Below are 55,925 nucleotides of genomic sequence, written 5' to 3'. Positions count from 1 at the left end.
CGTCCCGTCACTGTGGTACAGTCTGAAATTCTTGTTCTCTGGTGGCAGACATTCAAAGATCTTTTTTGGATTATCTGGTTAATATTTAACATTTATCCACAAAGTACAAAATAATCAGGCTTTCAAATTTATCAGGCATGAGATGGATACAGTTCAGAATGATTTGTAGTTTAGGAAGAACCAAGCTTTGTGATATGATTTCATCTTTATTAGGAACAAGGATGTGGGACCACAGGGCTTGATGCATTTCACATTCTTCAGAATTTTGCTTATAACCAGCTGCCTATGCTGTGTGTGAATTCTAAGCATAACGTTTTGTGTGTTGGGTCATCTCTGGGGGGTTCAGTATTCTCTTTGGGACCGATTGGTTCTTGATATGGTTCTGTCTAGAAACAGAGAGATGGAATAAAAAGAGTCCCGAGACCTGTAATGGAATTTGCTGTCTTAGTTTTCACATCAGTAGCCGCTTTTCCATTAGAGTAATGGTTTTCAACTAGTGGGTCTTGGCCCTGTTGGGAGGTCACATATCAGATATCCTGCATATCAGTTATTTATTATGATTCATAATAGTGGTAAAATTACAGTTATGAAGTAGCAATGAAGTAATTTTATGGCTGGGGGGGTCACCACAACATGAGGAACTGTATTAAAGGGTCGTAGCATTAGGAAGGTTGAGAACTAGTAGAGGCTCAGAAGTCTTGCGATGCAGACTCATGTGTGAGGGCTTTGCTTTCCTTTGAGTTCCTCTGTATGTTTTTAAATTTCAAGACAGGGTTTCATAATTCTCAGGCTGGCCTGGTGTCTACTATATAAAAGAAGACACTCTCGGGCTTCTGGTCCTCCTGCCTCCACCTTGCAAGTGCTGGAATCACAGGGTGCACCTGGGCTCTGTGCACACCAGCAGAGTGCTTTACCACCAGCTGCATCCGGGTCCCCTATGCGCCAATATTTGAAGGAATCTTAAATTGGTCAGATTTAGCAAATCAAACTTTAGGATGCCTGGTTGAATGAAAATTTTTGGTGAGCCTTGAGCTGTAGGCTTGTCTTGAATATTGTGTGGGCCGTGAAGGATGAAAACTGGTTCACCTGGGAATGCTGGGAAAGGCAGATCGTTGGGAACTGCTTATGCTTCAGATATTTATGTCTAAGTTTCATTGCCCAGCCGAACTGGGGGCGGGGGAGAGGTACAAACCAAAGGCATGGTGGGCAGCAGGATCTGAAGCACAGCAGGAAACAGGGCTGTTCTGGGTGAGGCGGTGCATCCTCCCACAGGAGACTGGGAGTAGGAAAGGATTCTAAGGATCCCCTTAATCCACCTCCCAGCATTAGGATCACAGGTCTGTTGCCACATCTGGCTGTTTTATTTTGATTTTTTTTTTCTTATGTGAGTGCTGAGGATCTGAACTTGAATCCCCAAGCAGGGGAAGCGAGCACTTTACCCACCAACCCATCTACCCAGTCCCTTCTGTTTTTGCCTTTCTGAGGCAGGCCTTGAAGTCATAGCCATCTCTCTGCCTCAGCTTCCTAAGTGCTGAGGTTATAGGTGTGAACTACCAAGTCTAGCTGTTGGTACCTTGATCTAAAGCCCAGTAAGATCCATTTTGGACATTTGGCCTCCCAAGTTAGGTGTGTGCATTTTAAGCCATTAATGTGGTGGTAATTATTTGTTAGCCAACCATAGGAAACAAATTCACAGGTCACTTGCATCCATGCTGAAAGCCTAGTGCGGACATTGGATCAGAGAGAAGGCGTTGCATTCCGGGGTGGAAACGGACTCAGCGACTGAAATGGACATCTAAGGTCGGAGGGCCAGGAGATCCCAGCACTCCACAGTCCCTTCTCCTCCCCCGAGACCTACTCCTCACTCCTGTTTCTTTCTGACAACATTTCTATCCTGTCCTAGGGATGACAGAGTACATACTTCCGTGTCAGGAGCCTGAGGGGGAGCTTAGGCAGTGCTGCAGCCAGATGCCTTCCGTCTACAGCTGGTTGTGGGCTCTGGGCACGGAGCTTCAGGTGCCTTGTAAAAGTCTTAACAAGGCTTGTGTGCTGGGCTGGGCACCTGGTTACTGTCCCAGGAAGCAAACCCAAGTTCCTAGCTCTAGTTTTATCAATTCTGAAGCTGGCAATCATGCTTGCTTAGCTGAATCTATTTTCAGTTTTTGTTTTTTTTTGCATATACCATAATTTTATAATTTTAGTTCATGGAAGTGTGCTGGGTGGCTAGCTCTTGGTGACTCACTTCACATTCTCATATGCCTGTTGATATATTCAGTAAGTGCCTGGGCGGACTGTCCCTTAATCACAGGTTTCGGAGTGCCTTGTTTGCCTGGCCCTATCGTCATCAATCAAGGCTTCTTTTATCATCTAGTTGAAGCCGTTCGGAGCAACTGGTCATGAGGTGGTGGATGACTACCCACAGCTGCCTTGGTATTTGCAAACAGCCTGCCTGGTGTCAGCTGCAAAGTGGCGGGCATTTTATGCCTTTCATCTTGATAAGGTTGATGAGGGCTGGTTTTGCTTCCTGTCTTGTGAGTCACTAACAGATTTTTTTTTTCTCTGCCGGGCTCACCCTGGCTGTCTCCTGTGTCAGGCGGCAGCTTCACCGATAATCAATGGATCTTGAGAGTCTGCAGTGGCTGCCCCTCTGCAGAGACCTTCCGCTAAAATTCCTGTGGTTGCGGATGAGGAGGGCAGCAGAGGTTTCACATTTTCTTCCTCACCCAGATTCATAGCTTTCTTCCCAAAGCCACCAAGAAACATGGCCTTTCTCTTCCCCGAGTTCCTTGGAGTTATGAATGTTAAAATTAATGAAGGGCTACAGTTTCTTTTTCCCCCTTTCCCTTCCTTTTCTTCCTGCCTGCCTGCCTTCCTCCCCTCCCTCCTCTTTTTTTTTTTTTTTTTTGGTTTTTCGAGACAGGGTTTCTCTGTGTAGTTTTGCGCCTTTCCTGGAACTCACTTGGTAGTCCAGGCTGGCCTTGAACTCACAGAGATCCGCCTGGCTCTGCCTCCCGAGTGCTGGGATTAAAGGCATGCGCCACCACCGCCCGGCTCTTTCTTTCTTTTTTTCAGTAGAGTCTCACTATGTAGTTCCGGGCTGGCCTGGAGCTTGCTACACAGACCAAGCTGGCCTGGAACTCACAGGTCTGCCTACCTCTGCCTCCTGAGTGCCACTGTGTCTGGCTCTTTACTTTTCTAGACAAGGCTGGTCTTGAACTTGTGGTGATCGGTCTGCCTTTGCCTCCCAAATGTGCACCACTAGACCTGCTTTTACCTGAAACATTTATAACTTTGTCTTCGTAGTTTGTGCTTAATACTTCCCAAACACAGGAAATGCGTATTTGCAAACCACCCTCCTGTGGTTTTTGTTTGTTTGTTTGATTTTTTTTTTTTTTTGAGACGGGATTTCTCTGTGTAGCCCTGGCTATCCTGGAACTCACTCTGTAGACAAGGCTGGCCTCGAACTCACAGAGATCTGCCTGCCTCTGCCTTCCCAGTGCTGGGATTAAAGGCATGTGCCACCACCGCCCGGCTCTTTTTTCATTCTTGAAATGTAAAAATCCATTCTTAGTTTGAGGTTCCTTAAAACAACATCATCACAATCAACAACATCAAACCACACAGCCTTGACAGGACCTCGGCCTTCCAGCTGTAGTTCATGGATCAAGGTATTTGCTTAGCCATGCCAGAGGAAAAAAACCCCCAAAACAAAAACCAAACAAATAAAAAACAATCGCAGTTCCTAGTTAGTTTCCTTGGATTTCATATGGACTGCGCAGATAATCCACTCTTTCTGTGGTTATAGTCAGTTCATTCTTTTTTTTTTTTTTTTTTTTTGGTTTTTCGAGACAGGGTTTCTCTGTGTAGCTTTGGGCCTTTCCTGGGACTCACTTGGTAGCCCAGGCTGGCCTCGAACTCATAGAGATCCGCCTGGCTCTGCCTCCCGAGTGCTGGGATTAAAGGCGTGCGCCACCACCGCCCGGCCAGTCAGTTCATTCTTGCATTCTGCCGTGTGTGTGTGTGTGTGTGTGTGTGTGTGTGTGTGTGTGTGTGTGCATGCGCGCAGGTGCATGTGTGTGTTGGTCAAAGGTCAGTCCCAGATGTCACCCTCCCTGCCAAGACAGGTTTTCTCCCGGGGGTGTGAGGTTTTCGTTTACATGAGTGCTGGGGAGGACACTTCGGTCCTTGAGTTTGCACAGTGAACACGTTCTCAGATGAGCCACCCTCCCTCCCCTGCATTCTGCGTTTGAAGAACCTAAGGTACTGTGCATTTCTCTGGGTTAATGCACAGTCTTACACATTGCCAAAGCCCTCTTAAGGCAGAGACCCACTGCAATATAGTTATACTTCCTTTTATCCCCAGTCAACTGCACTGTTTGTACAAGGTAAATATTTCCCTAGCAGTAAATAGGCAGTTAAAATTCAGAACTTTTTATGGCCTTGGATCTTATCCATTTAAATAATACCATCTAGGTGGATGGTTTGAGGGAGGCAAAGGTATGCACCTTAGACAGAATGACCTGGATTCTGAAGAATCTGGGGCCTTGGGAATGAGGGAGTGGGGCTGGTCCCCACCAGGGCCCTACCCGTCACAAATAATCTCTCTTGGAATCGCCGATCCCCCCTGACCTGCCCTGGAATTTTTACAATCCCAGCCCCTCCTCCGTGGCAGACAATGAAGGAGCAGGCGTGGTGGCTTTAACATTGTGCACACACATGGGTGTTTAAGGTGGATTTTTCTCACCACTGTCTCTAGTTTACTGCCCCTCTAGATTCCTGTGTGGGAGTCTGTACAGGAGCTGGGCCTGAGCTCTGGTTGTGTGAGACATACAAGAGATACTGTTGATGATTACCGAGTGTAAGCAAAAGATAAAGGTTTTAAGATTGCAGTTTCTGCTGTGGTACTTCAAAACCAGGCACGTGGAGGTAGAAGGTTACTTCTGATTCTTGGTCCTTTTCTGTCTTCGGAGCCAGTTCAGAGTCTAGATCTGGCAGGATGGCCTTTAGGGTCTCCCGGGAGTGGAATTACTGCTAATTCCAAATTCATTACTGACCGGTCACTGGCGGGCTTCAGCTGCGCCATACTGTTCGTGTGTCTTCCCCCGTGTTTTCCCTCAGGATTCTGACTTTAAAAACCTCTCCCAAATCAAAATTTAGAAGTCAGACCAAACGATTCAAGATCGATGCGAGAGAATGACGTCTCACCATCCGCATCCGCCCAAAAGCCAAGGGGCTGGGGGGCCTGGTCCGAGTTCCAGAGCACACTCGGAGCGGTGGGACAGCGTGGACTACACTGCCCCCTCGTGGTGGCGACGCGCGAGGCAGGCGTGGCCCGCCCCCGCCCACGTAGCTTCTAGGCGCTAGCTGGGCTGCTTGGCTGGCATTCTCTCCCACAGCCTCCTTGCTCAGATGCCCTCTGCCTCAGCCCTTTCTATTTCTACAGCTCTTCTGCACAACGCCTCCTATTCCTACTCTTTACTTGACTTCTTCGGATGGTGTAGCCTGGCTTCGGATGGGGGCTCACTGATATTAGGACAAATTCTAAACTAAACATCTTTTTGGGCAGCTGATATTATGTGTGGCCTGTACACAGGTCCTGAGGTGGGGCTTGGCTTTTGGGAACTAAGGGCCGGGGAGAGGGGACGTATGAACAGAGGGAGACAAGGCCCCGGCCTTGTGCTGAACTTGAACATTTATGGTCAGTGTGCCGTCTGCTGTGAAGGACGGAGTGTGTGTGGGTGCTGCTCAGACTTTGCATGTGACTAAACTCCATGTGGCAGGTGTGGGGTCCTTCAATTGCTTAGCAGTAAGTCAGCTGAGAACACGTAAAGGGGCCTCTGGGTTTGTTGTAGCGAGGGATGATGGTGTGGCCTGTGGATGGAGGGAGTAAATGACGCCAGAGGTCTCCTCAGTTGATTGGACGAGGAAGGGCTAAGGTCTGCCCATCTGGCGCCTGGCTGGAAACAGTATCGCCCAGGGGATGGAGTTAGAATCCAGTAACATTTTGGACCAGACTTGGGGAGGGAGGGGTGATGTCATAGGTCTGTGGGGTAAGCTGGGTTAGAGCTTTGACAGATGATGGGGACCTAGCTAGAAAGCTTTGCACTCCACTGACGGCCAATAACGAAAGCCTAGAGGAAGGAGGCCTTCTGGGATTTCTTGTGTGGCCCCAGGGCAGGGATTCAGTTGCCCTCCCTGAGTTCTGGTTCACTCCATTCATTTTAGGACCTGGCTCCGGCAGGTGGATAGAAAGACCAATGAGCCGGGCGGTGGTGGCGCACGCCTTTAATCCCAGCACTCAGGAGGCAGAGCCAGGCGGATCTCTGTGAGTTCGAGGCCAGCCTGGGCTACCAAGTGAGTTCCAGGAAGGGCGCAAAGCTACACAGAGAAACCCTGTCTCGAAAAACCAAAAAAAAAAAAAAAAAAAAAAAAAAAAAGAAAGAAAGAAAGAAAGAAAGAACAATGAACACAGGCAAGTGAGATGCTTGCAGTTTATTGCGGAGAGGGAGGCAGGGCTGGTGCGGGAGGTCAAGGGGCACAGGGTAACGGCAGGGCTCTTAGCAGGGGATATCTTCGAAGTCTGGTGTGCCTTAGAAGCTTGGGTCTTGATTACACAGATTGCTTGTTAGGATTATCTCCTAGAATAAAGAAACAAATCCCCCACATGATGGTGAGTGAACCTCAGAAGTAGATGGAGCACACAGACTTAACAGAGACAAAAGCTACGGTACGTTCTGCAAGGAACTCGGGGTGGAAGGCCTCAGATGGCTTTCTTAAAGGCCTTAATAAAAAAAAAAAAAGCAGGCAAAATGGCTTAGCTGTGAATGCTCCTGCCAATCAAAACTGAGCACCTGGGTTTGATCCACAGGACCCACACGGTGGAAGGAGAGAACTAATTCCTTAAAGATTGTCCTCTGACCTTCACATATGTGACACATACATACACACTTACACTAAATAAATAAAATTCTTGGGGAAAAAAATCGGTGGAGCTGGGTGTGCTGGTGCAAGCTTGTATTTCCAGCTACCCAGGAGGCTGAGGTAGGAAGAACACTTGATCCCAGGAGTTTGAGGACAGTGAGGGTAGCTCAGAGAGAGAAACTCCCCCAGCAAAAAACAAGCACACACACACACACACACACACACACACACACACACACACACACATACACAGTAGAAGAAGGCAAGGGGCATGGGCATAACAAGTCCATCCATCAGCATTGTAACCCCCACAATGGTATGACACTGTAGTTGGGGAACCACTTAGAAGCAACGTGACAGATGTCGTATACCGAGAGCTTCACGATGTTCACTCTGGTCTTCTCGGGGAGGGTGTCCACCAGCTTCTTCAGCTGCATCCCCGAATTTTGCAGATCTGAGCCAGGGTTGTAAAACTTCAGGGCTGCCTCATAAGTGGACTCTGAGCCCATGAAGAGGTACTCGAGGACTTGAAAAAATCCTGGGCAGGTGTCTGAAGAAGCTGGAGTGCAGGCAAAAGAGAGCACATGGATCCAGCCTCTTCTCTAGAAGCTGGCCAGCACCCCCCCCCCCCCTGGACCAGCCAGTCTGGTCAGCAGGAGATAGCAGCCTTTGGGTGATGGAGTAGGACTGTAAGATCTGGTGAGGCTCCAAGCACGGAAATCTGGCACCATGTGAGCACTTCTAGGTTACAGCCAGCTTTTGGCTTTCCTGAGCTGCCTTTGGATTCCTGGCTTGGGTTGGCCGTTGTTCCTGTCATCATTTTAGACGGAGTGAGTAAGAAGCTGCCAGTCTGGCTTTTTTTCTGCAGCGTGGGGACTGGGAGGAGACCTCTGGGAGCCTTGCTTTCTACCAGAGTGCTCCCCACCCAAGGCTAGTGGTGGTCTGTTACCAAGGGCATGCGATACAGCCCTTATACTGGTCCAGCATGGTCCCCAATCCTGGCCCGGAAGATGAACGCACACATGCATTCTAGTCTGGTGGCACAGTCAGTCTGCAGACGAGCTACTCATCTCACATGTTCCCCGAAACAGCTGTGCTGTTTGGATTATGCGTCTGCTTGGGTGCCTACTCCCGGGAAGATGATTTCCTACCTTGCCTCCATCTTCTAACCTAGCCTCCCATTGCCTGCCCTGGAATTCTCAGCATTGTGTGCAAATTTGGCCACACTGCTCTGACTCAGGACCCTACTCCTGATCCAAATAGCCACTCCAGCTGGGTATGACAACTCAACATTTGTTATACAACTCACAATACTGGGGAGGCTGAGGCAGGATGGCCATGAATTCAGGCCAAAATGAGACCCTGTCTCAAAACCAAAACAATGGTCACTCCAACTTAAACTCTCTCCATAAAGTCACCAGGCAGGGTGTCTCATCTTCCGGTGGCTCAGTTTCTAATCTGGAAAATGGGAGCAATATCTGTCCTTCCTTGGGTTGTTATGAAAATGAAAGGGATAGTGTGTAAAGTGGCTGAGAACAGTGACTAGCACATTGTAAGTAGCATTAACTAGTTTTATTGTCAGAGTTTTAATATGTGACTACATTGATATGCAAATGTCCTGCCAGTCCACCCCTTCACATATTTGAGCCCTGTCTTGCTGAGGACCCACCTCTGTGCACATCACCAATATCTAATTAATAAACATTTAAATCAAAATGATGTCATTTCCTCTGAAAACAAATAAAAGTATTTGATAAGAACAGCCGTTCTCACTTCCCCATGATTTGGGGGGTCTAAATCCCCTTGGTCATAAAACCTGTATCCACAGGCATTAGGAACCTTTCCAAGTACATTAATTGGGGTTTGTTTTTAGAAAAATAATACAGCATTATCAGAGGGGAGTGGGAGAGGCTGATGAGGGAGATTTCCCAACCCCATTCCCGAAGCACAAAATGACTGGAGGGAGCTAGATTGGCTTCCCTCCCTCCCTCCCTCCCTCCTTCCCTCCTCCCTCTTTCATTTCTCATTCCTTTCTTCATAGTGATAGCAACAACTCTTCAGAGATTTCTAATCCTTTTTCCAGAGGACAGAATGTTTAGAAAGCTCCACCCGGGATTGGCAGTTTCCCAAAGGGAAGATTTCTTTCTGGAATATTCCCTTCCTCCCAGAACAAGAGACTTTGCTTTGGGTTTGAGGGCAAGAGTCTCTGCACTTCCCCTTCCAGATGGACTGCCAGAGTTGGGTGGGGATACCCCCTAACCTGGAGGCTGTTTCAAGAGCTCTTGACATCTCCAGCCAGTCCTAGTCTGGGCTCCAAAGGGCTCCTCAACCCTACTCCATTTTGGGGCAGATAGACTGGTCTAGATGGGCATTCCCCATCTCCTGTCCAGGCTTCCTTGGTCCCTGGAGTGCAGGGGTTCAGGATTTGGAAGGTGTGATTCTTGGCTGTCTAACAGCTCAATGCTTTCCCCAAGATCACAAAATAGTGTTGGTCATCAGACTCAGCCTTTTGGAGAGTCAGCATATCCAGGCCCTCCAGGCCGTCACTGAGGGACTGGCCACTTCCTTCTGTCCTTGGGAAAGGGACCCTGGGCACTTACCTGAGCTGCAGCAGACGGACAGCATGACAAGAACGATTGTGATGGCGAGCTTCATGGTGGAGTCTAGAGGCTTTGGCTGTCTCTGGATGTGGGGTGGAATTGTAGTGTGTGTGAATATGTGGGGGCATCAGGTGGCTTTTTATATGTTCTAGGAAGCACACAAGAGGTAGGGGGCAGGGATTGGGTACCACTTAAGATACTTCATTGTTTACTTTGTTATCTTCTCTGTGGAATAAGTAAATAATCCATTTTCTTAAACACAGTTTCTGTTCCCATTGAAACTGAGCTCACACAACAGGCCACTTGTGGGGTGTCCCGCCAGTAGGGGGAACCCAAGTCAGAGGTCATGGGAATCTGGACACCTGTGTCCTCTTTTCGATGTCAAACACTGGGCACTCCAGGTTACAGGAAGTAACTGTAGACTTGCCAACCTTGGTGAACCAGAGGCTGGAGGCCCTTCATGAATCACAGGGAAGGGCAAAGACCCAGGACTCTAAAATGTCACTGGGGTCCTTCTACTGCCTCCGTCCAAGGAAAGTGGCTAGACTCCAAGCCACAAAGGTTGCTTGATTCTTGGGCACCATTGGTCAGGTTAGATCCTGAATCCAGCCGAAGTGGACAAATGGAGACTTTTGCACGGTATATATCGGAGACCCAGGCCCCAGATCAGGTGTGGTCTCTTCCTACCCAGAGCAGCCCTTGAGTCCTGTCCTTCTGATGGCCAGTGGAGGGGGGGCTTTGGTCTTTATCTGACTTGACCTTTTCCTGGCCTTTCCTCTATAGCCTGCTCCCTCCTGCTCCATTCTCTCCCAGGCCCTCCCACACTCTGCACTTCCTGTTTTCCTTCCTCAGCTATTCTCTCTTATTCTTTCTTGATGTTGACAGTTCTCAAGTGTTAGTGGTTCCCAGGCTTTAGCCTTAGCCTCTTTGCTTCCCATGGCCACGCTCAGTGTTTACCCTGTTACTTCTTCAGTGCTCTCGTGTCTTAGCACGTAACCTAGCTTGGTTGAAATCAACGCCTAGTCTCTCTGCTTCCCAGCCTCCCCTCCCCAGCCATTCTCCATTTCCACAAGTCCTATTCAGACTTCTAGATTGTCTCGAATGTTCATCCATCCACCCAGTCAATAGATGTCCAGTACCTACTATGGTGTAGTGGGACTGGGACTTGGGGGAAGACCTGGAGAGGCATTTAAAGGGCCCCCTCATGAACTTCCTGCCTAGTGGCTGTGAGGAGTGTGGTCAACCGAGAGCCTTCAGCTTTCACTACCTGCAGGGTCTGCCCCTGCTACAGAGCGCTGCCTTGCTTAAGGTCCCACCCTCCCCAGGGCCGTTTGCATCTAATGATACAGAAGAAGGGGATTTAAAGTTGTGGATATTTTGGTTTGCCTTTTTCCCAGTGGCCCTGGGCCATTAGGATGCATTTACCCTCTGTTCTTGAACTGTCCTGTCCATTAGTTCTGTTCCAACTGTAGGCTTGGATCACTTCTGGGTCTCTGGCCTGGCCCTAGCACAGAGACTGATGTAGCCATCACTGCAGAAAGAGTGCTTAAGCTGTTCCTCCACAGAACAGCATTGTAAAGAGCCTTTCTACCTCTGTCTTTGAGTCCTAGAGTGAGGTTGTCTTTGCACATTTTCCCACCTCCAAATCCCAAGCCAACTGTTAAACAGGGAAGCCTTCCTGGACCTGTGACACAGCCACTTAGTGATATAGCCCAGGGGCTGTGCACAGAACGCTTTAGATGTCATGGAGACAAGAGTCTTTAAAATGAACGTACTGAGCTGGGGCGATGGCTAGTGGACACAGTGTCTCCTGTGCATGCGTGAGGAACTGAGTTTGGCTTTCCAGCATCTAGGAAAAACCTGGTGTGCCTGGAATCCCAGCCCTGGGGAGGTGGAGACAAGGGGAGCCGGGAAGCTTGCTGATGGGCCCATCTAGCTAAATGGGGGCCAGATTCAGATTCAGTGAGAGGCCCAGTCTGAAAAAACGAGATGGAGGGTGACAGAGGAGGACACCTGATGCCACCTCTGGCTGCCATGACACACAAACAAGTCGTATTCACACACACACACACACACACACACACACACACACACACACACTCATGAAAGACTATGGTTTGCACTGTCTGTGGTCATCTGTGCGTAGGCCCTCCTACAGTACTTAACTTGTAGGGCGTTCAGGAGGGTCTGGATCCTGCATTAGTTTCTGCTACTTGTCTCCATGACTGGGTCTCTAACTCAGGTCATGAAAAGGCAGTGCTGTTCCTGGGTGGTGGCTTTGCTCAGATTCGGGGGGGCACAGGCTGGAGGTCTGCCTTGAGCCTGTGGTCCCCAGATTGCTACCACCAAGAGTACCAAACAGGCTTTTCCATCCTGGCCCTGGGGAGAGCCCTGCTTGGCGGTAGTGGGCCTTTCTCCTGCCCTGGCATCTGTAAAACTCCTTCTTCTCTGAACCTCTGCAGGGGTGTGTCATTCAAGGTTCTGAGAGCTGAGCTTCTAAAATTCCAGCACCGGCTCCTCAAACCCCTAAGATCTCCCAACCCCACTTTGACTTCCAGGCTGGAGCCCTAAGCTTGCTTAGCACCTGGGGGAGGGCTAGGGCTGCCATCTCTGACTGCACTGGGGACAGATGGACTGCGCAAAGACAAATGTTAACATGTGGGCGCAGGTTCTTGCGCCATGTTCAGGGTCCACTAGTGAGTCCCTTCCTTGTTCTCACATGAATTTAGTGGCAGTGGCAGGAGGGAGGGGTGAAGCCAACAGTACCTTCCACCAGGTCCTGCCAGGAGAGGTTGCCTAAGACCAGATGTTTATCCTCTGGCTTTAGGGCTTAGCCTATCCCCAACAGCAGAAGCTGGAGAACAAGTCCCAGCATGGCCCAGAAAGCAGGTTGGAGGCCCTAGGTGGGCCATTCTGAGCCTGGTGATCTGGCTGGGCCACAGAAGGACTGCTCAGACCACAGGCTGGGGTCAGTTCATGAGGTCAACTGGGAGCTGTAGAGACCAGCCTCTGCCTCCTCCCCCAGTGGCTAGCTCTGTGATTCTCGGGAAATGGCTGTAAAACAGCAGATTTCCCCCTGTGAGTTTGATCCATTTTCTTCTGCCCCAAGGCTGACCCCTGCATTGATCTAGAACCCTCCTAGGAAGCGCTTGGCACCTTCTGAGCATTTGGTTGGTTTGCTTAGCAGTGATGATGTCTAGATCCTTTGAGCTTTTAGAGGACCTAAAATAATGGCTATGTATCCATCTCACTGACTCTAAAATGCTGAAGGAGATCTAAATATAATCATGAATATTTATCTAGGTGACAGAATTCAAGTGGTTAGCCATAGCTCGGTTCAGCTGTGACACAGTTGCATGGAGATGTGGAGCAGTTTAAAATGCAGAGTTTCTAGCTGCAACCAGAGTGAACCTGGCGCAATCTCCTTCAAAAAGCTTATAGCCCCCTTTCCATAGCTGCCTCACTCACTGTGAGGACCATGCGTTTCCTTTTTGCTTGTTTATTTTTTTCTGACTTTTCACTTACCTTTACGGTGTGTGCACGTGCTGCAGGGCCCACATGCAGAGGGCAGAAGACAGCTTTGTGGAGTTGGTTCTCTCCTTCCACCTTTCCGCGGTCCCAGGAATTAAACTCAGGTTGTCAGGCATGTATAGCAAGTCCCTTTATCTGCTGAGTCTCTTGATTATCTCACTATTCATCTGTTTTTTTAAGACACGGTCTCATGCAGCCCAAGTTGGCCTGGAACTTGCTGTATAACTGAGGCTGGCCTTGGCTTTTCCCATTTAATGTTATATTTTCTGAAGTGTGTGTGTGTGTGTGTGTGTGTGTGTGTGTGTGTGTGTGTGTGTGTGTGTGTAGGTGCACTAGCCTATGTGGGCATGTTTAGAGATCAGAGATTGACATCTACTGCCTTCTGCTGTCTCTCTCCAACTTGGTTTTTGAGACAGTGTCTCTATGGAGCCCTAGTTGGCCTGGAACTCAATATGCAGACCAGGCTGTCTTTGAACTTACAGGGATCCACCTACTGAGTGCTCAGATTAAAGGTGTGTGGTACCATACCAGGCTACACTTTACATTTTGAGACAGGGTCTGTCACTGAACCTGGAGATCATCATTTAGTCTAGACTGGCTGGATTATGAGTCCCATGGGTCCCCTTGTTTCCTCCTGCCCAACGCTTGGGTTCCTGATGTGTACCGATATGCCTGGCTTTACTCTGCGGAACTGAATTCAGTTCTGTATGATTGATTGCACAGCGAGCATTTTACCCACTGAAATCTTGCTACTTTTAAACACATTTGATTTTCTTTCATGCTGTAGAATATCAGGTTTCGTGGCTCTGCTATGATTTAATTTGCCAGTACTTTGTTGGTGGACACTAGTGTCTAGTTTTTTTCTGCCCTAACAAGCCACACTATGTTTACTTTCTGCCCTGTGGACTCTTTCTGTAGGGGACATGCCTGGGTTTAGACAGGCCTTTGTTGGTGCTGGCTCTCTCAAGCCTGGAAGCCCATCTATTCCAACTACAAAATGGGTGTTGGAAGTGATGGTGAAGGCTGGGAAGCTGGGGAGGAAAGAGAAGATGTCATCACAGGCTGCGGCGTCAAGTGTTCTGGCCATCAGAAGGTCTTGGCCATTTTTATAGCTTGTCACTGAGTCCACAAACATTTGCTCAGCACATATGTGTCCTTTAAGGTTACAGAGTGGCATCTTGTGGTCAAATACCACCCTCCAGCTGCCAATTGCATTCAGGTGTGACGTGTCTTGGCTGTCTCTGTTCCTGGAGCCAAGGGCTTTGGACAGGGTGGAGGTAGGCTTTGATATATTACAAATCTGGACGCTTTCTTGGCTCCCCAGCTAGGCAGGTACTGTCTCCAGGAGGTGTGACTGAACTGGAGTTTGGGATAGAAAGTGAGGCAGAGGGTGAGAGCTGAAGATGTGCCTTTCCAGACCAAGGGTGTCTCAGCAGAACGAGCAGTTTCTTCACTTGGAACTAAGTTTACTTTGAGGGGTGTGGATGATGAAGCTGCAGGGACTCTCTGTTCTGCACGGAGGAAACTGGTTCCCTTCCCTTCTACAGGCTTACCCTGGGGATTTGGAGGGTGACAGAAAAACAACACAACTCACTTGTCGACCTTTCCCAGGATGCTTGCTCACTCTGTTGCTTACCTTTGCAGGTTCTTTCTCCTGTGGTGAGTCATTGGGTTCCGCCCTCTGTGCCTATCCACCGATTACCACCTGCCTTGCTTTGAGCTTGCATCCATCCATTCATAAATTGGGCTAGTCACTGCTGAGGTGCCCCTGGCCCCAGTGCAAACGGTGGGTTGTATAGCCCTGCTCTCAGCTGGTCATCACAGGGAAGATAAGCTGATGTGGTGGCAGATGTGGACCAGCACCAAGTTCTATTGCTGATTGGCTGAGTGCCTAGCAGGGCTCTAGCTGCTGTCTATGCAAAGGGGGTGGGTGCAGATCATAGGTTCTTTTAAACTCCAAGAGTCTGAGGACCAGTTGATGTCTCGCCCAGAGGAATCTGGTGAGGCTCCAAAGCTGCTTCCCTAGCCAACAGACTGATGCTCTAGACACCTAGACACCTTGTCAATCAATTTTAGTCCACCATCATGTACTGGGTGATTCAGGGTCCTTAAAAGAGGTGCTCCCCAAATAAAACAGCATTTCCCTTTTTCTATCTAATCTATCATCTATCACCTATATTTTTATATTTTTCTAACTAATATAGTTATGTTCTTATGTTTCTATATTTTATATATAACATATATGGTCATGCATCATGTATCACAAGTATATAACACATAATAGAAAACTTATAGCTTATTATACTGCTAAGATAAAATATAATTAAAATTTAAAAGTGTGTGTGTGTGTGTATGTGTGTGTGTGTGTGTGTGTGTGTGTGTGTATGTGAATGTGTGCATGTGTGCACATGCCATGGCATTTGTGTGGAGGTCAGAGGACAACTTGTGGGAATCATCATGTGGGTCCTGGGGATTGAACTCAGGTTGCCAGGCCTGGAGGAAAGTGCCTTTACCTTCTGAGCCATTTTACCAGCCCTAAAATATGGTTTCAGTCTCAAGCTTTCCTTGTGCTAGGGGGATGTAAATTTGATCATGGTCATCTTGGGGAGTGTTCCCTGGGGTGGTGCCTAACTTCCTAACTTTCTGTTGCATCTGGTACTTGATGTCACCTGTCACCAGGACACGTGTGACATTGGTCGCCAGCCCGCAGACTGCTCCTGAGTGTGTGCTGTCACCTTCTGAAGTCCTGTCATCACTTTCTCTTTCTGTCATGTCTAGCCACTCCTGGCGCTCAGCAGCCTGGCTGCTCCTATGTCGTGCCTGGGAACGAAGTGTCCATAAAATCATGCCAATGAAAATAAACAAAATTCAGAACACACACGATTTGTATAAAAACACAAGTGTTTATTCAATGGTCTGCATATTTATCTAATTGTTCTTTGGTTTTTTTGGTCATAGTCTGATATATTAAACGTTACATAAATAGCTAGTAAACCAATAAGCACATTTTTCTCAAAATCAAAAATGCTGCAAAAGGCAAATTTTTGGCAACTACTAAATTGTACTGTTTTTAATTTAATTTTTACTTTTGAGATAGGATCTCATGTAGCTTGGGCTGACTTGCACTCATTAGGTAGCCGAGGATGACCTTGAACTTCCCCAAGCCCTCCTAATTTATGTGCTGTTGGGGGCTGTTACACTCATGTTTTTTTTGTCCACATTAGGCAAGAACTCACTAACTGAGTCATATCCCCAGCCCCTGATTTATTCTATATAAATAAGTAACAATCAAAAAAGAATGTATCTTAGTTCAGAAGATACAAAAATTCAGTAAATGGCTTCCCTGATGACCTACAATGTTAACTTACCAGATGAAATATTGCACCTTGTCCACTTAAAAATAAATATTCCTTTTTTTTTTTTTTTTTTTTTTGGTTTTTCGAGACAGGATTTCTCTGTGTAGCTTTGTGCCTTTCCTGGAACTCACTTTGTAGACCAGGCTGACCTCGAACTCACAGAGATCCTCCTGCCTCTGCCTCCCAAGTGCTGGGATTAAAGGCGTGCGCCACCACCGCCTGACAAAACTGCTGTGAGTTCCACTACTTAATACAGTAGTCACTAGCTAGATGGGGCTATTTAAGTGTATAAGTGTTAAAAGTTCATTTTCAGGGACAGGCATGATGGCTCACGACTTTAAGAGGCAGAGGCAGGTAAATTTGAGGCCAGCCTGGTCTACACAAGGACAGCCAGGGCTACAAAGAGAAACCCTGTCTCCAAAAATAAGTAAGTAAGTAAGTAAGTAAGTAAGTAAATAAATAAATAAATAAATAAATAAATATTCCAATTGGTCTAGCAGCATGGAATTAAAACAGCTCTTTAAAATATTTTTAAAATTGAATTAAATTTATTATTTTTAGTTTCTTATAAATGTACTGTAGTTACATCATTTTCCCTCTCAAATACCCTCCTTAAGCCCCTTCCATGTCCCCTTCCACCCCTTCATGGCTTCCTTTTCTGTGGTGGTATTGTGTTCCCCAAAATATTGTGTACCCTAATAAACTTATCTGGGGTCCGGGAACAGAAAGGCCACTAGATACTTAGGATAGGCAGTGTGGTAGCACATGCCTTTAACCTTAGCATTCCAGAGGCAGAAATCCATGTGTTCAAGGATACAGCCAAGCATGGTGACTCACGCCTTTAATCCCAGAAAGCGAGACTTTAATCCCAGGGAGTGGTGGTAGAAAGCAGAAGTATATAAGGCATGAGGACTAGAAACTAGAGGCATTTGGCCTGGTTAAGCTTTTAGGTCTTGAGCAGCACAGTTCAGCTGAGATCCATTTGGATGAGGACACAGAAGCTTTCAGTCTGAGGAGACAAGATCAGCTGAGAAGTTGGCCAGGTGAGGTTAGCTGTGGCTTGTTCTGTCTCTCTGACCATCCAGCATTTCACCCCAATAACTGGCCCCAGGTTTGTTTTTATTAATAAGAACTTTTAAGATTTCTGCTACACTTTTACTATTTTTTACATATACATATATAAACAGATAAATACAGCCTGCCGAGTTCACTTAATGCTGCATGTCTGTATACATTTTTAAGTCCAACTATGTGGTATTAGATAATCAATCAGGACCTCATCTCTGGGGGAGACTACTTCTTTCTCAGTAGTCATTAGTTGCCTATAACTCTTCATCTAGGGGTGGGGCCCTGTGAGGTTTCTCCCACTCACGTTGGCATGCCAACTGGTGGCGTCATTATTTAGGTCTTGTTTAGGCAGCCATACCGATGAGGTTTCATTTCATGGGTGTCATTGCCTGTCCTATACAGAAGACATGCTTGCTCTGTTTGGCATCAAATTCATGATTCTCCTTCCTCAGTCTCCTTTGGGATGTGATGACAGAGATGCATTCTCATTCTCAGCTGAAAACATCTTTGAAGTTTCTCTTTGTTCTGTCTTTGTAATTACTATGCTGTGGTCATCTTTTCAGAATCTCACTAACTGTGTGGAGAGGCAGCATCCAACGAAAACTGGATGTGAGAAACAGTCTGAAGCTTCCAGGACTTCAAACTTCCGAGCCCTTATTGATACAAATGTGTTGGGGTTACAGACAGGCTAATTAGTTCAACTTAATCTTTCTTCTATGCATGCATATTATCAACATAAGACAATGTACCCCATAAACATATACAATTAGCACTTGCCAATTAAGCAGGCAAATAATAAAAATGAACATTTTAGGGATCATCTACATGACTGAAAATTCTTAGAAATAATTTCCATGTGAAAGATGCTTATGTAAAAATAAGTAATAAACTCAACAAAATCAAAGTGCTGCTTTCTATGTGGTAATGTTTCAGCAGAGGCATTCTACCCCTGACATTGTTGAGACCTGCTGATGCTGGTGATCACAAGGAGCAGCTTTCGAGGCTGGCAAGATGGCTCAGCAGGTAAGGGTGCTTGCTGTCAAGTCTGATGACCTAAGTTCAATCCCTGGGATTCAAATGGTGGAAGGAGAGAACAGACTCCCACAAATTGTCCTCTGGTCTCCATATGTACGCTGTGGCACTCATGAGTATGCACATGTACACATGACATATGTTCTCCCCTAAATAAAATATAACAAAGAATTAAGAATTTTAAAATGTACATGTATATATTTTTATTTTCTTAACTTTAAAATTAATTTTAATTTTTTTGAGATAGGATCTAATGTGCAAAGGTAGCCTTGGCTGGACTGGATCTCACTCTGTAGCCCAGGCTGGCCTCAAACTCATAGAGATCCACCTGCCTTTGCCTCCCTGAGTGCTGGGATTAAAGGAGTCAGTCACCATGGGCAGCAATACATGTTTACATTTTGATCACATTTGCAATACATTGTCTTCTTTTTTCTCCACTTCCAATGACCCCTTTCTTCTCTGTATTGTTTTTAACTCTTTTTCCTGCCTGCACTTGAGGGGGACAGAAACCGATGGGCCTCAGTGCTATAGAAACACGTGCTTTTCCCTGCCCAGCCCTCCAGCGGGGAATCCTTTTCAGTTGGTTGTGGCCGGCTCTGAGACCTGCCTCTTACACACAGCTGGCACCTGGAGGTTTTTCCATGCTCCGGAGGCCAGGCGTCTGAAATTGTAAAAGCCAGGAAAAGACTTCCCCCTTTCATTGCCTTGCTCTTTCACAGTCCTTCCCTGGGGCCCCCTAAACTGCCCGAATCAGGGAAGAGCTAAGAGAAGAAAGGAAAATAAAAGGAAAAAAGTCGATGGGTTTATGCTTCTAGAATGTTCCTCTGCCAAAGACTAGCTCAGATGACTCCTCCTTCTCCTCCTCCTTGAGACAGGGTCTCTCTATGTAGTCTTAGCTGGTTTGGAACTCACTATGTAAACCAGGGTGGCTGGCCTTGAACTCAGAGACCCCCTGCCTCTGCCTCCCAAGAGCTGGGATTAACAATCAGAAAGTTCTTAGCAGCTGCTTCTGATTTACCCCAAGTCTGAACTCCAAAGAAAGCCTTTGATCTGGAAGAGCAGGGAAGGCTATAGGGAATGTTTCCTTTACCCTGTGGAGTCTAGAGAAGAGATTTATCAGAGGTTGCATCCAGAATTAGGGTAGAAAAAGGCTTTGAAAATGCCTGAGTCCTACTCAGCCCAGGACCCTCCCTGCAGGACCCAGCTGCAGAGCGCAGCTCTAAATGTTCCCCGTGTCATATGAGCAAAAGCAGCTCAATGCACTTATGCTCCAAACTTAATGGAGCCCTGTAAAAATTCAGGAAAACAACCAGAACTGTCTGTAAGTTACTTGCCTCTGAAGTGACTGGTGGGTCTTCCTCTGGGTGGACCCAGAGTGCCAGGAAATATGATAACACGGGAACACGCATTCCTCAGTTCCAGAAGCTGGAAACAGAGCTGCCTTTAGTTAGACAAGAGACAATTGTCAGCAACCTGTGCCACAGTCGCGCAGGCCAGGCCAATGCCAGACCTGAGAGCTGGCCTGGAAGTGAAGGGACATATGGGGACTGCTTCCTTTGTGCTTGTCTTAGGGTTTCACTTGCTGTGAAAAGAACTGTTACCACAGCAACTCTTATAAAGGAAAACATTTAATTGGGGTGGCTTGCTTAGTTTCAGAGGTTCAACCCATTATCATCATGGTGGGACATGGCCACGTGTAGGCAGATTGGTGCTGGAGAAGTAGTTGAGAGTCCTACATCTTGCAGGCAACAGGAAGTGGTCTAAGACACTGGGCAGTTTCTTGAGCATATATGAGACCTCAAAGCCTGCCTACACAGTGACACAGTTCCTCCAACAAGGCCATACCTCCTAATAGTGCCACTCCCTTTGGGGGCCATCTTCTTCAAACTACCAGAGTGCTCTAGTTCAGCATGGGGTTCAAGTCCAGTTAGTGTTGCTTTGAATCCTGTTTTCCCCACAATAGCCGGAATGATTTTTTTTTTTAGGGGGGAGACAGGGTCTTATGTAGCACCAGCTGGTCTTAAACTGACTATGTAGTTAGTGGAGGATGAACCTGATCCTTCTGCCTCTACCTCCCAAGTGCTGGGATTACAGGTGAGTACCACCACACCTAGTGTATGTGGTACTAAGGATTGATCCCAAGGTCTTCTGCATGATCGGTACAGTGGTTTTAATGAGAACTGTCCCCCACAGGCATTTGACTTGGTCCCCAGGGGGGGATGTTTAGGTGGTGCAGCCCTTCTGGAGGAAGTATGTCATGTGGGCGGGTTTTGAGAGTATAACCCCAGTTCACTCTCTGCTGTCTGCTTGTGTTGGAGGATGTGAACTCTCAGCTCCCCGCTCCTGTCTCCATGCCTGCCACTTGATGCTATACCTCCCCACCACGACAGAGTCTGGCACAAAATCAACTCTTCCATTGGTTGCTTTTGGTCATGGTGTTTCGTCATGGCAACAGAAAAGTAACTAATACAGCAGGCGGGCACTCCAATGAGCTGCATTCCCAGCCCCAGCGTGACCGTTTACAAATGCATATCCCAGGTCATGTGACAACTCTGTGTAAAACTGTACTGATCCATGTGAGACAGTTATTGACAACAATGCTGATTAAGTCTATTAAGAGTTTTAAGTCCTTTTTATTGATGGCCGGACCAAGAGCAGGCTTGTGCCTCTGAAAACTCTCTCAGTGCCCAAGTCCGGGGATATAGAGTTTTTAATGGCAAAACCCACAAAGATACATCCAAGTTAGATGAGGGTCAGAGTAACCTTGAAACACTCATTCCTGGCAGAGTATAGTAGTTATTTTAGACACAACCTGCCAATTATTTTGGTTAATACATCTGGACTACAAATCAAGGCCATGGAAATCTCAAATGTGTTGCCAAGGCAGACATGACTATTGCCGAGAGGCCTGACAGTTGTCTAAGCAGATACAAAATGGCGTCAGAACAGGGCGGCATTACCTTAGTCCTTTTAAAACCTCCTTGGCTTCCTACAACACTCAGGATTCAGCTCAAGCCTCCACAGGACCCCACCTCCACATGCTTTCCCACCTCACCTTGCCCATCCCTCCCCGACTCCAGTGCCCCGCAGGTGGAAGGTGCACCTGCCTGTCTAGGCCTGTCTCCTGCTTTCCTTCAGTCCAGGCGTTCTCAGGATTATTTCTACCTCCTGGTCATCAATGTCACTTACCCATCCCCCCATAGACAATCTTTCCTGATCATCCTGAGTCACTCACCCCGTTACTAAGGATGTGACCTCGTCACTGTGTGAATTAGCCTTCTTTATTAGTTTACTCAAGTACTGCCTGCTTCCTAGTTCACCTGATCTGAAGGCCCAGACAGCAGATGCTTATTAAGTATTTATTGGATGAATGAACAGGCCTCTGAGCTATTCCCCTCAGCCTCATTCCCAGGTGTCTGTGAGCACTACTGGGGGGATGTGTGCAGCACCAGGGACAGTGTCCAGCAGACGTGAAATCTTCACATCTGCCATCTGACTCTTGTACCCTGTGCCACTCCCAAGGCCTGGCCTCAGGAATTTCTCCAGCTCAGCTGTCTTGCCTCTATAGCGCTCTGCACACTCGCTTTCTATCTCTGTCACCACCTGCTGGAATCCTTTCTGCCTTCAAGACCCATCCCAAAGGCAATACAAGGTGTCCTCCCCCTCTCAGGGTGTCTTTCGTCACGGTAGCAACAGCAATAACTAACATCTGCCTTCTGCCAGGCGTTGAGCTAAATGGGCGTCGAACTTACTCTTTACACCAGGGTTGAAAGAGTTCTTTAGGTCCTGTTTCAAAGGTGATTCTGCTTGTTAACCGTCCTCATCCTGAGGCTCCGTGTGCTGCTCACAGCGGCTGGGGCTGGCTGAAGCCGAGTTGGATGCTGGTCCTGTCCCTATCCCAAGCAATTCTTTGTGGTCTCCTTTCTGGATGTAATAATGGAAGGAGCCAAATTTTTGTTTTATGTTTTATTTAATTAACAAATTTGTTTTAAAATTACATACCTCTCTCTCTCTCTCTCTCTCTCTCTCTCTCTCTCTCTCTCTCTCTCTCTCTCTCTCTCTCTCTCTCTCTCTCTCTCTCTCTCTCTCTCTCTCTCTCTCTCTCTCTCTGTGTGTGTGTGTGTGTGTGTGTGTGTGTGTGCCAGGGCACATGCAAGGAGGTCAGAGGCTAACTTGTGGGATTCTGCTCTCTCCGTCCACCTGGGAGAACTCATGCTATTCAGCTTAATGGCAGGCATCCACACCCACTGAGCCACTGATTGGTCAGGTCACCGTTGCTGTGATGAAACACCATGACCAAAGCAACTTGTGGAGGAAAGGATCTATTTGGCTTACACTTCCACAGCACTGTTCATCACAGAAAGAAATCAGGACAGGAACTCAAACAGGGTAGGAGCCTGCAGGCAGGAGCTGATGCAGAGGCCGTGGATGAGTGCTGATTACTGGCTTGCTCCTCATGGCTTCCTCAGCCTGCTTTCTTATAGAACCCTGGACCACCAGCTCAGGGATGGCACCACCCACAATAGGCTGGGCCCTCCCCCATTAATCACTAATTAAGAAAATGCCCCACAGGTTTGCCTGCAGCCCGATCTTATGGAGGTGTTTTCTTAATTGAGGCACCGTCCTCTCGGATGACTCTAGCTGGTGTCATTAGACATAAAACTAGCCAGCACAGCCATCTTGTTGCTCTCCCCTCTTTTTGAGACAGTGTCTCTGTAGCTCAGGCTGGCTGGAATTCACTACATAGCCCAGGCTAGACTTGAAGTTGTGGAACCCCTCCTGCCTCAATATTTTGATGGTTGGGATTACAGGTCTGAGCCACCACACCCAGCTGAGAAGTCACACTTGATTTCTTCATCTTTCTTTGCCAACGGAACTTGGTTTCATAGAATTTCAAAGAAGAAGAACTCGTTCTGGAAGGGAATGCTAGAACTCTGGCAAACAGAAAGCAGTTACTGCAAAATGTCACCTTAACCTTCTGTAGGACCACTTCTATAGTCCAGACTGCTGAAGACCGCCATATACAGTTCACTCCTGACAGGGGTAATCACACCCTCTCTTTTTCTTCCTTTCTTTCTAAGGTCTGGAGCTTCGTGTGAAAAGTCCTATGGCTTAGAGCAGGGCATCTCTGAGACTCTGCCCCTCTACAGTCAACCCAAAGCCAGTACAGCCGGCCCCTTGCGGCCAGCCCCCTGCAGCCAGCTCCTTGCAGTCAGCCCCCTGCAGCCAGCCCCCTGCAGCCCGCCCCCTGCAGCCAGCCCTCTGCAGCCAGCCCCCTGCAGCCAGCCCCCTGCAGCCAGCCCCCTGCAGCCAGCCCTCTGCAGCCAGCCCCTTGCGGCCAGCCCCCTGCAGCCAGGCCTCTGCAGCCAGGCCTCTGCAGCCAGCCCTCTGCAGCCAGCCCTCTGCAGCCCACCCTCTGCAGCCAGCCCCCTGCAGCCAGCCCCCTGCAGCCATCCCCCTGCAGCCAGCCCTCTGTAGCTAGCCCTCTGCAATCAGGCCTCTACAGCCAGCCCCTTGCAGCCAGGCCTCTGCAGCCAACTCCCTGCAGCCAGCCCCTTGCAGCCAGGCCTCTGCAGCCAACTCCCTGCAGTCAGCCCTTTGCAGCCAGGCCTCTGCAGCCAACTCCCTGCAGCCAGCCCCTTGCAGCCAGGCCTCTGCAGCCAACTCCCTGCAGTCAGCCCCTTGCAGAAAAAAAAAAAAAAACAGGGGTGGTAATACTCACCTGTGATACCAGCAGTTGAGAGGTGGAGGCAGGAAAGTCAGGGTTCAAAGTCATCCTCAAGTTCAAGGCCAGCTTGGGATACATGAGGCCATGTGGAGGTAAGGAGGGTGCACTCAGCTTGATGGCTGAAGATGACAACGGCACTTTCTGTGCAAGCCTGGTGACCTGAGTTAGATGCCTAGAACCCACAAAAAAAGGGGAAGGAGAGAACTGACTCCCCAGAGTTATCCTCTGAACAATTTTGGTGCTAGAGACTGAACCCAGGGGCCTCATCCATGCTTAGCCAGTTCTACATTAACGGAACTCCATCTCCGTCTACTGTTCTTATATTCATTGTACATTGGTTAAGACAGAGATTTGTGTCGGGTCTGGTGTTGGTGCTGTCACACCAGATGCTAATCACAATGGAATGATTTCCAGGAAGGAGACTCATGTTGTTAGACGGAAGTCTGGGGGGTCAACATGCACTGTCTGGTGAAGAGTGGCGGAAGAAGCATCGTGGGCAGAAGGGAGGGGGGTTTACAGTTTGTGGGCAGGACACACAAGAGAAACCAGAGTGGCACCTGGGGCCAGTAGGGCAGTTCTAGGTATGAAGACAAGGCCAGGCACTTGTGCTGTTCAGCCTGCTGAGTCTTCTAGAAACTCACGCTGTGCTCGGGCTCTCCTGCACCAGCTGGAGGGAGGCTTGGGCTTTGGGTGGAGTTGGTTGCATTGTTCCTGCTTTGTGGCCGTGGCTGTGGTTTGTTAAATGAATGAAAGCAGTGCCTCTGCTGGGGCTCTGGATCCTGGAGCCTACCCGCCCTGGGACCAGCCTCTACCTCTTCCTGCTTGGCCTGAGTGTTGCTCTGCACTCACAACTTCAAACCTTCCCTGTCATGGAAATGGTCACATCAGTTATAGAAACAGCCCTCCCTAGGGGCTTGTAAAGCGAGGGCCATGACACAGGGCCCTCACAGTCATGGTCTGCGCCTGCTACCTCTTCTTACCACCCAACCCTCATCCTCCTGAGCCTTGCCTGCCCTGTCTTCCTCCCAGGGGCCTTGACTTGCTGGTAACTCCTAGAGCTTTTATAATGACTAGGTGCTAACCCTTGTCCCTAAAGACCAGGATGGGTGGGTGTCCTGACCCCGGGAGTTGGACACACAGCTACAGCAGGGAAGGTGTGGTCTCTGCTCTCACAACAGCTTCATTCTCGTTTGGCCAGAGTGCCAGAGGTAAAGCCCCCAAAGTGGAGATCACACCGGCAGGCTGGCCTGACTGTGGAGTCACACAGACCCTGCCTCATATGCTGGTGTCCCTGCTTACTAGTTTGGAAAGCCACATAGCTGGGGCTGGTGGTGTACACCTGTAATCTCAGCACTTGGGAGGCAGAGGGCAGGGGGCAGAGGCAGGGGCAGAGGGCAGGGAGCAGAGGCAGGGGGCAGAGGGCAGAGGCGGGGGCAAGGGGCAGAGTGCAGGGGCAGAGGCAGGGGCAGGGGGCAGAGGCAGGGGGCAGGGGCAGAGGCAGGGGGCAGAGGGCAGAGGGCAGAGGGCAGGAGGCAGAGGGCAGGGGCAGAGGCAGGAACAGGGGGCAGGGGCAGGGGCAGGGGGCAGGGGGCAGGGGGCAAGGGGCAAGGGCAGAGGCAGGAAACTAAGGTACATAGCCTGGTCTACATAATAGTGAGCTCCATGCCTGCTGGGGCTACATAGTAGGAGCCTGCCTCAGAAAAGAGCCAAAGAAAGACCTCTCTGGGAAACAGGCCGAGCATTTGCCTTCCAGGGTAGTTAAGGTTAGAGTTAAGGAAAATGTGGCTGGCCTTGGCCACTCCTTGTTCTGACCCCCGAGTGAAGCAGCCTCGTGGCCTGGCCCCAGCTCTGCTCTGTCTTCTCTGGGCCCAGGAGGCCTACTTTTTCATGAGGAACTCTGCCAGGAGCTGAGCTCATGGGCGGAGTGACTGCAGGGGCCCCACCAGCCAGTTGTCCTCCCTGCCCTGCTCCAGAGACAAGGGGCAGGACATCTGCTTCTCATTGTGTGGCTGTCTCTAATTCTTTCGGCATCTGAACTTTTTTTGAAGGAGGACACACTTAACTGGTTGTGACCAAGCTCACTGCTGAGGGGAAAAAAAAAATCAATCAAACAAACTAGGTTTGAAATCAGGCAGAGCTGCAGTGAGTCTTCACACTGTGCAGTTACACTGTGTTAGATGTTAGTCCTAACTTTGACCACGCTCTGCCTGGTGGGGCTCATTTCGAAGTGACTGTTAATGCCCTGTCTACTCCACATTGTAGAAACAGAAGTGAAAACGTTTTGTAAACCATAGAACATGAAACTGGCATTCTCCTCTGTGTGGGTGTCGCGAAGGGAACAGCAGAGTCTCTGCCAGTTTAGGGGTGGGCCAAAACAGTCAAAGTTAACTCCCGAGACCACAGAGCAGCCGTTTACTTAGGTGTCTTGTTTTTTTTTAAAGACGGGAGTCTTGCTGGCCTGGAACTCAGGCCTTCCCTGCTTTTCCTCAGCTTTCTGAGTTCTGGGATTGTGTGCCTGCACCACCCCATCCAGCCAAGGGCCCACTGGAAAGATGCAGGCTGGTGACCTTGAAGAGTGTCAAGGGCTCAGAAAACCAAGGGCTGTTTGGCTGGTGTGGTTTGGGATGATACTATAGAATAATGGCTAACATGGATCTAAGTACTATCTAAGGATATTATCTAAGGATGGATGATAATACTATAGAATAACGGCTAACATGGATCTAAGTACTATCTAAGGATATTATCTAAGGATGGATGATAATACTATAGAATAACGGCTAACATGGATCTAAGTACTATCTAAGGATATTATCTAAGGATGGATGATAATACTATAGAATAACGGCTAACATGGATCTAAGTACTATCTAAGGATATTATCTAAGGATGGATGATAATACTATAGAATAACGGCTAACATGGATCTAAGTACTATCTAAGGATATTATCTAAGGATTTTCCATGCGTTAAGTAGTTGGCCCCCACAACACTTTGGGGAGAGGTTACTACCGATCATTCTTCCGCCTTTCAGAATGGGGCTCCTGGGAGGGTCAGTGCCAGACTGGCTGAGAAGCACAGATTCCAGGAAAGTAGGTGGGGTTTCCTCATTCCTCAGGCTTCTTCCTTGAGCTTGGGCCCAGCTGCCTCCCATGTGGCCTCTAGGAAGCCTCGAGGCAGAAATGAACTCAGAAGTTGGGCTGTTTGTGGTGTGGCCTCAGAGCCGCAGCAGCACCAAATGGCTTGAGGGTCTGGTGCCGGATGTGCCAGGTCTCAGAGGCAGGCAGCTCTCCTGGGGCTGACTGAATGGTGTTTCTGAGAATTGCCCTGGTGAAGGGAGGGAACCCCTGCCTGCTGATGTCAGAGAGGCATGGATTATTCTGCACACTGGGGTAGGCCACTGGCACCTTCCCTGGTATAGCAGTCCCTGGCTGGACTGGGTCTGGGTCTGGCTGGGCTGGGAAGGGTTGGGAGAACGACAGACAGCAGGACTGATGACACTTTTCTCAAATACAATGAAGCCCTTGCCCGGGGGGCCACTGAAGACTTGGTCAGGAGATTGGTTTATTTTTCTGCAAGTTTTTTTTTTTTTTGTGGGGGAGGTTGCATCAAAGCAGAGGAGCTGCACCCACAGGCCCGGGAGCAGGTCTCTGCAGCACACGTTCAAGTTCCAACTCATCTGGGAACCTGGAGGCAGAGTTAAGGGCTGGGTTCGGGGAGCTTTACCCAAGTGACAATGACCCACCCCAGGTCCTGACCTTTTCTGCTTGAGAGGAGTCAATACGTTGGAATTTGTACTACCACAGGGACAGGGTGGGAAAGGGCTTGGGAAAGTGGCACAAGTGTTCGTCATGAGGCATGTATGGATGTGATCTTTGCATGATCTATGCTTGAGATAAGATGAAATGGCGGGGACTGGGACAGACAGGCTGGATCAGGGTGAGGTCAGCCCGAAGGCATGCGGGGCCCACACCTCACTCAGTGGGTGCAGAGGAGGGGCCTGGACAAGTCCAGAGGAAGAAAAACTTGGCCTTATTCTTTCCTGCTTTTAAGATTAAATACTTGGTTTCGGATTAGAATGCTGAGGTTCAGGAGTTCAAGTCCTTGAGGATCTGCACAGGGCAGGGAGTGCTAGGCTGTGCTTGAAGGCCAGCAGAACCACAGGCTCCTTAGCCCAAGGTAAATATTCCGGGGTTTGGGGTGACAGGTTCCAGCTGCACCGATTTGTAAACACTTCAGAAACTGCCCTTTGCAAACCTCCAATGCACTGGGGGTGCATCAGTGGCCTGGCTATTGTGTTGGGGCGCAGGGTCCTGGGAAAGGTTGGAGGTGAGAGTAGCTAGGAAGGACAGCAAACAGACCCTTTGTAGGAGGGGCAGGGACCTGGGGAGGAAGGGGGTGGGTGAGTCTTTTCCTGAGCAGCTGCACAGGGTGGACCCACTCTCATCTGCTCCCCTCACCCTAGCTCACAGCACCTGCCAAACTTTGGGTGGGGCCCTGTGCTTTGGCACAACCCATATTTCCCTTTCCAGCCCTCTGCTCAGGTCCCATCTCACAGCCCCGTGTTGCTCAGCTTCTGTGGTACAAGGAAGCCAGCATTCCTGTTGGAAATGGTCTACTTGGCACAGAGCCAAACAAGCAGCCCTAAGTCTCTCAACCACCCATGGCGACCTCACCTTGGAGAAAGCATCACATTGTGGGCACAGGATTCTATCCAAGTCTGTGATACTTTAAAAAAAAAATAGTGGTGAAATTGGAAAATCCCACGTAAAGATGGGGATATTTGAATGGGGACAGAATATTATATGACAGTTTATTGACATGAAAAGACAGAGAATATTGACTGAGTTTCATGGGGCTGGAGAGATGGCCCAGTGGTTAAGAGCACTGGCTGCTCTTGCAGAAGATCTGGTTCAGTTCCCAGCACTCAAGTGGCAGCTTATAAGTGTAACTATAATTCCAGGGGATCTGACTCTTTTTTTCTGGCTTCTGTGGGTGGCAGGCACACAGGATGTGAATATATACACACACGCAAAACATTCAAACATATAATTTTTAAAAAGTTACTTGTAGCATGTATGTATGGTCTCATTTTGGGAAAGTTATGTATTCTAAGCAGGAAAAGTGTGTGTACCTTGTGTAAGTGTGGAGGTGGATGTGGAGTGTCTTCTTCCATCACTCTCCACCCTGATTTTTAAGGCAGGGTCTCCCATTGACAGTGGAGCTTGCTATTTTGGCTAGACTGGTTGCCAGAGGCCCTTGGGATCTTCCTGTCTCTGCCTCCCAGATTTGGGGTTACATGCCTGCAATCTCATGCTTGGCTTTTTACGTGGGTGCTGGGGAGATATGAACTCAGGACCTCTTGCTTGCACATCAGCCTGTTGCCACGGAGCTATCTTTTAAGCTGTTACTGCTGTTTCTACTTTACTCTTTAACATTTCCACAGTTCACATGCACTGCCTTAGTTGCATTAAAGGTTATTTTTTGTCAAGATAGGATTTGCTGTGTTATCTAGGATAGTCTGAACTCCTGGGTTCAAATAATTCTCTTGTCTCAGCCCTCCAAGAAGCGGAGACTACACATGTTACCACTGTGCTCAGATTCAAAGAAAATTTCTCTTAAACGCATTTAGTGAAAGACTGTTGACCCTTAAGATAAGAATCTGGGGCTCACCCAGGTACTAAGTGGTGTGACCATTGAGCCTTTGTCTTCCATGATTTTATCAGACAGGGTCTCACTGTAGCCCAGGCTGGCCTCAAACTCATTATGTGGCTGAGGCTGGCCCTGTACTGAGCTTCCTGCTTCCAAGTGCTGGGAATACAGGTGTGTGCCACTGTTCCTGCCTCCAACCTCTTTGCTTCTTGTTATAACTTAGAACCCGAGTTCCTGAGTTCTGTACAGAATCTACGAAGCTCTGGTAGTTGCCCAGTAGATGTTAACTCTGAGGTGATATTAAATTCTCTCTTATACTGGTTTTGTTTATTAATCCAATCATGTCTGACCCCTGCTACTCTGCAATTATCAGGACTTGATTCTGTACAGAACTTAGGAGCTTGGGTTCTGAAAACCCAATTTCATTTTAATGTTGGGTTGAGGAAAAATAGAATTTGAAGCATAAAGTTGCATTGGTTTTCCCAACCTCTGACCCTGTGTGCTTCCAGGATGCCCCTAGATCTGGATGGCATCAGAGTAGGAACCATAGGACCTGTGAATGGGAAAGGTGACATAAATATAGATTTAACATGCCCTGAAGGGACACTTATTCTCTCTCTCTCTCTCTCTCTCTCTCTCTCTCTCTCTCTCTCTCTCTCTCCTCTCTCTCCTCTCTCTCCTCTCTCTCCTCTCTCTCTCTCTCTCTCTCTCTCTCTCTCTCTCTCTCTCTCTCTCTCTCTCTCTCTGTCTCTCTCATGATCATTTGTCACAAGGTCTAGATGGTCCCCAAGTTTTCTTTACACATTTATGATTTCTTAGGAGACACAGAACTCACAGAACTCTTCCTGGATGTCCACATGTGGCATTTATGCTGTGGCGGGAGTCACCAATGGCACCCATATACCATACCCACCTGCCCCAGTCCCACCCTGGTCCAAACATCCTCCCTGCCTCATTCCTGACCTGGGGTCACCTCTGATTTCTGCTGGCCCCTGATCCTCCCAGGGCCACAGCTTCCCCTCTGCAGGGAGCAGGACACCTATGTTATTCTCAGCCGGGCAAGCTTCCTGGGGTCACTCCCTGTTGCCCTAGAATAGCTACAGAATCCCAACACAGTGAGGATTTTGTACACAAATGACTAATGGGAAACCTGGGAGGAATGATCTTGCCTAGCTTCCCCTCACTCTCCATTTCTGATGAAAAGGATACCCACCCCACCTTCCTGTGTGCTAACAAGGAGCACGTCAGAGAGCTTACTTGAAAACACAAATAAAACCATTTTCCAAGCAGCAGCTACAAGGTAGAGGCCCTTCCTTACCTGAGACTTTTCTCTGCCACTCAGCAGAGGGCTGGCTCCACGTCTCGCTGTACAGTTGCCTAGGCTCTGCTCTTCTCCTGGTCCTCATTATCCCACCGTTTTGCCTGGTAGTGATCACATGGCACTTCCTTGTCTTTCTGGCTGAAAGGTGCAACTGAAAGGCAGGGGCTGGCCAGCCTGACCCTTGGACCCTGGTGACCAGTCACAGGCCTGGGTGGTGGACAGCTCTGCTCTAAAATAAACGTGGTGTTTGGATGGGAAGGAAGGTTGGGATCAGGAGCCCTGTCAGTTCCAAATGTTCTCGGTGGGGTAGGCTACTCTGAGCCAGACTCTGCTTGGGCCCTTGAAAGCTGCCCACATGGTGTAGTTTGCTGCCCTCTTGTGGTGCAGAAGTGCCCACACAGCCGATTATCATTCTCCCCGGGGCAGTTCCTTGCTAGTTAGTGATGTGTGAGGCAAAATTGAGAACCATTTGTGGTTTCCACTTAGGGAATTCTGGTGGGTCTCACTAGAACCAAGGTCTGAAGGCAAATATACACACTGGGATTTTACACAAAGGGGTTGATCATTGGGTACCCCAGGACCACAGCTGCTCAGTCCAAGAAGTCACAGTGGAGTATCTAGTGTTCTTTTATTTTTTTATTAATTAAATTTATTCATTTATTTTACATCCCGACTGCACTTTCCCCTCCCTACTCTCCTTTCATCCCCTCCTCCTACCCCCCCTCCCCGCCCCCAATCCACTCCTCCTCTGCTTCTGTTCAGAAAGGGACAGACCTCCCTTGGGGGTCAACAAAGCATGGCACTGGCACATCAAGTTAAGGTAGGACTAATCTCCTCCCCTTGTATTAAGGCTGGGCCAGGCAAACCACTATGAGGAATGGGTTCCTGGAAGCCAGCCAAAGCATTAGGGACAGGCCCTGCTCCAACTAGGAGTCCACAAGTAGATCAAGCTACACAACTGTCACACATATGTAGAGGGCCTAAGTCAGTCCCATTCAGGCCCCCTAGCTGTTGGTCCAGAGTCTGTAAGCTTTTATAAGCCCAAGTTAGTTGCCTCTGTGGGTTCCCTTGTGATGACCTTGACCCCCTGGTTCACACAATCCTTCCTCCCTTTCTTTATCAGGATTCCCTGAACTCTGCCCAGTGCTTGGCTGTGGGTCTCTGCATCTGCTTCCATCAGTCACTGCGTTAAGACTCTCTGATGATAACTGGGGCAGTTACCAATCTGATCACAGGAGATGGCCAGTTCAGGCTACCTATCCACTATTGCTAGGAGTCTTAGCTGAGGTCATCCTTGTAAATTTGTGGGAGTTTCCCTGGCACCAGGTTTCTACCTGACCTCCCCCCCCCCATCAAGATTTTTCTTTTATTACTCTCCACCTCCATCCACCTCCACCCCTCCCAAGTCTAATCCCTCACGTTCCCATCTCCACCAGTCCCCAGTCAGACACCCAGGAGATCTTTTCTATTTCCCCTTCCCAGGGAAATCCATGCATCCCTCTTTGGGTCCTCCTTATTTCCTAGCCTCTCTGGGGCTGTGGATTGCAGCATGATTATCCTTTACTTTACAGCTAATATCCACTTATGAATGAGTACATACCATGTTTGTCTTTCTGGGTCTGGGTTACCTCACTCACGATGATTTTTTTTTTAGTTCCATCCATTTACCTTCACATTTCCTGATGTCATTGTTTTTAACAGCTGAGTAATACTCCATTGTGTAAATGTAGCATTCTTCAGTTGAGGGACATATGGGTTGTTTCCAGGTTCTGGCTATTAAGGATAAACATAGTTGAGGAAGTGTCCTTGTGGAATGATTGAGTATCCTTTGGGTATATGTCCAAGAGTGGTATAGCTGGGTCTTGAGGTAGACTGATTCCCAATTTTCTGAAAAACCTCCATATTGATTTCCAAAGTGGCTGTACAAGTTTGCATTCCCACCAACAGTGGAGGAGTGTTCCCCTTGCTCCACATCCTTGCCAGCATAAGCTGTCATTAGTGTTTTTGAACTAAGCCATTCTGACTGGTGTAAGATGGTCTCTCAGAGTCGTTTTGATTTGCATTTCCCTGATGGCTGTTTAATAATTCTTTAAGTGTATTTAGCCATTAGAAATTCTTCTGTTGAGAATTATCCGCTTAGCTCTGTACCCCATTTTTAATTGGATTGTTTGGTTTTTTGATGTCTAGTTTCTTGAGTTCTTTATATATTTTGGCGATCAGTCCTGAATGCATTGGCACAGGAGACAACTTCCTGAATAGAACACCACCAGTAGCACAGACACTGAGACTGACAATTAAATAAATGGGACCTCACAAAACTGAAAAGCTTCTGAAGACAAAGAACACTGTCAATAAGACAGAACAGCAGCCTGCAGAGTGGGAAAGGATCTAGCAGTCTTTAACCAGGGCTACCTCCCTTGTGCATGCAGAACAGAGAAAATCAAGGTTAGATCTTTCCTTTGGTTGCTCTGTCCCCATCCCTCTTTTCAGGTGTCTAGTGACTGTTACTTTCTCCACAGGGTCTCTTCCCTTTCCAACCCCACCATGGTTTTTGCATTGTCTTCTGTCACCCCTTTAGTTCACAGAATGAATCTCTAGCCCCAGTAACTCAGAATGTGACTATATCTGGGGACAGGGCCACCAAAGGAGTAATGAACTTAAAATGAGGGTGTTGTAGGGCTGGGGAAACCCGGATTCATGTGACTGGTGTCCCTGTGAGAAGAGGGCGCAGTGTGTTCTGAGAAAATCTCATGTTAGGTGGCCAGGCAGGGTGGTATATGTCAATAGGCCTACGATCTCCTTCTTGGGAGGCTGGGGCTGAAGGATTGAGAATTCAAAGGTCAGCTTGGACTATACAGAGAGATTCTGTCTCAAAAACCAAAATGAACCACACACACACACACACACACACACACACACACACACACACACACAAACCCTAACAAAACAATACCCTCCAAAGCCCCTAACCAACCAACCAACCAACCAACCAACCAACCAACCAACCAACCAGAAACAAGCAAAAAAACAAAAAACTCAAAACAAACAAACAAACAAACACAAATCCCACCTTTTGATGTTGAACTTCCAGTGTCCAGAACTGAGAAAATACACTGCTGATAATCAAACCAACCAGCCTAAGGCATTTTGCTGTGGCAATACTGGCAAACAAATATGCCTCTTAACCAAATGTTTCCTGCTAATCAGCAGGGACTGCAGACTGACCGAGGCTTTCAAGGTTCATAAACGTATAACTGTCCTCACACTGGGGACTGGCTATAGTTTCTGAATTTGTCCAGAGAATCCTTAAGATGCACTAAGTTTTTCTTCACTTTCACTTAATCTTCAGAGTCCTAAAAGATTTTCATAGATGAAAAATTCTCAAATGTTAACGTTCCCAGAGTCCCCGGGTAGTCAATTCTGACTCTAAGTGCGGCTCTTTCTTTTTAATGCAAATCAGCCACAGGCTCACAAGAGGGACTTGGGTCAGGAGCTACTGTGAACCTGGGCAAAGTGTTGGGGAGACAGAGCCATGAGTCCAGCTGAGACTTGGTGGTTTTGTTTCTGCCTTAACACTGAGAGAAAGTTCGATGCTTCTAAAAAACTCGCCACTAAACTCTATGGGGCAGGATATACCACACCTACATACCACCCTTAAAAGGTCCCCTCATCTATTATACCTGCCTGCATTGAGGGACCAAGAGGGGAGCTTGGATCTGTCTGGTCTTGGTCAACAGTGACACCTAACCACACTTATTCTTTCAAAAATACATTTTATTAGTGGCATGTGTTATTTAAAGTTAACCAGTTTCTTCCCAGAGAGAAGGGAATCCCGATAGACTAAAAAGCTGAGCAGACATGCCATTGCCAGGGTGATGACAGGTGCACAGGGCGCTCTCCACTGAGGAGCCTGCTTTCTGCGTCATGCTCACCACCCTGAACATTTGAGTCAGTGTGCGTGGGACTGTCCCAAAGCACTGGCAGTCTGCTCCCTCGGTGAGTCAGTGTCAACTCTGCAGCCATCTGCCAACCCGCTGTTGGAGAGGCTGGAAAGGTCATGAGCTCAGCCAAGCCCATGTGAAGACAACTGGGGCTGGGCTCAGGTGGGGCTGGCTTTCGGGAGCTCACCTGTGAGCCAAGAAAGACCCCAGACATTAAGAAACTCCACAGACTCATTAGTCTACAGATTGGGCAGCTATGGAGACTCTAAGTACTCAGATCCATGTTGGGAAGTCTGAGCTTTCTGCAGAGCTCCATTTCCCCCTCGCACAGGAAGAGCTCCTCTCTCCACATCTTGCCAGGTGTTCTTGTGCCTCAGAATGAACCCTGCAACATTCTGAGCTTCACCTGGACTTGGGTCTTTCTCTCAAACACCTTTCTTCAGCCCCTGCTCCCACACGCTCCCAGTCTAGCAGCTGCACATTGCTCTTCTCCCAATCCAAAAGGCATTCCCAGCCCAGAGGCAGTTCTGTGGCCAAAATCTAGCAGCTCCCTTCTTCTAGCCTTGCACGATGGAGACTGGGAAGGAAGGGCTCCCTAGGCTTCCACCTTCACTGCTCTCAACAGAGGCACCTCTCATGGCTCCAGAACCCGACCCTCAACCAAACATCCATTGACTTATTACCAAGGCAACAAAAGGAGGGACAGACTGCGTAAGTTTTCCATGTCTACATCTAATTGATTAAGCTAGGTCTCCACACCAGGCAGCTCAACTTCACTTCCAGGCTAGCAAGCAGATTACAATCTTCTGGGGCTTAGGGCAGGTCCCTGGTCTTGGTTTCACAAAGGTCAATGCCGGCCTGCAGCTTGCCATTCTTCACCGCTGCCCAGGGCATGGAGGCAGAGGTCCACTTTGCTACCCAGTCTCCTGTTTTGCTGACCAAGATGAGGCCACCTAGACCTTTGACCTTTGACTTCATATAATTCAATGCCAACTCAGCAGCCTCATTTACGGTCTTTCCTGAAAACAAGGAGAGGTTGAGAAACATCACATGTGATAATCTTCACAGGCTCCCATGTTTGGACACCTGGACCCCAGCTTTGGGGCATTGCGAAATCTATGGCTGAGCTTCACTAGAGAAAGTGGGTTCTGGGAGAAGGGGTGGGGACCAGCCCTGCCTCCTATCCTGTCTGTTTCCTGGTCCACCGAGATATGAGCAAGCAACTGCTGCACATTCCCACTGCCACAAAGCTGTCCATCACTATGGCCCATACTTCCTCAAAGTGTGAAACAAAACAAACGTCCTGAAGGTGTGCCTCGTCAGACATCTGGTCATACTGACCAGCAAAGTACTACAACATGAACGCTTAAAGGGGACGGAGACATCTTCCCTCTTACACCATGGTCAAGGTCAACTCCTCTCTATTGCCTTTCTTCTGTGATGGGAAAGAGAACAGCAGGCATGTACTGTGTATGTGCCCATGTGTGTGCCCACACATATGCATGGAGCCAGAGGACACTAGGTGTCCTACTCAATCATGTTCTGCCTTAGTCCCCTGAGACGGGGTTTCTCACTGAGCCTGGGGCTTGCTGGTTTGTTGGTTTGTGTTTTGGGTACACTGCCATCCAGCAAATCCCAGTGGTCCTCCTGTTTCTCTCTCTGCAGTGCTGAGGTGCCTCCAGGCATCTGCACAACCACTCCTGACTTTAACACGTCCTTGGGATCTGAATGAAGCTCTTCAGCTTGTGCAGCAAGTGCTCTCACACACTGACATTTGCCCAGCCCAGAGAATGATATTCTAGAACAGTAGTCTACAGAAGGTAGGCATGTCTTAGAATAGTATGAACTACCTTGGGGCAAGAAAGGTTCCATACACTACCCCGTCAGTGATCAAATAGCATCTATGAACTTGTCTTTACCGGTTAGGCACTTGTTCACAGCCTACGTACCTTGTTCTACATGGAAGAGGGCAAGTCTGGCCAGATTCACCTTCAGGATACTTTCCCCATGTCCTGTGGTTGAAACGGCTCCAAGGTTATTGTCTGCATAACCTCCAGCTCCTGTCCAAAAAAGGTGACTGGTTCTAACTGAGCAACAACAGTCAAAAAGTTCAAACACAAGGCCCATGCTACATAACATTATATCCTAGAGGTGTAGACAGAGGTCAGACCCATATTCATGGTCCGTGATGCAAAAGTGTCCAAGGGGGCACCTGTAAACACACAGGGTCCAGGCTGAAGGGACCTGAAGGAGGCAGATGTGGCCCTTCACAGAGCAGTGACACCAGGGTAATACCTCCTTTGTCCCAAAGGATGTCCACCTCTCTCCTCTCAGTGATGCCATTCCTCCTGCACACCCCACTCCCTAAGGATGAAGAACACCTTGGAGGTGCCACCCGGATGACTAGGTCAGCCACTGGACATTAAAATAATTTGGGAAAACTGAACTCTCCCAAGGCTTACCTCTACATACACCATGAAAGCAATTTTATCTGTTGAAAGTAACTTAATGAGACCGGATAGAACTAGTCTGGGCTATCCATATAATGGGTTCTGAAGCCAAAGTGACTTTGATAACTTCTCCCCTAGTCAGTGCGACTCTATAGTCATCCCTCCATCATCCCTTATCTGTTCACACAACCACCGGCCTGAGTCCCACAGCCTGGAAGGCTCCTCTACCCTGTTCTGGATGATACAGAAGCATCATGTTGACATTTGCCTTAGGAAATGACGCTGGGTGTGGGGTAAGGGCTCAGAAGGGCAGATTTCTGCTGAGTGTTAGTTTCCCAGGGTGTTGGAAAGCAGGTAACTCCATGGTTCTGGTTCGGGGGAGCAGAGATTAGGTAAGGAATATGAAGGAGGCAGCTTTTCCCTTTCCTTCAAGCTTTTGCTGGGGGGTGAACAGACTGACTCCATGGTGTCAACAAGGCCGTCCTATTGGGAAGCAGCCAAGTCTTCATTTTCTTTTCAGTTCCCTTAGAGTCATCGAAGGCCAAGGGGACTCCACGGATCCTGGCATTGGCATCCCCCTTTTCAGGGTGACAATTGCACTGCTGAGGTAAATGTTACCGTGTGCCTAGTGTTACCTGCAGAATATCCTTGAGGGACAGCTGGACCTTCCTGGAGAATGCTTATCAGAAAGGTCAAGATGAGCACCTTTGGTGCCCACAAACCAGTGGCTTCTGGGCTTCAGATCACAGATTTTCCCTCTTTGTACTTTGCCATAAAGACTCACAAAGCCTGAACTTAATTCTAGGCCCTGACCCCACCTGGCCCTGGAGCCTGGAGCCTGAAGTCTGGTCTGATCCCAGCTGGATACAGGCTGTAGTAGTGAGCAGCCGTATTTTAGCAGTTTTTTGGCTAAGGAGCAAAAGGGTGAGTGTTTCATGTCTGCTTCTGAGTGCTGAAACAACAGGCAGCCTCTGATTTTTAAAGAGGCTTCATGCATTTCCTCCAGGCCATCACCGGACAGGGTACAAAGGTTGTCAAGGGTGTTAATGATCACTAAGAGTATCACAGCAAACACCAAAGGTCAAGTTTTCTACTAAAAGTATAAGCTGTTCCTTTGGGCAGATGGAACAATTTAGCTGTTTCTTGAAATGTAATTCAGCTGCAGGGGCTTGTGGAAATTCCCACAAGAAAGTACAAATTGCACAGAGCAAAAGATGCACTCCTACAGCACACTGTTTCCTGTTTGGGGTGTGGTGTTGATATGAAGGGCATTTCAGTCTATAGGAGTGTGCTACTCACATGTAGTACCCGTAAACATGAAGTTCTCGGTGTGTGTGTGTGTGTGTGTGTGTGTGTGTGTGTATGTGTGTGTGCACAACTGTGTGCATGTGCAGGTAGGCATGTGGAGGGCAGAGGTAGATTTCCAGCATCTCTCTATCTCTCTCCACCTTATTTTTGGAGATAGGATCTCTCACCTCTCACTGGCCCCGGAGCTTGATGATTTAGCTCACTAGCTGGCTAGCAAGCTCTGGAGAGCCACTCACTGCTGCCTCTCCCAGTGCTGGGCTGCAGATGTGAACTGCTGTACCAGCCTTCTACCTGGGTGCGGGGGCTCTGAACTCAGGTCCTCATACATGAACAGCAAGTATTTTCCCCTGAGTCCTGCCGCCAGCCCAATTTTTCCAGCTCTTTATTTTTATTGTTAATGTGAGCCATGCCTGGGAAGAGGTACTGTGTGTTCAGCCTTCTGCAAGCACCCCGAGGACCCTGAAACTAGGGCTACAGAGAAGACAGGCAAGGATGCTGCAGTCTCCGACAACTTTAGCATCCTCACTTTCTCTCCCAAGATGTCCTCAAAATGTAATCCAGGGGAAACTGATGTGCCTATTAGATGTGAACACCTCAGAGCAGTGGTCCCCAACAACTTCTACCAACCCAATTGCCACTCCTAGAGGCTGCCACCAAGAGGTGAAATCGTGCAGGAAAAAGTGAGAATCTGATGACATGAAAGGCAAGGGTCTTACCTATGCAAGGTGAGTCTCCAACTCGGCCAACCATTTTATTGACGATTCCCCCAGTAGAGGTTGCATAAGCCAAGTTTCCTTTGCAGTCCAAGGCAACAGCACCCACTGTTCCTGAGTTTCTGCCAAAAATAGGCAGAAAAAGGAAGAGAATGAGGATGAGGAACAGTCCCCAAGTAACACTGTAACTTAGGATCGCTTACATTCTTACATTGTATGTTAACATTCTGGGCTCAAGAAAACATTTGTTTCTTACTCTACAGGTCACTAGCAGGCAGACCCAGTCCTTTAAATTCCACTTTAAAGAGTATATCCACCCCAGAACTCAGGAGGCAGAGGCAGGTGAATCTCTGTGAGTCTGAGGTCAGCCTGGTGTACATAGTAAGTTGCAGGCCAGCTAGTAGACACCCCCCAACATATACATTTTATATGTTTCTTTTACTTTTTTATGTGGCTACCAGAACAATTGAAATGGTGTAAGTGCTTCTTATTGAGATAGACACATACACAATTTTTTTTTTTTTTTTGAGACAGAGTTTTTCTTTGTAGCTTTGCGCCTTTCCTGGAACTCATTTTGTAGACCAGGCTAGCCTCGAACTCACAGAGATCCGCCTGCCTCTGCCTCCCGGGTGCTAGGATTAAAGGCATGCACCACCACCGCCCGGCTTCACATACACAAATTTAACTCTTGGAGAGATGGCGCTAACTCATGACTACCTTCAGAAGCTTCAGCTGAAACACGGAGGCAAGGAAGTGGGCTGCTGCCACTGCGATGGAACGTGCTTCGTGGTGTAAGCACTACACGAGTTACTTTTTAGATAATTTCCCCCTCTTACCTAAGTCCTGCTGTTTGTATCTCCCCAGATTCCCCCAAAGTGTTCATTTCTGATGTCAGAAGTGGCACAGCCCAGACTTTGGGCTCAGGAAGCCTTTACTTCCAAGAGGGGACAGCAAGCCAGGCAGAAAAGCTTTTCCTTCCTTGAGGCTGCACCGTGTTAGTGACAGGAAGAGAGGGCAGGGTCATCGGTCCTGCTGGGCCAATGCTGAGTGACAAAGGTGCCCCGTGCATTCTGGAATAAACCGTTCTGACCTCTCTAATTGCAGGGTCCAGGGCAAGAGGCTGCTCCTTTCTGTCTAAGCAGCACTGGCTGGTGCAGACGCACAGTTGGAGGTATTTTTTTCCTTAGGGCCGGGCATTGAGCCCAGGGCTTTATGCACACTAAACACATACTCTCCTACTGAACCACACCATCTGCTCATACACAACTTTCAGAAAGCAATAGGAAGGCAGCTTTGAAATGAACACGAATCACTGATCCAGCAGCCTCATTCCTGACTGTAGTCCACAGATGTAAGAACCTCAAGTCCTAGGACCTGGGATGCTGAGGGAGGAGGATTTCAAATTCCAGGCTTAGCCTGGGCTACACAGCATGATCTGAGAGCGAGTGGGAGAATAACCGTATGTTAACATCTTCAATCCCATAACTTGGAAAGGCATCAGAATTCCCTCAGAGATTTTCACATTATACCTGACTGGCCTCTCTGCCTTAGACACATCAAAACTGATTCTTTAGGAAAGGAGACCAGATATATATAATTAGTCTGAATATATAGAATCTGCCTAGGTTATTTGAAGGTTGATGTCTGGTAGACTCTAGTGACTCTGTAGTGTTATGAGACTGAATTCTATTCTCTTATGAGCTCCTGGGTCCTAGTGAATTATTATTAGTTTTGGAGCTAGGGTCTCCACTACACTCTACAGCTCAGGCTGCCTTGAAACCTGTCCCCTTGTCTCTGCCTCCTGGTGGTTGGGATTATGCGTGTGTGCCATCAAGCCTAGCTAGCAACCTTCTGCTTGAGCATGCCACAGAAGAACTCTGTTAGTCTGACTTCTCATGCATACAGGAGGAATAAATGAGGGTAAAGTTATGGCTAAGGAGAGTCGCCCTCTCTCCACAGTTTCAATTACTCGGGGGACACAGGTGAGGGGACACCGCCCAACTCCCCACCTGCATGACTCCGGAAGTCTGGGAGGCGTCGGGGACTTACTTAGGGCAGTCAGCTTTCTGGGCCCCCTTCTCAAGCTTCTCTTTCTCCAGGTGCTTCTTGCTTCTCTCCGTTATCAGTTTTTCTACAGGAATCTCTGGAATCCCTATGTCTGCTGCAAATTTCTCTGCACCATGGCCAGTCAGAAAGCAGTGAGGTGTCTAAGCCAGAGTGGGAAGGAGAAAGAAGGGATTTTGTTTTCAATTTAAACTATATATACTATATATAACACACACACACACACACACACACACACACACACACACACATATATATAAAACCTGTTATATGATGTACAAATAACTACTATTTTTTCAGTGTTAAAAGGGCCCTGAAATGAAAACTGAACTGTGTCCCCCTTTTTCCCTCTGTGTTTGCAGTCAACCCCAGTGCTTTGGTGAGCCCTCCTTAGATGATCTGTCACTGCGCTGTGCCCCCAGCTGACTTAAGGAAGGCCAAGTAATGACAAAGTCAGCATGTGTCACAAAGTTATTAGTCATCAAACAGCACCCAAGTAATGGCTGACCTGTGACAGTCCAATGGCACTCTGTGTGTTTCCTGTGCGTGTTTAGAACAGCGAACTCCAGCATGCACACAAGCCGGCCCCTTCATCCCAGAAGTCCACAGGAACAGCTTCTCAGGAAGCCATGCTTCCATCACACGTACCTTTTCCATAACAAGCCGTGCGAGTTTAATGGGATTCTCGACACAGCGCACGGCAGACACTGCTCCTGCAGACAGGTCTCTCCCATCCATGATACTAGCATCCATCTCAACGTCACCTTTTACATTCAGGACAGACCCACAACCTAAACCAAGAAGAAGTTGAAAAGCAAGGGTGAAAACTGATGAAAGACTTCAGATTTTCCTCCAACCTACCTCTTTCAACCCACCTTTGGTCCACAGCTAGAGGAGCATCATGAAAAACCCAGATGACTTGGTACCACTGGTTTGGAAACTGTTTGTCTCCCAGAGGTCCCCAGGACTGGAGCACTGAGGTAGTGGAACCTTTAAGAGGTGGGGCCTAATGAAAGATATAGGTCATGGGGCTCCACTTTCATGCATGGATGGTCTTATATGAATAGACTTAATACATTTTTCATGAAAGCCAGAGGGACCAAGTTCCATTTATATTTCTAGAACCCACTGTGGAAGGAAAACTGTCCTCTGAAAACTGTCCTCTGACTTCTACTCAAATGCCATGGCACATATGCACCCACTTACACACTCACACACATGCATACTCTCCCATGCTCACACACACACACTCACACACACACACATATTCACTCACAATAATAATGATAATAAAAATAAAAGTCTGTTTTAAAAGTAACTTAGTCTTTGTTTCTTTTCATAGCAACCAAATAGATTAAGTCAATGTAGAAAAATCAGTAACTTCATTAATCTGTGTAATTAGTATGAATTAGTAAAAAAGAATAGTTAAGTTGCTGTGGATGGTCTTTCTGTATGCTGTGAATATGTGTTGCCACCACTGGTTAATAAAGAAGCTGCTTTGGCCTATGGTAAGACAGGTTATAGCCAGGTGGGAAATCCAAGAGAGAGGGAGAAGAACGGCAGAGTCAGGGAGATGCCAACCCGATGCAACATGCCAGCAGACCGGTAATGCTATGGCCAGGTGGCAATTCATAGATTAATAGAAATGGGTTACTTTAAGATGAAAGAGCTAGCTAGCAAGAAGCCTGAGCCTGAGACCATACAGTTTGTAATTACTATAAGCCTCTGTGTGTTTACTAGGGACCAAGCAGCAGTGGGACACACGAAAGCTTCCATTTACATTAACTTAAGAGAAAGAATAAAGATATTATTGTCCAAGCTGAACAAGTGGTACAAAGTAGACAGGGGAGGCTGGGTGAGAATGGCCTGAGGAACCACTGGTCCCTAACAACAGACCTAACACTTAATTCGCTGGTGTCCCTAAAGGAGGAGGCAGAGCCTCGGTCTAAAAAACATTCAAGGAAGTGATGATTGAAAATTGTCCACATTTGACAAATGGTTTAAATCTACAAATTCAAGAGGCTGAGCAAAGCCCCAATAACTATCAAAATCAAAGGGATTCACAATAAGACATCATAATCAATATAAAAATGTCTTGAGGGGCCAGGAAAGTTCAATTCCAAGCACTCGAAAAAGTCTTGAAAGTAGCAAGAAAGAAACAACACCTTCCTTACAGAGGAAAACGAATTATAATGACAAAGGATTTCTCAGCAGAAACCATGGAGGCCAGAAAGAGGACAGCATTTTCCAAGGGCTGAAAGAAAAGAACTCTGAAGTCAGAATGGTGTGTCTAACAAATAAATACCCTTCCTATACACTTAGGAAATCAAGATTGTTCTAATCTAAAACGAGATACCCCAGACTGGGTTGCTTACAGAACAGAAAATTATTTCTTAATCTGCAGGCTGGGAAGCCTAAGGTCAAAGTCGACCTTTTTCTGAGGTTGGCTTGTAGGTAGTCTCCAACTCACTGCATTCCAATGCTCTCTCCTGCTGCCACAGAGAAGGTAAACTCTAGTCAGTTAATGAAGATCATTGTGTGTGTTCTTATGAGTACTGGTATCTTGTACCACAGTACAGCTGTGGAGGCCAGGGGAACCACCTTTCATCTTGTTTTAGACAGGGTCGAGTGTTCACCGCTGTACACACCAGGCTGGGCCACGAGCACCTGCCAATTCTCCTGCCTCCACCTCCCACCATGTTGTAGGAGTGCAAGGATTACAGATGTGGTCTACTGTGGATCTGTGTGGGTTCTGAGGATCCAAATTCAGCTTCTCACAATTGAGCACTCTACCTGAGGAGCCATCCCCAGTATTTTTTGTTTTGTTTTGTTGTTTTTTAACTGATTTACTTTATGTGTGTGGGTGTTTTGTCTGCATGTATGTCTGTGCACGACATGTGTGCCCGGTGTCCTTGGAGGCCAGAAGAGGTCGTCAGTTCCCCTGCAACCGGAGTTACAGACAGCTGTGAGCTACCATGTGGGTGCTGGGAATTGAACCCAGGTCCTCTAGAAGACAGCCAGTGCTCTTTACCACTGAGCCCACGACTCTAGCCTCTCTGGTTCTTTTTGTAAGAATGCTAATCCAATTAGATCAGAACTCCGTCCCATGCCCTCACTTAATGTGAACAATTTCCTTAGTGGCCATATCTCCAGACTGGCACAGTGGGGGATCCTGGGTTCAACATTAGAATTTTGTAGGGGCACAAACATGGGTACAAACATTCAGTCTATAACACAGACGGAGGAAACCAGACTCCGTTGCCAGTGGACCTAACCCAGAAGAATGGCTGTGAGAGGCCTTGAGCAGGGAGGCAGCAATAGGAGGAGGACTCCTGCAAAACCAAGATGGAAGAACCAGCTGCAGAGAGGAAAATTTGGGCAAATGCAGTGGGCTTGCCTTCTCCTCTGTGGTTTCTTAGTTTACGTTTGTTGGTTGTTACAAAAAAAAAAAAAATATTGACAACAAGATCCTGAACTTTGCTCCCAATGCACACACAAAGAAAGCTGAAAAGCGGAATGTGAGACTTAGCACCAGCTGAGCGCAGAGGTGAGGTCTCTGTAGTTCACCTCCACTTGTAAGATGCTTGTATCATTACAGAGTGGCTGTATCAATACATAAAACAATCTCCAGAGCAAAGTCCTAAAATTCTATGCAAAGATATATACTCAATATTATTGATAAAGCAAAACAGATTTCTAAAACCAATGTTCAAATACCTTAGAGGAAGCAAGAACAAGCAGAAAATGAGGGTAAACAGACCCCCAAACACAATAGCTGATACAAGCCCTGAACCTGTCAGTAGTTGTAGAAAGTGTAAACTTTCTAAAAGGACTCATTGAAAGGCAGCGTGGATAATTTTTTTTTTTGGTCCAACTGAGAGATAAAAATTTACAGACCAAACTAATGTATGTAACAAAAGATTTCTATCTAGAGTATACAAGTAACTTATGAAACTTCATACTAAGGGGGAAAACACTAAAAAAAAAATGACTAAACACTTTTAGTAGACACATCAGCAGTCTGTTCCTTTATAAGAAGCTGGTAAATATGTTCCCTGAATTTTACTGGCTGCCCTGGCAGGCACATGGGACGATGTGTGGAGACCAGGTCCCGAATCTGTAGGACTGAACCAGTCTGAGCCCTCCGTTACCAGCCTGTGGTCCCATCAGCTCCACTGGATGCTGATAACATGCTCCCAGGTGTCATCACATAATCATCGCATATTCCTGGACACAGATGTGTCAACTCTCAAGACCAGCTGGACATCTTGTTGATACTCCAGGTGACCTGGGCATCATTAATCTCCTAATGATAAAAACTGCACCCATAGGTGCCAGAGCAGATCCAACCACATCCAAATTAGGACGACAAGAAGTGGCAGCCTGGGTACTGAAGATCTCCCTTCTTTGTGAAAAGCTATAATGACAGTATGCATTACCCCATCCCCAACACCCAGCCCAGCCCTAGTAAAAACCCACCAGGATTTTTGCTCAGGAAGGACCATGCCTCTAGAGCATGAAATCCTCTTCTTCACTCATTGGTCATTTTACACCCCCTACCCCCTCTGCAACACACAACTGTCTGCTTATTTGCACGTGGTACCAAGTGTGAAAGCTGCAGACTCAGTGGCGGGATTTCAGCTCAGTCCTGGTAGATAAGTGTCAGAATGACCAGGTTTGCACTGCATGCCCCCTTCCTGTGGCTGATCTGTTTTTGTTTTGTTTTGTTTTGAGACAGGGTCTCTTTACACAGCCCTGGCTGTCTTGGAACTCACTATGTAGACTAAGCTGGCTTTGAACTCGCAGAGATCCACTTGCCTCTGCCTCTCGAGTGTTGGGATTAAATGCATGTGGCACCATGCCCGGCTTGGCTGATCACTACTATTCTTCATTATTTACTTTATAACAAATGAGCAAATACAAGTAAGAATTTTTCTGGAATTTTCAGTCATCATAGAAAACGACTGAACCTGAGCAGGGCAATATTGGAAGCCCACTCAGTTTGTAGCCACAATGCGTAGAGGTCTGACTAATCTGGGGACCCAATATTTTTGACTGGTGTTTAAAGTAGGGGGCAGTCTTGTACAACTGAGCCCTTAATATGTGCTGAGTCTATATTAGCTCCAGGTAGAGCAGTGGTTCTCAACCTTCCTAATGCTGCGACCCTTTAATACAGTTCTTCATATTGTGGTGACCCCAACCATAAAATTATTTCACTACTACTTTATAACTGTAATTCTGCTACTGTTATGAATTGCAAATATCTGGTATGTGACCCCTCTAGGGGTTGTGACCCACAGGTTGAGAACCACCGAGGTAGAAAACTAGTTGACAGAATCCAGAGTGTTAGAGAATTGATGGTATGGAAAACCTTGCTTCAGGCTGGAGAGACAGCTCTGTGGTTAAGAGCACTGGTTGCTCTCCAAAGGATCCAGGTTCAGTCCCTAGCATCCACATGGTGGCTCACAACTGTCTATAAACTCCATTCCCAGGTGGTCCAACACCTTCTTCTGACCTCTGAGGGCACCAGGAATGCATGAGACACACAAATATACAAGCAGGAAAACTCTCATACACATAAAATACAAACAAAAACCCATAACAAAACAAACAAAAACATCAAAAAACAAAATAACAACAACAAAAAAAACCTCAAACCAAAAACAAAACAAAAAACAAAAAACTCCAAATAAAATCCTGCTAAATATTAAAAGGCCAGTGTGTCCTTTGAATGTAAAAAAGGAAGCACAGTTTGTTTTTTTCCTACATATTTTTTCCAATGATTTATACAGAACATTAAAACTCCATACACAGTTTGAAGCACACAAAATTTTATTCATAACCAAATATATTTAAAATTTTAGATGATAACGAAAAAGAAAATTTCTAGGCAAATATTCTTTAAGCTATGATAGGAAATGCATGATTTGTTACAACAATGAAAACGGCTAAGCTGTGCTTCTACACTTGATGTGGGACTCTCTGGAGTCAGCACTCCAGCACCAAGGAGAGTGGGAGATGGGAGCCGACACTGGGGGGCTGAAGCCACGATGGTCTTAGGTTCAGACTGTAATTTCATTTTAAACTCAAAGAACCACAAGGTGGGGTGGGCAAGCAAGCGAGATTTCAGAGGCACACTCGGCAGTCAGCAGGTTGCTAAGTGCAAGGACCCACTGTTTCAGCTAACTCCCTAGGTCCCTCTGTTCCAGGCTGCAGTGCAGTCATGCTCGGCAAACAGGCCGTACCGGCAGGGCTTGAAGTGAATCACTAACTAAATCAACAACCACCACCTAATAATAACCAGTCTTTTCTACCTTATTCTACTCCACACTCCTTCAAAGACCTTTACAAGAGACAGAAAAGATAAAGTGAGAGTGAAGAAGAAATCTGCTGATCACATTCATATGTCTAATGAGAGATTTATATCGCAAATATAAAAGGAACCTCCAGAACTATTTGGAAGGAAAGTAACCTAATGAAAACAGACAGAGGGCTTGATTGAATACATACACACACAAAAAAATGTTTAATATCTTTTACCATTTTATGAAATGCAAATTAGCACTATAGCACATGTTTACTTTGACAATTAGGCTGGCTAAAGTTAAAACAACCCATCAGAGTGTTTGTGTGCTCCTGGAAATAGAAGATGGCATTCACAACCACACAGTTTAGAAGTTCCTAATGAAGTTAAATATCCTCCTGCCAAACGAGACTACAACCTCTCTTGAATGCCCAAGAAGTAAAACTTTTGCTCACACAAAAATCCTCCATTTGTGTTTACGGTGACTTAAGTGTCCCCAGGCAGACCATGTCCAGCTGGTGAATGGCTACACAGTGGCGGTCCATTTACCAGGAGGGCCACTCTTTGACACTGCAGTACAACACTGTCAGCTCCAAAGTTCACATTTAAGAGCCACATAACTTGAGTCAAAAAAAATTGTAAAAATTCAGGTTTTAAGTAAGTTTATGGTTCTGTATTGGGCTCTCCTTGGCTGTGATGGACGTGCTAGGTAGCAGAATATTGTTAGGCATAAAAGGGTGAAATCATGGATCCCTGTGGCTATGGAGATCACTAACACATCATGGTAAGCAGAGACCAGATGCAACAACTGACCACATCACAGGTTCCATTGTGACAACGGGCAAAGACCACAGGCACAGGAAATGGTTGCTAGCGGGAGACAGCTGCATGGAGAACAGACTCAAAGGGATGTGGAGCAATGGGGTTTTTATGTCTTCATTTTGGCAGTGGTTATTATACGATATGTTTGCCACAGGCAGAACTATACTTAGAAAAGGGGATTTTGTTGCATGTAAATATATGAGATTAAAACATTAAAATTATATGGCACTCTGATAGTGGCTTCTAAACTTGGGGACACCTCAGAATCACCTGGAGATGTCAAAACAAGGGCAAGAATATCAATTCATAGCCCCTATTCCTAAACATTTTCTTCTAAAAATTTTAGATGTATTTGGTTATGAATAAAATTTTGTGTGCTTCAAAGTGTGTATCAAATTTCAATGTTCTGTACAAATTATTGGAAAAATATGTAGAAAAAAAAACTGTGTTTCCCTTTCTACACTCATGAACCTTCTGGCCACCTAATATGCAGCAGGGGTTTGCTTTGTTTTGGTTTTGTTGTTGTTGTTTTTTTTTTTCTTTTGTATTTTACGTGTATAAGTGTTTGCCTGCATGTATATCTGTATGTCTCACGCATGCCTGGTCTTTCTTGCAAGCAGACACAGCTTAGACTGACCCTCATAGGCATGGCTGTGGCTCCACCCTGCTGGCACACTGATTGACAAGCAGCCTTAAATTCTATCTCCAGAAACCTCCATGAACGTGCACTGTAATGTCTCAATCTGTAGACAGGCAGATTGATTTACAAAATTTTTCATTGTCAAGAGTGCTGAACAGAGTCAAGGCAACAGAGCAAACACTCAATACATACATGATGATTAGTGGTTAAGATATCCTGAAATTTTTTTCCCCTGACAGATGGTATGTGGGTGGTGCAGTTCCAAGAAGTATTTTAATCTTAAGATCTTAGGTTTTCTATTTTAAAACAAAAGAAAGAAATGTTTTCCAAGTAAGCTAATCTTTCTGTGTCTGAAGTGTTATGAGAGATGAGCAGAATAATTATGCTTACATCACAGCACTATAGTGCAGATTAAGTGAGTTAATCTTCTGAATTTCTTAGACCACTCCTACCTGGGATGTGTAGACACATTAACTATGGTGATTATTATCCTAGAACATGGCCAAACAAATAATTCATTCTGACTGCATTTATATGAGTTTTTAGGAAATGCAAACCCGTTTACTCTGACGAAAGTAGGTCAAGGGGCTGACGCTGGTGACAAGGGAGAGTAACTGTAAAGGAGCAGGGAAAGAGCTCTGGGGCCTCTTCCATCCTCAGCACTTTACTCCCCACATAGATGTGTGAGTTCCCTCCCCACATCAGTGCTCTGGCAGACGCTGACCTTCTGACACTAGCCACTTGAAGAGTCAGATCCCACAGTCCCCCCAAATTGCTTCCTTACTTTAGATGCCAATTCTAAGCAGTAGGCTATCCATAACTTCTGCCAGAGGAATGCAAGCCGTAATTTTCTAGAGCAGTTCATAGAACTCAGTCAGACATATTACCAGCATGTTATATAAAGGGGGCAGTAGATCAGCAAATGAAGATGCACACAGGTCAGGGTCAGGAAGGGTGCTGGCTGCTGGACCTACTTTTGCTGTGGAGTTGGGTCTGGCACATGGCCATACTCACCAGCTTGGAAGTTCTCCCAACCCCCAAATTCAGGGTTTTTTTTGGATTGTTTGACTGTGAGGGCCCTTTTCTCTTTTACAAAGGTTAAGAGGGGCTGTAAATCCCAAGCTTCCACTTAACAACTTGGTCTGTAAAAAAGAGTCTCCACCTAGAGACTTATCCAAAGTCAATTTACTAGTCAGAAAGATGATTAGAGACTTTATTATTTATCAGGGGCCAGATATTATAATAAAGGACTCTCCCAGCATCAGTTTCAGGATTTCTGAGCCTAAAAGGGGAGAGGCAGAGAAACACACACACACACACACACACACACACCACAATGCGGCGGCGGGGGCATGGGGGTGGGGTACGTATATACGTTTCTTAAAGTCAAAATGGCTACATTTTATGGTATGTTAGGTCTACCCCAAGGACCACAAATATAAAAAGTCTACACCTGTAACCCCAGCACTTGGGAGGCTAGGGCTTGAAGATTGAATTTGAGGCTATGGAGGGCTCCCCAGCAAAATGCTTTTAGTACTGAATTCTTAGGGTTAAATAAAGGGTGAATTAGTAGACTTAAAAATTCTCAAAACAAGTTGCTTAATGCAGAATGAGTAAATTCAATATTGCATCTTGTCCTAGCATACTGTTTGACCACAAAGCCAGCCAGACTCAGGGATACTGCGTCTATTTGGGCAGGAGCTTGCCCCGATTTGGCATTTTTCAATAGGCAAAGCACAGTTTACCTGCGTTGAACTCCGGGTCGTTTTCCAGGACAATCACGGCTCTTTCCACAGCATCAACCGCGCTCCCTCCGGCCTTGAGGATGTTGTAGCCCTCGGTGGCTGCTTTGGCGATGCCCTCGCGCACCCGCTCTTTCCGGTCAGCCGAGATGTTGCTGGCTCCGCCACCGTGGACTACCACCACGAGACTCGCATCGATGGAGCCTAGGCATCAGAAAGGGTCAAGCGTCATATTGAACCGGTTCAAGAGAACCGACCCAAGTCGTTTCGGTTTTTTAGACTGCGAAGAGTGGAGGGACAGCTCGGTGTGAATTATGTACAAAAAGCCCAAAGCGACTCCTGGTCCCCAGCATTTCTCCCATACTCCCGCACCCCGACCCCGGAGCATGGCCTGGGCATCTGTGGCTCAGAATGCTGGGTTTCAGGACTCTGAGCCGGCGCCTGAGCCACAGCGCTGACCCTCAGCCTCAGTTTTCCCCAAGAACACCACTCTTCCATCTCGTGTTGGGTAGCCGGTACCCAGGACGCAAGTGTCACAGCTCCAGTTCTCCTCCTAGGCTTCTCTCTGTGCCTCAGTTTCTCCGGGGTACGTGCTCCCTGTTCAGGTTCCCTCCGCCGAGGGGTCCGGGGCAGCCTGAGGACTGAACCTGAGCTTCTCGCCCTTGGTAAATCCTACAGTTTTGCTCTTGTTCACTCTCCCGTACCTCGAGGTGACGCAGCCATGGAGCCGCGGACGGACGGAACACTGTTTCGGGGCGGGTCGGTCGCCAGGATGTCAAGCTGGCCAAGCCACTGGGCACCAAACCGCTCGGCCGGCAACCGCTCGGCAGGCAACGGTTCCGCGCCTGCGCACGAGGCTGGGGCCGCGGAGCCACCGAGGTACCGTAAAGCCCTTGGTTCCTTTCGCGGCGCACTAGCCTCCCGGCTCCAGATCCACCGACCAATGCTGCTCTTCTTCTCATTGACCTCCCTAGAAGCACGCGGCACCCCTCTGTCTTCTGTGCCTTACAATTATTGCACGCTCTTAAGCCTTAGTTAGTACTCTAAATTAAAAGCTCTCACCTTTAAGTGACTCCGTTCTAAGATACCGTGAGGAGCAAAAAAGAAAGTATATAACCGCCTGTAACTTGCCCGATTCTGTGCATTAGATGCTCCGAGCACCTGAAAACCCCAGCGCACTTCCTCCTCTAAGCCTCGGGATTCCAGTTCTAAATCCTTTCACCTCCCAGTGCCCTTATTTTGTTGACATTTGTCCTCTTCCTGCTCCCAGAATTCCCTAAAGTTGTTACAGCAGGGCTAGAAGACCAAAAACCTTGTATTCACCAAGCTAATTCTAGATTCTAGTTTTGTTCTTCTAATAGTCCAAGGAGGGAGAACAGATCACCCAGAGGAGGCAGCTACAAGTTACAGCAGCAGTGACACATGAGAAGGACGCTCTGCTTTATAATGTAAAACAATTTTATTTGAATTATGAGTTAGTTTTTTCATAACTTTTTTAATTTTTTAGGTTTACTGCAGGAGTATTTTATTTTCCTTATCAATTTGCTTTGTAAGTTTATTGGCTAGATGAGTTGATGTCAAAGATGTACTTTCACTTTGCAAGCCCTTCTTTCTTCAAGCTGGGGCAGCACAAGCTCATGTGTTACTGAGAGACTAAATATACACCAGGACAAGCACTGTCCCTATGTAAGAATTCCCAATCATTAGTTCTGCAGCCCAGAAGAAGAAACTGCAACCTCAGTAATGATGGCTCCCAATGCTCAGGACTGGGTAAGTGCCAACTTCCCTAATATTTTTCTTGTTTCCATCTCACTACCAACCAGAGAAAAACCACATCGATTTCCCCTAACCATCACAAAGGGCAATCCTTCCTCATTAGTCCTTCCCTAGCTTCTCTAGGCCAACAGCATCCAAGCAGGACGCACATGAGCCTTCTTGAGGCTCCCTAGAGATTTTTCCTACCTTCCTCCTGCTTATGAGTCTCTGTCAAAGCAAGTGACTGGTTGATTACTTTGCAATAGCAAGCTCTGAGTAGCTTTGTCTTGTCCTTGTTTGGGATGGGTTTAATTTACTGCTGCGTAAATAGAGATCTCTGCTTGAAGAAAGATCTTATGCAAAAATTTCTGGCGAAGGGACTGGCCAGAAATTCTGGACACTAGAGCGTTGTCTAATCTTACCCTGGCCTTTGCCTCTGCTGCCTACCCACCTTCTTCCACTGTGCGCTTTACTTTTGGCTAGTGATGGCCTCATCCCATTCTCTTTGAGGGATGTAAAGTCAGACTGTAAGGCCCTAAGAGTGGCTTTGCTATAGAAATGACTTTGGATTTGCTCTAACTAGAAAGAAGTTGAGATGGTTTCATGTATTACAGTCTGGTCTCAAACTCACTATGTAGCCAAAGCTTGCCTTGAATTCCTGATTCTCCTGCTTCTACCTCCTGAGTGCTGGGATTATAGATGTGCAAGTTCTCTGACTTCACACATGCACTGTGGCATGTGTGTGCAAATCACCCCCCCCCCAATAAATTAGCACCTCCTAAATAAATAAATAAATATAAAAACAATAAAAAACAGCAAAACCCTCATGAAGTTTTAAGTACATTTATGATTTTGTGTCCAGCCCTATTTATAGCTGTCCTTGGTCACATATGGCCCATGAGTCATGGGTTGACATGCTTGCTAGGAGGTAGGGTCTAGCTGGCAGAAACATATCATTAGGAGTAGGCTTTTGAAGATTATAGCTCACTCCCTGGGTCTAGCCTGGATGTTTTCTTGCTGGTCTGTTATGATGTAAGGAACACCCACCATATACTCCCATTGCTGTGGATTCCACTATACTGTCCTGTAGATGTAATTCTAAACAGTCCTAGTAAATAAGAAATACAGAGCCAAGTACAGAGTTAAAAGCACAAGAGATCAGAGCACTAGCGAAGAGCCAAGACTACCTTTAGCTTACCACTCACTGCCGTCCTTCCCCTGAGAGAGAGACCTTCTTCCTATGTGACTTGTTTTTTTATTGCCTTTCTGTTCTGCCTTCTCATTGACTCTAAACCCAACCACATGACTTCCTCGTCACTGCCTGTCTATACAGACCTCCAGGTCTCTATGGTTGGTACTGGGATTGAAGGTTTGGGTCACCACACTTGGCTATGTCCTTGACCACACAGAGACTCTGCCTGCCATATGATTGGATTAAGGGGGGGGGGAGTACCTAAACATTCCCTCCCTGAGGTTGTTTCTGCCAGGTACCATGGCCCAGCAACAGGAGAGTAACTAATATACCAATAAAGTGTTTCCATCTTCTTTCTAATGATTCTAGACCTTTGTCCACACCCACAGATCTGGGCTCATAAACCATGCCTGGCCAAACATGGTGCTTCCTTTGCTTGGCAATAGTAATTGGCTCAGGATGTGACCTGAACAGGGCCAACTATATAGAAATGAAGCAGACACCAAAAGACAGAATATTTGCTTATTACGGTTACTGGTGATTTAGGGCTGTTAGTGGTCATCTTTTCCACAATGTGCAGAGAGAGAGAGAGAGAGAGAGAGAGAGAGAGAGAGAGAGAGAGAGAGAGAGAGAGAGAGAGAGTTTGGAGAATAAAAGAGAGTGGTAAAGAATTAACTGTATACTAAGGATGGTCTGATCTTTGCCTGTAGCTCCTGGGAGGTGATTGATAAACCTTGTAATGTCACGGTTGATAGGAAGGTCATTAATTATCCACTGGACTATGCCATACCTAACAACAGACCTAACATGAGAGTTATAAGAGGATAGAAACATGGACAGACAGCGGTAGCATGTCACATTGCTTTGAAGATTGTATCTACAAACCATGAAGTCCAAGATTGACCAGTAACTACCAGAAACTGAGCAGAAGCAAGCAAAGGTCCCTCCCTAGAGCCTTCAGAGAGAGACTGGCACCACTGACAACATGATTTGGACTTCTAATCTTTAGAACAATGAGATAATACATTATTATTGGGTTTTTTTTGTTTGTTTGTTTATCAAGACAGGGTTTCTCTGTGTAGTCCTGGCTGTCCTGGTACTAGCTCTGTAGACCAGGCTGGCCTTGAACTCATAGAGATCCACCTGCCTCTGCCTTCCAAGTGCTGGGGTTAAAGGCATGTGCCACCACACCCAGCTCATTTCTATTGTTTGAAGCTGTTCAGTGTGAGAGAAGAGAGATAAAGAGCTAGAGAGAACAAGAGTGATAGAGAGAGAGAGATACCTTAGTTACTACTTGGGTTATTGGGCTGCATATAAAACTCAGTTAATAAGTGCTAATGAAATATTGCTCAGTTTACATGTACTCAAGGATCTTCCTGAAAGAGTGAGGTGCAAAGAAACGACCAAAGTATGCTGTTTTTAGACAAAGAATACCTAAATGTTGAAGAAATAACAGGCCCAATGTATACACGGTCCAGGGTGATAAATTCTAGGAACATTGTTAAAAGATAAGGATGTAGAAGCATCCAGTGGAGGAAAAGATTTATGCTGAGTTTATTTATTTAGGTCCATTGTGGTCTCAATTACCAGTCTGGTTGATCAGAACTATTTTCTGTCTTGGTGGCAAAACCAGTGAAGGCCTGGGCAGCCAGTCACTTCTTGAACTAATTGCTATTGCCAATTACTATTACAAAGGGGATGCTTCAGTTTTCAGGTATGATTTACATGTCCATGGTTTATGGCTAGGGACTGAGGGCCTAAATTCTATAATGGTGTCTTATCTCC

General features: G+C 47.1%; 2 protein-coding genes across 2 annotated transcripts; both read right to left on the bottom strand.

Moving 5' to 3' along the window:
- Positions 1-6,496: 6,496 nt before the first annotated feature.
- Positions 6,497-9,576, bottom strand: Scgb1a1 (secretoglobin family 1A member 1). The gene is made up of 3 exons (XM_059248487.1): positions 9,522-9,576; positions 7,293-7,480; positions 6,497-6,638 (listed from the first exon to the last, which is right to left on the bottom strand). The coding sequence occupies exons 1-3, from the start codon at positions 9,574-9,576 to the stop codon at positions 6,591-6,593; spliced, it is 291 nt and encodes a 96-aa protein (XP_059104470.1). The 3' UTR covers positions 6,497-6,590.
- Positions 9,577-35,862: 26,286 nt separating this feature from the next.
- Positions 35,863-52,078, bottom strand: Asrgl1 (asparaginase and isoaspartyl peptidase 1). The gene is made up of 7 exons (XM_059261122.1): positions 51,898-52,078; positions 51,197-51,397; positions 42,334-42,476; positions 41,671-41,828; positions 39,625-39,743; positions 37,100-37,210; positions 35,863-36,169 (listed from the first exon to the last, which is right to left on the bottom strand). Exons 1-7 carry the CDS (start codon positions 51,914-51,916, stop codon positions 35,964-35,966), a joined length of 957 nt encoding a protein of 318 aa, XP_059117105.1. The 5' UTR covers positions 51,917-52,078; the 3' UTR covers positions 35,863-35,963.
- Between the last annotated feature and the right edge of the window lie 3,847 nt (positions 52,079-55,925).

The sequence above is a fragment of the Peromyscus eremicus genome, chromosome 1, assembly GCF_949786415.1.
Source record: "Peromyscus eremicus chromosome 1, PerEre_H2_v1, whole genome shotgun sequence".
Taxonomy (NCBI): Eukaryota; Metazoa; Chordata; class Mammalia; order Rodentia; family Cricetidae; genus Peromyscus; species Peromyscus eremicus.
Note: the sequence above shows the minus strand (reverse complement) of the source record. Positions and strands in the feature narration are given on the sequence as shown.

What these genes read in the sequence shown, in the direction of transcription:
- Scgb1a1 (XM_059248487.1), bottom strand. Translation starts at nt 9,576, where the DNA reads ATGAAGCTCGCCATCACAATCGTTCTTGTCATGCTGTCCGTCTGCTGC. An exon ending in GTCCGTCTGCTGCAGCTCAG is followed by an intron (nt 7,481 to 9,521) that starts GTAAGTGCCCAG and finishes CCTGCACTCCAG; the next exon opens with CTTCTTCAGACACCTGCCCA. An exon ending in TGAACATCGTGAAGCTCTCG is followed by an intron (nt 6,639 to 7,292) that starts GTATACGACATC and finishes TCTTTATTCTAG; the next exon opens with GAGATAATCCTAACAAGCAA.
- Asrgl1 (XM_059261122.1), bottom strand. An exon ending in CACGGCTTGTTATGGAAAAG is followed by an intron (nt 41,829 to 42,333) that starts GTACGTGTGATG and finishes ACTCTGGCTTAG; the next exon opens with ACACCTCACTGCTTTCTGAC. An exon ending in CCTCTTCCATGTAGAACAAG is followed by an intron (nt 36,170 to 37,099) that starts GTACGTAGGCTG and finishes CCTTGTTTTCAG; the next exon opens with GAAAGACCGTAAATGAGGCT.